A 72,089-nucleotide genomic window follows, 5' to 3' on the forward strand; every position below is an offset into this window, starting at 1 on the left:
CATCATCATGACAAGTTGGGTACTTTGTTTGCGAGTCTACTTCAGCGTATTGCCGAGTTTGAAAAAGTTCTCTTCTCCACCAACAATCAAGTTCAAATGCATCTCACAACCATTGAGACATAGTTAGATGCTATTCAACAAAAGCTAGAGGACAACCTTTAGCTATTCGTGCCAAAAAGGGGGAGAAATAGCATAAAGTAAGGGGGAGAGAAACATAAGAAAAAGGAAATGTGCATAGTGGAAATATGCATAGTGACAGGGGGAGCAAGAGGAAGCTAATACATACACTCACACATACTTTTGGATAGTCTAACAAACTTTTGTTTTACTAGTCTAGTTTATAGCTATTTGCTTACAGTTTTTATAAACCATTGGATATTATCACAGTACTTGTGTGGATATGATTTTAGTGTTTGTGGTTAAAAGCTTTTGGTACATTCGTTTATATATATATTAGTTTATATTCAGTATTTTGTACCCTTGCTTTGTAGCATAGTACTTGTTGACTAATGTTATGCATTTTCTTTAAGTACATCACTCTTGTGCCCTTTGTTGGATTTTATATCCTTAATGCAGTTTACTTGAGTTGTTGCATTGGTTGATTGTTGAACATGTAAATGATACTTTGCATTGAGCTTATTAGCTTGCATGTCCGGATGTTCATTCCCTGTGTGAATGAGCATTGTGGTCACTATTTAAAGTGATTGTTCGTTTTTGGTCAAGCCATGCTTTATTGCTTAATTCCATTTTGCTTGATCGCATTGTGCTTGCTCCATATGCATTACAAGTTTTCTGCATACAATGATCATATTATGTTGTTGTTTTTCAAGAGATACTTGTACTTATGGTTCAAGAGCTACATAGATTCTAGAGTTAGGTGTGAGTGAGTTTTGTTCGACTGTTTTCAACTCACATGTTAAGTCTAGAGTTTGTTTTAGGGTTTTGTCACGGAATAGCCAAAGGGGGAGATTGTAAAGTTGAATTTAATCAACCATTTTGTTGGCTTTATTCCGTGCCAATTTGCTTGTAATTCAGCATTTAGAAACCCTGTATTTAGGTGGGAATCATGTAAGGGTAGTGTGTGAGAGAGTGTGAAAAATAGCTCAAGATTGTTCACTTAACAAGGGACTCACGACTGGATCTCATGGCTTGCTCGCAGCTTGCAAGTCGCCAAAGGATGCACACAAGTGTAGCATGCAGAGGAGCTGAACAATCACACCAGCTGGAGCACTACAGGACAAAAAGTCAAGTCTGGTCATTCAGTTAGCTCGCGGCTTGGACTCACAACTCAGTCAAGTCACGAGGCCAAGTTGCTAGTCCACTCTATTTGGGAAAAATTGACTCTTCGCATTCCAAACACACACCAGTATAAATACCTCTTATACCCACGAAATGTAGAGAACTTCCTAAGAGAATTTTGATAGAGAAACCCTAAAGAAAAACAAGATTGACTCATCCACAATCTTTACATATTGATTCTCCAAATTCCTTAACTCTCACCCTCTCCATTGTTACATCCTTGAGAGGTTCATTAGCCAAATCATTTTCTCACCATACCCATATCAATGAGGACGGTTTTTGGTGCTAAAGAAGCAGTTAGGAAGGGACTAATTGATATTGGTTGATGCTATGGCTTATAACGGAATCTGGTAAGCTAGAAAAGACAAAGGTTCGGCATAACCTCGTTGGAGCAAGAAGTTTGGAGGGCTTAAGTACATTGGGTAGATTAGGCTTGGAGGGTCTTTTACTGTTCGTATATCCCAACTTCATTTTCTAGTGGATTATTGATCGCTTGGAGGGCGGTAGAGAGGTTTTACACTTAGGACTTCGGTTTCCTCTTCGATAACACATCACTGTGTTATCTTTGTATTTGCATCTCTCTTCCCTTAGTTTTTGCCATTTAATTTTTGCTGTGGTTGTGATTTTATTTGGTTTAGATTGTTTTATCAATTCAGTAGTAAGCTTGTGTTCATATTCCGCACATATATTGTTTGATTCCAAGCTTGAATTTCGATAACACATCACTGTGTTATCTTTGTATTTGCATCTCTCTTCCCTTAATTTTTGCCATTTAATTTTTGCTGTGGTTGTGATTTTATTTGGTTTAGATTGTTTTATCAATTCAGTAGTAAGCTTGTGTTCATATTCCGCACATATATTGTTTGATTCCAAGCTTGAATTGATAATTTGTAAATTGGGGGTCCAAACGTTCAAGGCGTTTTACACACTATTTGAACATTTAATGTTCAAATTATACAAGGTATTAGCTTACACATTTTTTTAATTATACGTTTTCTAATATATGTAATGGTTTCTCATTATATATATATGATTTAGAATTTGTTAGATTCTAAGACTTTAGGAATTGATGTATTAGAACTTCAATTTGTATTATGTTGGCAAACCATGATCAAAACATAGAGTCTAGGTTTAGGCTTGCTCAAAGTATGTTTAATTGTAAAATTGGAATCGAGTGATTGTAGAATTTATTGGACAAAATCTGCAAGGCTTGATCGATCGAACCACGTGAAGATTTATTTTTTTTGTAGAAATTCCAATTTAGCCCAAACTTGTTTGACATGTAGGGTTTTCGTTTTTACTCCAAGTATAAAAGAAAAAACTCTAACTATGTTTTAGAGGTCTTTGGAGAGTTGTGTATTGAATCTTTTGTGAGATCTAAAGGTGTTTACTTTCATACACACACATAGAGTTATCAAGATCAAGATTCATGTCAAGAACTTGATGATCTCTTCAGTTGCTGCATAAAGAACTTTAAAGAAGATCTAAAACCTTTAAGTGGAGTCTCAAAGTTACAAGTAGGAGAACTTGTGGTTGCAGTAGATCAAAGAAAGAAGTAGTCCATGGACTCGAAGCTATCACGTGGTCATGGTAGTAAGTTTTCTACTTAAGGTAGCAATATGATGTTAGTGGTCTAAGTTCTATTGTACAAATTTCAATTCTTTCATAATTGATCCGTTTTAACTTGAGGATAGATAGGATAAATCCTCCCTAGGTTTTTTACAGGTTAGGTTTTTCTGGGTTATCATATCATTGTTTTTTTTTTTTTTTTCCCGTATTATTTACATGATATGATTTTATTGTGTTAACTTAAAACTGAATAATTTATCTAAGTAATCACTTGGCTAAATAACTAGGTTAAACAACTTGTGTTAAGGGGTCTAAAAACGTATAAGTGGTATCAGAGTGGATTAGCTATTGTGTTTTTAGATATTTTGTTCTAAGAGTTGATCCTTAACCCTTGCTGTCATGGATTCTTTGAAGCTCTTTTTGCTAAAAATCCAACTTGTCTACTTTTGGTTTATATGGCTTGTTGCATGTGTTAAGTCTTTCCTTGAGTATCTTGGTATAATTACATGTGATGATAATTATGTGTGTGTTATACTGCTTTAACCGCCTTAAAGGCACGTAATTCTTGTCTTTGGTATTTGGGTGTTTGTTCCAGGCATATGATAGGAAATAAAGCTCTATTCAAGACACTTTTTGAAGGAAAGATTGGGACAGTCACGTTTGGAGATGGGAGCAAATCTGTGACCAGATGCATTGGAACTGTGGACATTCTAGGTTTGCCGATATTTGATGATGTCTGGTATATTGATGGGCTGAAGGCTAACTTACTCAGCATCAATCAGATTTGTGACAATGGACTGAATGTTCTCTTTACCAAGTATGAATGTGAGATACTTGATGGAGGAGATGACTGCATGTGTATTGGTGTTAGGACAGCTGATAACTATTATGGAATAACACCAAGTATAAGCACCAAGTGTTTTAGTGCAAAAATCAATCAAGTAGACTTATGGCACCAACGGTTGGGACACATAAGTCACAAGCAATTAGAGAAGATCTCCAAATGTGATGCAGTTACTGGTTTGCCCAAGTTTGAAAATATAGAGAAGGGCATATGTGGACCATGTCAGATGGGTAAACAAGTAAAGTATCTGTAACTGAAGTTCAAACCTTAAGACCCCCAGAGTTGTTGCACATTGATCTCATGGGTCTTGCCAGAGTTCAGAATTTAGGTGGAAAGAAGTATATTTTAGTTGTTGTGGATGATTTTACTAGATATACTTGGGTTGTGCTTTTGAGAGATAAGGCTAAGGCTTCCTAAAAAGATGATACACTTGTGTAAGAAATTGCAAGTTGAAAAAGGCACTATCGTAGCCAAAATTAGAAGTGATCATGGGAGAGAATTTGAGAACACAAAACTGGCTACTTTCTACATTGATCAAGGCACACATCAAGAGTTCTCTTCACCAAAGACACCACAGTAAAATGGAATAGTGGAACGAAAAAATAAGGTTATTCAAGAAATGGCTTGTGTCATGCTAAATAACAAGAAGATGCCCAAGTCTTTCTGGGGAGAAGCAGTTAACACTGCTTGCCTTACACTCAACCGAGTGTATTTTAGACCTGATTCTAAGAAAACTCCATATTAACTCTGGATAGGAAAGAAGCTTATTGTCAAATACTTACGGATATTTGGTAATGACTGTTATATTCTGCGTGATAGGGAGAACCCTGCTTGCCTTACACTCAACCGAGTGTATTTTAGACCTGATTCTAAGAAAACTCCATATTAACTCTGGATAGGAAAGAAGCTTGTTGTCAAATACTTACGGATATTTGGTAATGATTGTTATATTCTGCGTGATAGGGAGAACCTAGAAAAGTTTGATGTAAAGAGTGACAAGGGATATTTTTTGGGCTACTCTTCCACCAGTAGAGCATATGAGTTACTAAAAAATGAGAGGAAAAGAAAAGAATTTTATGGTTGAATTATTAGCCTATTTTCCTTAAAAAAAGCACTTTATCATCATTTTTTTCTTAGTCTTTTCCTTTCCAACTTGTTTGATAGATTATTATCATTATTGTTCTCTATAAAAACTACCCAATAAAGTAAAAATTTTCAAATGATAAGTCCTATAAAGTTGAGGATCTAAAACCTTACTATTACTAAGTATTATATTTCAATAATTTTTATATAACCTTTAATTTATTTTATAATTATATCCCATAATGAAACAATGGTGAGGATAATTAATTTATTCACATATACATTATAGGTAATACAAGTGTATGTGCGTGCATCGAAATATATATATATATATATATATATTTAAGAAAATAATGATTCTAAAAAACAATTAATATGGAAATATAAAATATAACTATAGATTCTAATAATGAAGGAATTTTTTTTTTTTTCATGTCAAATTTTTTTTTGGTAGTGTACTTAGGAAAAAAAAGAAAGTAATAATTGATATAGAAATATGTTCTTTCATAAAAGGAAATATTTTCTTATGTCTAAATTTTTAAGACATTTTTGATAGTCCAAGCTAAAGAAAAAATACTCAAAATTAAAATAAAAAAAGGAAAAATAAAATACAACTATATAGTCCATTAAAATGAAAAAAAAAAAAAAAATCTTTTCAAATCCCCCTTAGTCTGCTAAATGGGAGAGGTGAATATATAATTATAGGATATAACCTATATTTTTAAAATATTCACTAACTATTTGGGAAAATAATTGTAAGAAGGTGGAATCGATAAAGAAGAAAGAGATTAGCAACAGTTGAAATCTTCCTTTTAATTTTTATTTAACTTGGTTTATATGTAAAAATTCCAATGAAACAACGATAAAGAGTACTTCTTTCTGCGAATCCTCTTTTGAATCCATGCTCAGTGAGATGGGCAATTAACTTATCACACCATGTCCTAGGAGCTTGTTTCAACCCGTAGAGTGCTCTCTTCAACTTGTAGACATCATCCGGTCTGTGAGGATCAACAAAACCCTTTGGTTGTTCAAAATACTTCTTGCAACATCCCATTCAAAAATGCACTCTTAACATCCATTTTATACAACTTGAAATTTAAATGACTTGCTATGGCTAAGAATAGCCTAATGGATTCTAATTTTTCTACCGGTGCAAAAGTCTCATCAAAATCAATTCCTTTCACTTGTGTGTATCCTTGAGCAACAAGTCTTGATTTATTTCTAATAACTGTACCATGTTCATCTGACTTGTTCTTGAAAATCCACTTAGTTCCTATCACATTCACTCCCTTCGGATTAGGAACTAACTCCCACACATCATTCCAAACAAATTGATGAAATTCTTCATACATAGAATTAATCCAATCAGCATCTTGAAGTGCTTCATCCACTTTCTTTGGTTCGAATTGGGATAGATAGCATGAGTGGGTAATTACATTCAAGGCTTTAGACCTTAATCTCATGTTATCATTCAGAGTACCCAATATATTTGTGACAGGATGATTTAACTTTAGTCTAGTATATGGACCTTTGACCAAAGATGTAGAGTTACCTTTTTGTTCAGATGAAGAACTAGGCTCACTTTGTTCTTGTTGGGTTTCACGAATAGGAGTGGATGATTCTGAAATCGATGGTTCTAAAACAACATCATTCAATAACTGTAGTTCTTCATCACTATGCTTCCCAACATAATCTTCAAGAAGAGAATCTTCAACCTCCATAGTCTTTTCTTGAATCAGAGGAGTGTCTTCTAAATGAGATTCTAAACATAGTTTATCATTGGTCACCACATTTGAAGACTCCATGATTGTTTTAGTTCTCTATGATAATAACAAAATCTTAATTAAGAACAATTTGTATCAACATAAGATTTGAATCATGGAAGAAAAGAAAGAGCTTGACTAGAGACATAGTATTCCTCAAATCAGTTATTGTATCTACAAGTACCAAAGCCTCCCACATTATCATCACACAAAAAGCATATAAATCCAAAATAAAATTAAATCTAAAAGCAAATAAATTTAAAGAGAAAAAAGAAAAAAAATTTCAATTTCAAAATCCTTTCAAATTTAATATAAAATTAACAAAATCCTTGATTTTTGAAATGAATAATAAATATTTTCATAAAAATTATGAAATTTATTTGAAACATGTCACAAAATTAGAAAATTAGACTTGAAATTTTGGAATTCAATTGAATTCTCTCTCAACTTTGGCACAAACTATTCTACAACATTTCACAAACTCTTAATGCAAAATATTCTTATTGATTCTTATTTAGGCCCACTACTAACATCACATTTTTACTAACTAATAAATACCAACTACATCGACAATTTTTTTAAAAAAATTTGTAAAGTTAGTGTGGCTATAGCATTTTTCTATTTATATTGCATTGTTATGAATTCCATTTCGTTCCGGCCAGAATGGCTGGAAAATTTTGTATCGTTCACTTGACTGATACGAATCACCCTCTTGTTCCACCTCAGCGTAAATTCCACTTCATTTTGGTCTGTTCCGATCATTCCGACCTATTTCAGTGAATTTCGACCGGTACTGATATAACATAATGTTTACCTTACTTACGGTCCTTTACAAGTTGAATGGCTCACGTACTTATCCCTTTATAGCAGGTTTCCACCATGTCGATGGTTGCCAGAATGAACCCAAGCCATGGTAGAGGTAGTTGCTGCTGCTTCTTCTTCTTTTTCCCCTTTCTTCTTTTTCTCTTCGTCTTCTTTCTTTTCGTCTGCTGGTCCTTCTTCAATTCTATTTTGAATTTTCATTGTCTTGTTTCGTGTTTTATTTTTTGTTTTGTGAACCTAACACATGACTAGGTGTTGGAAATGACAAAGAGACTTTTTTTGGGGGGAAAGAATGCAGTAAACTTTATTAAGAAAAATTAGCAATATCAGATAGTACAAGAGAAACAAAGGGTGGTGGAGCAGTCTCCATCCACACCGACAATTCAAAAATACAAATGAAATGTCTCGCTAAATTGTGCGCTACCTTATTACCTTCTCTCTTTACATTAGAGTAAAGTAATTGATTAAACAAACTAGCATTACATCTTATATCATCAATTAATAAACCAAGGGTAGACAGGTACGGGCAATTATATCTCAAGGCATTTGACAACACCTGAGAATCTGCTTCTAGTATTGCTTGTTTGAAACCCAACTCAGCTGCAAACACAAGGGCCGATAGACTTGTCAAAAAGTTTTAGGCTTTATTTGTGTGGGCCCACAGGTAGTAATAAACAATAAAACTATTTTAATATTTAACTTGAGCTTTTATATTTCGGTTTTTTAATAGTAATTTTTTTTGAGAATATTTTAATAGTAAAATTGTTTTAGTAGTATTATTATAATTATTGAGTAGATTTTTAGACTTAAAATTGATATATTAGCTGAAATATGGACTTTATAGTTTCAAGACTCTAATAAATTATATGGATTTTGACCAATAATATATAAGGAAATATAAGTATATAAAATTATAAATAAAAAAAGTATAAAAAAGGTAACTCCGAAATAGTATACCGAAACAACCTGGTACCAATTCGGTACCGAAATATTCCATTTCAATAGATAAACCGAAATGAGCACCGAAAAGATATTCATAACATTGGTATATTGTACACCTCAAAGTTGACATACGTTATAATTGTAACCATTACATAAATTATTAAAAATAAAATTTTAAATCGTAATGTCTCCTTAAATACACTCACCTATAATAATAACAAAATACATAACATATATACACTTGAATACAATCAATTGTATAATTATAATGTTTCTCACAAAAAAAAAAAAAATTGTATAATTATAACCAAAATCCTTTTCTTTCTTTTTTTTCTTTTTTTTTTTTTTCTTCTGAATAACCAAAATCCTTTTATATCTCAAAAAATCTTCCCCCCATTGATATATAATAGTACCGTTTTTTAGTTAAAAATCAAACGAGTACTATTGAACCTATTTAATTAAAAAAAAAAAAAAAAAAAAAAAAAAAAAAAAAAAAAAAAAAAACGCATAGGAAATGTGACCAAGTGGGAGGCTTAAGATACAAGATAATGACATATCCTATTCACTTTCGACCACAAATTTCAAACTTGCTTAGTGAAACACATAGGCAGATGTATAATAAGAGAAGGTAAAAGTAGGAAAATTAAATAGTGAAATAAAAAAAATAAGAAGATGGAGAAGTGGAAGAGTCGACAAACGAAGAAGAAGTAGCAACAACAGTGTCTTAATGTTTGACACAACTTGTAAACATGACATGGTTTTTTACGGGTTAGGGTTAGCCTTAGCGGGTTTAAGTCATAAGCGGGTCGACCCAAAGGTGACATGATAAAAAACGTGTTATAAGCAGGTCAACTCACGTAACTCGCAATAGACACGTGTGATACGTCAATTTATTTTTTTCAATCGAAACGACCCATTTAACAAAACTCGTTTAACTCATATAACAAATAAATATTCATTTTATTTTCTATTTGTCAAATACATTTTATATCCAACATATATTTTAGACTTATATGGAAAAAGTGAGTAATTATAAAAACGTATAAGTGAAATAATTGTAAATTGAAACTGTAAGGACTCAATTTGTAACGATCCCAAAACCAGTCTTGGGTTTGTACATTAAAAGGCCCAAACAATATAATTTGTAGAGCGTGGGCTTGAAAGGTTAGGCCTTGGTCATCGGACGGTAGTTAATCAAGGTTTTTATATCGATTTGCACAAGGATGAACCTAATGTGTTTAATAATAATCTATTCCGGTATGTCATGAGTGGCTCCGGTCCTTAGACCTCATCCAAGGAGCGTTAAGTCCTTACTATTCTCCCTTTCTTAGGACTCCATGGTTTTGGAGCCCCCTTTCTTTGGCGCACAAGTCTTCACATTATATAGCCCTTCTCGGTTGATCTTGACCCTCCACCTATTTATCAGGCATGTTCCTATTCAAATACCTGTCCCATCAGCCGTCTCCCCTTGCTTTTTGTTAGTTGCACTAACCGAAACTGCACTGTTTAGACGTCTTTTCTCATTAATATGGCTAGGATGTTTGTGGGCGCATTCAATGCGGAGGCGACATATTCACCTTGAACCACCCCCACTTCGTACCCCCATGTGGGTCCCATTCTACGCGGCTCTTCTTCTGAGGGCATTTTGGAGGCAGCCTTCGACGAGATATCGCTCTTCCCTTTGAAGTCTGGGGATGCCGAGGACAGAGTCATCCTCGACTGCGTCTCTAGGCTATTTGGTCTTTCACCACTTGTCCTCGGCAGTTACCCTCCTCGGCACGGGCCCTAGGCCCTAGTGGAAAGTGAGCCGAGTTATAAGTTCTTTAGCCTCATAATAGCCCCTCAAAATCCTGCTGTCCGGATCCTCGGCCGAATATGAGGGTTTTGATGACATCAGACCTCTGCCAAAGCTTGTCAATCCTTGTCACCTATCGGTTCCCGAGATTCTTCTTCTGCTCGAGACACGTTCCTGGAACCTTTGGAAGGCGAAACGTGTCCTCATTAAATGCGGCCGTCTCTGTGCTTCTCACGTTCAACGGCGCGATGGTGATCTAACGGTGGAGATTTCCTTGCCTTTATGGGCGGGAAAATTCGTGCAGTTACTTTCGATGGGAGGTATAAATGATTTTTGGAACTGATTTGTCTTAATATGTATGAATGGTTGTGCATATGATATATTTAGGATCATGTTTCGGAATGCTAGCTCACCCGCACCCATAGGGCATTGAACTCGTGTCTGAACCTACTTCAGTGGAGATATAGGCATCATCCGAGATGTCCTGTGTGTGGTTAGGACCAACTTGGTATCCATATTTCCTTTAAGTAGTTGGTTTCCCCATAAGTTTGAGTCCGAGGACCATACAATACCTTGGTTTTGTCCAAAACTTAGATTTTTCTTTAAGTAGTTGGTTTCTCCAAAAGTTTGAGTTCGAGGACCATGCAATACCTTGGTTCTGTCTAAAACTTAGTTTTTTCTTTAAGTAGTTGGTTTCCCCATAGGTTTGAGTCTGAGGACCATGCGATAACTTGGTTCTGTCCAAAACTTAGTTTTTTAAGTAGTTGGTTTCCCCATAGGTTTGAGTCCGAGGACCATGCAATACCTTGGTTCTGTCCAAAACTTAGTTCTTTAAGTAGTTGGTTTCCCCATAGGTTTGAGTCCGAGGACCATGCAATATCTTGGTTCTATCCAAAACTTATTTTTTTCTTTAAGTAGTTGGTTTCCCCATAGGTTTGAGTCCGAGGACTATGCGATAACTTGGTTCTTTCAAAAACTTAGTTTTTTAAGTAGTTGGTTTCCTCATAGGTTTGAGTCCGAGGACCATGCAACACCTTGGTTCTGTCCAAAACTTAATTTTTTAAGTAATTGGTTTCCCCATAGGTTTAAGTCCGAGGACTATGCAATACCTTGGTTCTGTCCAAAACTTAGTTTTTTCTTTAAGTAGTTGGTTTCCCCATAGGTTTGAGTCCGAGGACCAAGCAATACATTGGTTCTGTCCAAAACTTAGTTTTTTCTTTAAGTAGTTGGTTTCCCCATAGGTTTGAGTTCGAGAACCATGCAATACCTTGGTTTTGTCCGAAACTTAGTTTTTTAAGTAGTTGGTTTCCCCATAGGTTTCAGTCCGAGGACCATGCAATACCTTGGTTCTGTCCAAAATTTAGTTTTTTCTTTAAGTAGTTGGTCTCCCCATAGGTTTGAGTTCGAGGACCATGCAATACCTTGGTTTTGTCCAAAACTTAGTTTTTTAAGTAGTTGGTTTCCCCATAGGTTTGAGTCCGAGGACCATGCAATACCTTAGTTCTGTCCAAAACTTAGTTTTTTAAGTAGTTGGTTTCCCTATAGGTTTGAGTCCGAGGACCATACAATACCTTGGTTCTGTCCAAAACTTAGTTTTTTCTTTAAGTAGTTGGTTTCCCCATAGGTTTGAGTCCGAGGACCATGCAATACCTTGGTTTTGTCCAAAACTTAGTTTTTTCTTTAAGTAGTTGGTTTCTCCATAGGTTTGAGTCCGAGGACCATGCAATACCTTGGTTCTGTCCAAAACTTAGTTCTTTAAGTAGTTTGTTTCTCCATAGGTTTGAGTCCAAGGACCATGCAATACCTTGGTTCTGTCCAAAACTTAGTTTTTTCTTTAAGTAGTTGGTTTCTCCATAGGTTTGAGTCCGAGGACCATGCAATACCTTGGTTTTGTCCAAAACTTAGATTTTTCTTTAAGTTTGGGGGAGATCAGCCCCTCGGCCAAGGTGTGGGACATTGGTTTGGGGGGATTAGCCCCTCGGCCAAGCCCCTAGAACCATACGCACTACTGACGCTTCGAAACGTAGCCCCTAATGGAAAAGCGTAGCCCCACATGGAAAAGTATAGCCCCTAGTGGAACTTTACGTTAGGGCACTACAACGGGCTGTTGGAAGTGATGGGGGGACTTTCTCGACCCACCGCCTGTGCCAACACACAAGCCTTTCCCACAGACGGCGCCAATTGTAAGGACTTAATTTGTAATGATCCCAAAATCAGTCTTGGGTTCGTACGTTAAAAGGCCCAAACAATATAATTTGTAGAGCGTGGGCTTGAAAGGTTAGACCTTGGTCACCAGATGGTAGTTAATTAGGGTTTCCATATCGATTTGCACAAGGATGAACCTAACGTGTTTAATAATAATCTATTCTGGTACGTCATGAGTGGCTCCGGTCCTTAGACCTCATCCAAGGAGCTTCAAGTCCTTACTATTCTCCCTTTCTTAGGACTCCATGGTTTTGGAGCCCCCTTTCTTTGGCGCACAAGTCTTCACATTATATAGCCATTCTCGGTTGATCCTGACCCTTTACCTGTTTATCAGGCAGGTTCCTATTCAAATACCTATCCCATCAGCCGCCTCTCCCTGCTTTTTGTTAGTTGCACTAACCGAAACCGCACTGTTCAGGCGTCTTTTCTCATTAATATGGCTAGGACGATTGTGGGCGCATTCAATGCGGAGGCGACGTATTCACCTTGAACCACTCCCACTCCGTGCCCCCATGTGGGTTCCATTCTACGTGCCTCTTCTTCTGAGGGCATTTTGGAGGCAGCCTTCGATGAGATTTCGCTCTTCCCTTTGAAGTCTGGGGATGCCGAGGACAGGGTCATCCTCGGTTGCGTCTCTAGGCTATTTGGTCTTTCACCACTTGTCCTCGGCAGTTACCCTCCTCGGCACGGGCCCTAGGCCCTAGTGGAAAGTGGGCCGAGTCATAAGTTCTCTGTTCCCACAAAAACTTTACAAATTCTAGATCTCTAAACTCTACTATGTTATTTTGAATTTGGTTTAAAATGTATGCACTTTCTTTTGGAGTGTAAATAACTTATTTCTAGATGAATACTATATTTTGCTGAACTATGTTATTTTGAATGTGGGTTGAAGACTAAAAGTATATGCACTACATTTGGGATGTAAAGAACTTGTTTCTATATATGTGTTATATTTAATATTAAGCAGGTTGAAATGGGTTATGTCACATTCAGGTCAACTCAACACGGCCCATTTATTAAGTGTGTCAAGTGGGTTGGGTCGTGTTAACCTGTCTTATTAATAGGTTAGGTTAGGGTTAAAGGGTCATGACACAATTATTAAATAGGTCAGGTTCAAGTTGAGCTATTTAGTCGAATACTCCTATTTTGACACAATACGAACAAGACATACTGACCTGAATTGAGTAAAATTACAATGTTTTACAAAAGTCTCAACTACTTCTTCTCTTTTTCTTAATTTTCTTTTTCTTCCCTCAATTCTCCCATTTCTAAAAAATTTACAAAACAATCATCTTCTTTCTAAAAATTTTAAAAATAATTCAAGATTTCTGTTTCAGGACAACACCTATTTACTGGTCAAAATTTGGTATGCACACTAGTACGACTGAAAAAACTTACGTACAAAACACTAGGATTTCTGTACCAATCTATATACCAATATGTACGATAAAATGCCAGACATACTGACTTGTACAGTTCAATATCCTCTTCCTTGAATCCAACCAATTTCTCTCTTATTCTTTCTTTTTTCCCTTCTCCTCACCTTAAGATTTCGCCTGCCCCACCCACATTTCCCTCTTGACCCTTCCATATCTTTTTCCTCTCTGCCACCTAGTTATTAGTGGACTACAACTTTTATTATACTATTTTTTTACAACCATCTTATGTGATAAACTTCAATTAATTACTTATTATTTTCACATAAACCTCTCTCTCTCTCTCTCTCTCTCTCTCTCTCTCTATATATATATATATATATTACTATTTACACTCTACGACATCATAATTGTGGGAAAGTTATATCACAAACAAGTTATTGTCCTAGATTCTCTTTTCCTCACCTTCTCATGTGTTTCCCTTTGTTTCTTTTTCTTTGCTTCTTTATAAACTTGTTCTCCAATCTTCTCTTTCCCCATACTTTTTTCCTTCCTTCACCGGTTTCTGACAGTGTTTTCTTTCTTCACTGATTCAAGGATTTGCAATGCGAGTTGGGTACAGCATATCGGTCTACATTTTGGCGAAATGGGAGCTGGGTACGTAATAGTTACACTGGTTCTAGGGCTTTTTTTTTTTTTTTTTTTTTTTGGGTGTGATTTTTGGTTGAGAGAGAGAGTGTATATGTGTTTTTAATTGTATATTTTTTTCGTTGTTGATTTTATGATTATTTTCCCCTTTGTTTTGTGATTTTTGTTGTTTTCCCCAATTTTTTTTTTTGTTGTTGCTATGATTTTGGGTTGAGAGACAGAATGATCGAGAGAGAGCAGAGAGGAGAAAGAGGAAGAAAAGAAACTGAACAGAAAAGAAAAGAAAGGAATAGATTAAAAAAAATAGCCATTGTGGCGTCAGTCAGCGGGTTCCATTTGTTTAAGCAAAAAATGAGAGGTAAAAGTAGAAGTAACGTTTTGCAAACTCGATGGTCAATACATATACAAACATGACAAAACCCCTCTTTTGGAAACCTTCTAACACCTCCTCTCCTTCCTTGTATGTCCCTCTGGTTTTACAGACGCTTCAATTGATTGCTTCCCCGCTAAAAAATGATGCTGCTAAAGATGATGAATTAAACGGAGAGCTGTACAATGCTATACTGAACGAAGAGGTGGAGAATGTGATAAAACTTTGTGAACGTTTTACTGACCATGCAATGCACAGACTGAACATACACAAAGACACGGTGCTCCACGTTGCCACTTACTCGAAACAAACTGACTTGGTACTTGGACTTCTCGAAGCATTTCCTCACCACCATATCCACAAAATGACCACCAGCAAAAATGTTTCTGGAAACACTGTCCTTCACGAGGTAGCAACTCTCGACGACGGCTTTGTGGAGGTAGCAACGAAGATGTTAGAGAATGCCGAAGGGTTAAGCATGCGCAACGAGCTTGGAGAAAGTGTACTCTTTCAGGCTGCCCGTTATGGTAAGATTAATATTTTCAACTTTCTGGCGGATTAGAATTTCAGAATATGATGAAGCTGCGCGGAAATCACTTATCCAGAGGAATGACAAGACCACTATTTCACATTGACATCCTTGCTCACCAATTCGGTAAGTTCCCACGCTCATGTAAAGTCCCAGCGGGCACAAAAATAGTAGAAGTATATGATTGTATCTGTGATTTTCTTTTTTTCCTTTCTTTCTATTAATTTGGTTTTTGTGTGGGGGTATATTTTTTGGGTTTTCTTTATCATCAAGCCAAGTAGTTGGATTTTGTTTTCTTTGTTTGGACAAGATTTGAACTTAAATCCCTTGATTTCTATTATGTGATGAGACTTTACTTATTGAATTAATTGGAACTGAAATTTATACTATAAAAATATTTTAAATCAACCATTTTATTAAATAAGTTAAACAGTACTTGTTAGAATATAATAATATTTAAAAAATCGTAAAATGTATACAAATCAGTTAATTTTAGATAAATTAAACAATAAATGTTATTTTTGTTGTGATAATAATAATAATAATAATAATAAATCAAATTTATTTTCTCTTGTATTTGGACAATAAAGTAGGTCAAGTCTCAAACTTATAACCATAAAAATCATAGTATCTTTTGTTCAAATTTATCCTCTTGTTTGTGCCCACTAATTGGATTGTTGTGATAATTTTCCAAAGTATGTTATTTTGTTCTCTCTCTCTGCCCCTTTTTATTATTTTTTCTTATTTTCTTTCTCTTCTCCTAACTACCTCTCTTCTCTCTCTTTAGCTAGCTTTCTTCTCTCCTCTTTCAATAACTCTAGAAACATAACTTTTCTCACAACTTTTTCAGGACCGTATCACCTAAAACATATTTAGGATTACATCTCTATTACCTTTAACAAGAGTTTGATAGGATATGAAATCCAGGCCAAAGTCGATTTCTTTCCTTACCCTTTAACTTCTCCTTAGTTCCCTTGGTGAATTACTATCCATTAGGCCGATTTTCATTCCATAACTCACATCTCATATGGAGATACCTTTATCTCTCTGTATGAAACTCTATTATACATATGACACACAATTAGCAAAGTCTCTACCTCACAAATTAAATGAGAGTTTTGCACTCAAGATTATGTGATTTACCATGTCTATGAAAGTCAGAATTGCATGAGATTTGGAGAGCTAAGGGGAAAGTCTTCTAATCAAGACTTGGGACTTTGTAGTGAGGGTCACCCTAATTTTGGTGAATTCCTCCATTAAGGCCCAAAAAAAGTGATTTTTCCATTTTTTGTAACATTTGTTTTCCTTAATAATTAACTTGGATAAATTGCAAAGTACATTCATGGTTGTAAAAACCAGACCGGACAGGCCGGTTCAACCGAGAACTAGACACCAATCCGGTCCAATTATCATTAAAACCCAAAAATGAAAGAAAAACCGAGAAAAACCAAAAACTATCGGTTCAACTGGAAAAACCGGGAACTGCTATAGTTAAACTGGTTCTTCAATCTAAAGAAGAATAAAAAGAAAAATTAGAATAAAATGGAACAAACTTCTTAGATTTGCACTAAAGTAAAATTGGAGAAAATATTCACATTTGTGGGTGAAAATAAAATAAAAGAAATACTTCTATTGGATGACATGTATAAGAAATTTGTGCTTTTAGCTTTGACTAGAATAAAATTTCAAGGAATACTATCAAAAACTTATCTTGAGAAAGAAAAAGACTTGAGATTTGAGAGGGAGCGGCTGAGATGATATCTACTGCATTATCGAAAAAGTGTGGAAAGAAAACTAAGAAGGAGTAAAATTTAAAAACGAGTTTGAATCTGATTTGAGGCCTTGAGGATAGGTGGTAATGTGTAGTTGTAGATAAAAAAAAAGAAAAAAAAAAGAAAAAAAAAGAAAAAAAAAAAAACAAACAAGAGTAACACATGTGAATCAGTGAGTGTGATAATTGCTATGAAAGTATGCAAAGAAAGGTAATGAATGACTGTTGTCATCTGACATTTAGAACTTTGGTTTTCGGTTTTTTTTTTTTTTTTTTAATAAAGAGTTAAAAGTTGAGAGTTAAATATCAAACTATTATTTATATAATTCATAAAAAAAAAAATTATTTATAATATATATATATGCGGAACTTAAATAGCAAATTATACTTTTTCAACAATTATTAATTAGGAAAAAAATGAGGAATAAAGAAAATCTTACATTTTTATTAAATATTTTCTTAATATAATTTATGAAAAATAAAAATTCACATAAAATTTATTTTAATATTTTAAATTAAATTATTTATGACATCATCAATTCGACCTCGGTCAGACCAAAAAACTGATAACCAGTCTCTTTACTAGTTCTTTGACCATATCGGTTTTTGAAACGATGAGTACATCTTGAAGTTTGGAATTATTTAGATTAAACACCGTAAAATTTAAAAAATTAGATTTTATACCTTGAAGTTTGGTTCTATTAATAAAACCCCTCCCTCTATTAGTTTAGGCAATTAAGTGACATGTTTGCTGGCTGAGGTACTTTTTTTTTTGTTTTTGTTTTTTTTTGCCAAATCAACAGGTATTCAAAATGGTGAGTTTTGCTTTTTCTTTACTTTCTTTCTAGGTCTATTTGAATACTAATTATTGCTAAAATTTAAAAACTAAAAACTGAAAACATTATAGTAAAATAATTTTTAAATATATGAATAATATCGTAACTCTTAATTTTAATGAAAATTTTATTAGAAAAATTACTTATCAAACCTAATGAACAGTATAAAAGACCTACCAAAGACCTACCGACAAAGACGCAAACATCCTGAAAAACGTCTTCAGCGGAATCCAAAGTTCTCTCCAACTAATCTATCTCTTTCACTGTGTTATCTATGATACGCCCCTGTTCCACCTAACTTTCGAATCATCCTGGTTTTTCTGGAGTGCACTTACCAATATGAAATGGTACTAGAACCAACCATTTCATACGTGTCTTCGCTCTAGAAGAGAATACATGCCTCAACAGCTGGCCATTAAAGTACCTTTTCTGGCTTTTCATATTCTCCAAGGAAAGACAAAATAAATTCCAATTCCATATACACCACTTCTTTATTTACCTGCCCAAAGGGGAGACGACAAAAAAAAACAAAAAAACAAAAAAAAAGCCAAAACAAAACAAAGGGGAGACGACAATAAAACTAAAAATTATTTAAGGTGCCAAATTATATATCAAAAATTTTGAAATCTAAAGAATAGCCTATTACTCACACGGACGAATAATTTATAATATATATAAAACTAAAACTATTTAACTTTTAGTTGATCTCATAACATTATACCTTATAATAGTTCTCACAATTTTATATGTTATTATTCTAATATATTTTTTAAAATATAAAATTTTATTTTATATTTAAATCCTCCTTTAGAATTTTGGTATATCAAAATTTCTTTAAATAATAGACTATATAATTTCATATATGAACAAATTCATAATAAATGCATGATGCTAAAATATGTAATTCTATATAAAAAAATTATAAAAAATTTCTATTAATAATTAACATTAATTATCAAATTTTCACATTTTTTTAGACCAAAAAAATAATTAAAAAGATCATATTATGTTAAACTTTCCCTTGTGCATTGTACGATTTACCAACTAATGTGTGAATATATATATATATATATATATTCACATACTACTTCAACTTTTTTTTTCTTTTTTATGAAAAAAATTAGATTAGTTTTTATGAGAAATTTTAGATTAGTTTATATATACATGTGTGTGTATAGCCTTCTATGACCCAGTGGCGGCTTTAGGACTTTTTTTTTTCTAGGGGGATCATTGGATCAAAAAGAAATATAAACTATATAAAATCTAAAACAAAAGAGAATTTGAATATATCAATATCACTAAAAAAAAAAAGTATTCAAATACTTGAAGTTTTACAATTGCTTTTTATGAGGTTTCATTTTTTGAAATCGTTGCAAGATAATTTTTTTATCAATCCTATTAGTTACATTTTTTTTCAATATATACAGCCAAACAATCATTCATTCACTGATCTCCCATTCATTATTAAAAATTTGTCAATAGTACTATAAAAAGAATAAAAGATAAACTATAAAGTTCATTTGACATATTTTTTTTTCTAATACAATAAACATATTAATTATTGTTACTAAAATAAAATCTTGAAAACCATCTAGTGTTTCTAAATAAATCGTATTAATTATTATTTCTTAGAATACTTTAATTTATTAATTTATATCTTTTACTCTTTGCAATTATTTTATTGAATTCACAAGACATTTTTGAGCAATTCTTTTGTATATTTTTTACAACTCTTTAATTTAATTTATGTCCTACGGCCCCATTGAGTAAGTGACTTTCATTTTCATTTTAGTGTTAATGCTCCCACTGATTGATCCACTCAAAGACTTTATATCAAAAGACTTAAACGATCAAACAGTAAACACGGGCTTAGAAATTGACGGTCATAGACTCAAAAGTGAAAAAGATAAAAACTCAAAAGCTTTTTTTATTTTCAAAACACTGTAAACTAATAAACAAACACGGTGAAAGAGTGAGAGAAAGCCGCGTTTTGCTTTCAACGCGTTTTTTTCTTTTTTTTCTTTTTTCCTTTTTTCTTGGTAGCCGCACTTGATGACTTTTTGTCCGTAAACAGTATATTTGTGTACTGTATGTAGTTCTATAAATTTTACTTTTCAATAATTTTTTTTATTAAAAATAGGTTCTATAATACTATTCACACATTTAAAAATTATTAATTTTTAATCCCAACAAAAAAAGTTTAATCTAAACAGACCCTAAATCAAATGAGAATTGAGATTGCTTGAGAGAGATCAAGTGACGGCGGTAGATCAGGGACACACCAACGTCAGGCGGTAGATCATGGTGATACGGTGACAAGGTTGGATTTTTAAGTCTTTGAGATCTTTGGGTTTGGAAAGGGAACTGGGGAGGAGTGCAATTTGGGAACTTGCAATTTGCTCTCTTTTTTTTTTTTTTTTTTTTTTTTTTTTTTTTTTTTTTCTGAGATTTAAGATCAACAAATTTTCTATTGGACTTGTTTAGAAGCTAAATTCAGCTGGGCTTAAGGCCAGGGTGTGTAAATTTTTATTATAGGGGTCAACAAATTTTTTTTTTTTTTAATTATATATAAAAATTTTCTTTTTTTTCCAGTTCAGGGGTTCATTTGAATTCCTGCCTTCAATGTAGCGCCGCCCCTGCTTCTCATGCCTTTATGTCTCTTTCTTTTCTTCTTTATAAACTAGTTCACCAGTCCTCTCTTAATTTCCTCATTCTTTTTTCCTTCCTTCTCCCGTTTTCCAACAGTTTTTTCTTTCTTCATTGATTGAAGGCTTTGCGATGGAGAGGGGTACACCATACAGATCTAGATTTCGGTGAAACACAAGCTGGGTTCGTAATAGGTACACTGGTTCTAGGCCTTTTTATTTTTTTTGGCTGTAATTCTGGGTTGAGAGAGAGTGAGTGTGTTCTATTTTATTTTTTTGCTGTTGATCTTATAATTTTTTTTCCCTTTGTATTGTGATTTTGGGTTGAGAGACATAGTGATCGAGAGAGAGCAGAGAGGAGAAAGAGGAAGAAACTGATCAGAAAAGAAAAGAGAGGAATAGATTTTTTTTATTTTATATATATATTTTTTAAAAAAGCCATCTTGTGTGTGTCAGTCAGCGGCTTCCATTTGTTTAAGCAAAAATGAGAAGTAAGAGTAGAAGTCACGTTTTGCAAAATCAACAGTCAAAATATATATACAAATATAAAAAACCCACTCTTCTTGAAACCTTCTAACACCTCCCCTCCTTCCTTTCATGTCTCTCTGGTTTTACAGACGCTTCAATTAATGGCTTCCATGCTAGAAAATGAGGATAAATTAAAGGGAGAGCTGTACAATGCTATACTGAAGGAAGACGTGGAGAAAGTGATAGAACTTTGTGAACGTTTTGCTGACCATGCAATGCACAGACTGACCATACACGAAGACACGGTGCTCCACGTGGCCACGTACTCGAAACAAACTGGCTTGGTACTTAGACTTCTTGAAGCATTGCCTCACCACCATATCCACAAAATTACCACCAGCAAAAATGTTTCTGGAAACACTGTCCTCCACGAGGTTGCTACTCTTGACGACTGCTCGGAGGAGGTAGCAACGAAGATATTAGAGAAAGCCCCAGAGTTGTTAAGCATGCGCAACGAGCTTGGAGAAAGCGTACTCTTTCAGTCAGTCCGATATGCTAAGATAAAGATTTTCAACTTTCTGGCAGATGAAATTTCAAAATATGATGAAGATACGCTGAAATCACTTATCCAGAGGAATGACAAGACCACTATTCTTCACATTGCCATCCTTGCTCGCCAATTCGGTAAGTTCCCACGCTCATGTACTGTTCATGTGGAATGGGCTGAAATTTTCAGTTTATTTATAATTTTAGTTTATTTTGCTACTATTTATAAACTTCATTATATTTTTTAATATTATTCCTGGATCTTATTGTACTATTCAAATTATTTTTCAACTTTTTTATACATTTTCAGTAAAAAAATTTTAATTTCAACAATATAAACTGTTCCAAATGAACAAGTAAATAGAAGAATATGATTGTATCTCTGTGAATTTTTTTTCCATTTCTTTCTATTAACGTGGTTTGTGCGTGGGGGTACATCCGTGGGTTTTCCATGCACAAAATACATAATCAGGTTTGGCTCTGAATATAGCAACACGGTTCCGACATATAATTGGTGAAGCAGACCAAGATGAGATGACCGCTCTTCAGCTTCTGTCTTGCATCCCCTCTGCTTTTGAACCCGTGCGCAGAAGTGGATCCCATGTGAGAAATTTCAGCAATGGTAAAGATCATTTTTGCACATACTTGCAATTGACTTTTCATATATATATATATATATATATATATATCATCCATTTTAGTAAATTTTTCATTGAAAATTGAAAAAGTTACCAGTTTTTTTTTTTTTTTAATACAATTTCTCATAAAAAATTTTATAAAATAATTTACTAACATATGCTCTAAGATAATACGTTAGAAAAAGCCATTTCCCAATTGTGTTTATTTATTGTCAAACATTAAGAATGTGCGGTGGAGTCTGAAATTGTTTTCAAAGGGATTAAGCTAAATTTATTAATAATTTTTTAATCCAAAAAATAATACATATAGGAAAATGTTAGAGGTACAAACAATTTTACAAAAAGTTGATGTGGCCGGTGAGTAGTTATTGATAAGTAAAAAAGTATAATTAGTGATGAGACTAGATGAAAATACCAATAATAATTGGTTATAATAACAGTTTGTAAAAATGTTATAAAATAATTTATTCTTAACGGAATTATATCTGAATAATTAATACTTAAAACATGTCTTTAGTATTATTTATTTTTTCATGTATAAAAAAAATTTCATCAAATCAATTTATATAATTTAAGAAAAATATTTCATTTCATTAAGTCACGTGTAAGCAATCTTTATCATCAAGACAGGCAATTGTTTTTTTCTTTTTAAGACAAGATTTAAAATTAAATCCCTTAATGACCATTTTATAACAATAAAAAATTTTACATGTTGAGTTAACTAGAATTGGAATCTACATCATTGAAACATTTTAAATCAACTTCTTTTATTGAATAAGTTAAATATTACAAATTAGAATATAATAATATTTTTTTAAAAATCATAAAATGTATACAAATTAATTAATTATAGATAAATTAAACAATAAATGTTACTTTTATATGCCTTTGTGTACATATATGGTAGTAGTAGTATAAAAATAATAGAATCTTTTCTTCTAGTGAGAAAAAAACAATTCATGCACTTGTGTATTCCTAACTCTCTGATACAAAATAAAAACCAGGTTTTTTAAAAATAAAAACAAAAGAGCTTTTTATAATGAGATTTTCTTATATATTTTTTATAACATATGCTTTAAATGCTATTAAAGTTAATTAGTTATGTAGGTAAAAAAAAATAGTGTTAAAAGAAAAAAAAAACGTCAAGAGGTTGTAGCTCAATTGATCAGTGTCTTGATATTTTAACGGAGACATTTAAGGTTTAAATATTTTCTTTCCGTTATAACTATTAAATTATCCCAAAATAAATGACATTAGTATTCTAAATGAGTGTTAGATATCATCCACACAAAAAAATAATTGTAGATTTAAAAAAATCAATGGGATCCATTAAGTAAATATTGCACCTAATATAAGATTTCTTTATTAAAATAAAGAGGGAGTGGAAAGCCAGGGGCCATGGGCCCCTGTCCAGCCATATTCAAATTTATCCTTTTGTTTGCGCCCACTAATTGGATTGTCGCGATAATTTTCCAAACTATGTTATTTATTTATTTATTTTTCACCGTCTCTCTCTCTCTCTCTGCCCCCTTTTCAGTATTTTATTTATTTATTTTCTCTTCTCTTAGCTAGCTCTCGTCAGCAAGCCTTCTACTCTCCTCTTCAATAACTCTAGAGGTGTAAATTTGCTCACAAGTTTTTTTTAGGACCGTATCAACTACAACATATTTAGGACTACATCTCTATTACCTTTAACAAGAGTTCAATAGGAAATAAATTCCATACCAAAGTCGATTTCTTTCCTTACCCTTTGAATTATCCTTTGTTCACTTGATGAACCACCATCCATTATGCTGATTTTCATTCCATAATTCATAACTCGTATGGAGATGCATTTATCTTTTTAGATGAAACTCTATCGTATATATGAGACACAATTTGCAAAGTTTCTTCCCGCAAATTAAATGAGAGCTTTGCACTTAAGATTAAGAGAGTCAATTTCGTACTAGAAGCCATTTCGGTTTAACAAAAGGTATGTTTTGGTACCGGTGTATCATTTCAAGTTTACCGTTATTTTATTATTAAATTAATAAATATTTTATATAATCTATTAAAAATATTGAAAATTGTAATTAAGTCCATCCCAAATTTATTTTTGATGAGAAGTCTATCCCGAATTAATATGTTTAGTTCCAGCCAAGTGTTAAAACTTTAGTAACTTAATATTTGCCACCTGGAAGGTTGACAAACCACATAAATTCATTGATTTGTCCACAACTTTTTAGTGGGTAGACCATAGACTTTCACTTACTTTTTGAAACATGGGGTATAGCTAGGCAATGAAAATAAAAGAGCAGGGGTAAAAAAGAGAAAGCAAAAGATAGAAAGAGAAGCTAAAAGAAAGAAACGATGAAGAAGACATTGTTACAAAGAGTTGTTGACGCGGATGAAAAGGTGAGGAGAAAAATAATGCAGCGACAAAAAATAAATTGAAGGCGCTTGCGACTGGGTTTAAAGAGCATTTCTTATACCGGCCGGAAGCACAAATACCATCTGAAATGGCTGGTACAGACGGAAACATCTAGTATCAACTAAAACATCTAGTATTTAATCTAGTACATTTTAAGACATTTTTGGTACCGGTTTGGTAACCGGTACGAATTTTTTCGGCCGTACGAATTTCATTTCCTTGCTTAAGATTATGGTATTTATCATGTCTACAATTTTTTTTTTTCTTTAAAAAATTTTTTCTCGGTGTATAAGGTGCTGAACTTTGGTGTGATATTCCATGCTCACTACAAAATATAGAAAATTCATTTTGAAAGTATTCATCTCTTCTACTCATTTTTTCATAATTCAATACTTATAACCCAAACTCCACTATCACTCAAAAACTCCAAAATTGTTATTTGGTTACAAAACTTAGTCATATATCTCAACTTTTAAGTCCATTTTTTTCCAAAATGGTGGAATCCACCCCACTAACACTACATAAGGGTTATGGTTGCTACCCGTGTCCATTTTCTCTTCCCCTCTTTCATATTCTCCCAAGTCCATCACCACCATCAATGGCAAACTCAGAACCCACCACTGTCAACACCACCAACGGCCCCAAAAAAAAAAAAATCTAACCATCAACTACACCCACAAAAAGAAAAAAAATTTCAATCATCAATACCACCACCAACCACACAAACCCACCTCCATTACAACCCAAGCTTCAAACCACAACTACAAACACAGAAAACCCAAACACACCAACACAAAATCTTCAAATCGGTGATCCAAAATTGCCAACCCAAACCCACAAACACAGAAAACCCAAACCCAAACCTAAACCCAGGATTCCTTAGATCGAAGACCAAAATCACAAAAATGAGGAGAGGGTTTCTATTTCTGGGTATATATTTATGCGTGGATGAACATGGTGAGTGGGTCTGAAGAAGAAAGAAAGAAAGAAAAAGAAGAAAAGACAGAAAGAGACAACCAGGAAGAAGAGGAGAAAAAAAAACCTCCCGTTGGTGGTGGAGTGGGTCTCATGAAGAAAGAAAGAAAGAATGAAGAAAAAAAAAGGTTGTTGGTGGCGGAGTGGGTATGAAGAAAAAAAAGAGAGTAATATGACACTGTTACTTGACAGTGACAAATCAAGAGAATGGGTCCCACAAATTTGATTTTCTTGCCATTTTGCCATTATAACTCATATTCCATAATCTAAAAACACCAAAATTATATTTTCAATTTTCATTACTCAAACTCAAATTTTTGAGTTTTGAGTGATGGAAACATCACTAAAAAAAAAAAGCCAAACAATTTGTTTACTGTGGGTCCCTCAAGTTTTGGATTATGAGTAATGGAAACCGAGTGATATCACTCAATTTTGTGCCAATCCAAACAACCTCTAAGTCTTCCTATCACTTGATTTTCTATTTGAGCAACTTTCCCATTTTCAAAGTAGTTTGTCATGATTTGTTTTTAGCTACTAATTTGATTATAGCAACAGTGGTAGTTGCTCTATGTTAGGAATCCAAATGTGATGTACTAAGGGTTAACATGTATTACAATGTATGTTATTACTTTTGATATGTTGGTTTAGTTAGTTAGATAAGGCTGAAACTTTTTTTTTTTTTTTTTTGAGAAAGAGATAAGGCTAAAGCTGATGGCAATTAGTTAGTTATGCTGATGTCAAAGTGTTAGTTAGTTAGTTAGTACTCTTTAGGCGGGAAATGATAAGAGTTGTGGAGGGAGAATTGTATATAAGAGGACTAAAAATGAATAAGAGGGATATATACAAAATTAACAAAGTTTTCTCTTACTATTCCTCTCTAGTTCTCCCTATTGCTTAAGAGGTTGTTACCCCCAAAGTAACTCTCTTTTCTTTCTCATTTCCATTATTCTCTCCATCCATTTTTGATTTGTTGAGAACCTAACAACTGGTATCAGAGCCTACCTTCCTGCAACCATGGCTGAAACTCGATCCTCCTCTTACATCAATGAATCCATATCTCTTCTTAAAACCACCATAGACCACCATGCTCATTCTCTACAAGAAAGCAACTAGTAGTTGAACACTAGCACTCAAAAATTGAATGCTAACACTCAACAACTAAATGTCATTAGCTTGGCTCTACAAAAACTCACTGAAGCAGAGGAAAGAAGACAACAACAATGATCCTCTTCTTTGAAATCTCTAATTTCTCAAGTTATGACTCTTCCTCTCTCAAATCTGACCAAAAATGTGAAACTTGATTTCCCTCGATTCAAGGGGATGGCCCTTAACTTGGGTGTAAAAAGAAACTCAATATTTCTGTATCTATTAGACCCCATTCAATGAGAGGCTTTTGATGGCTATGTTCCATATGGATGGAGATGCTTTGGTGTGGTTTCAAGATAGTGATGAAGTGGGCTTGTTTGTGGACTAAGAAGGTTTTGTGATTGCTTTGCTAACAAGGTTTGGAGCTACTGCATATGAGGATCCAATGGAGGCATTGACTAGATTGAAGCAGACAACTAGTGTTGTGGTTTACGAAGGGCAATTTAAGGATCCGTCAAATAGAATCAAAGGCTTATCGGAGAATCATAAGATGAGTTGTTTCCTTAGTGGCCTGAAGGATATTGTGAGGTTGGCAATGAAGATGTTTAGTGCCAAAAGTCTCAATGAAGCCTTTGGATTGGCCAAAATCCAAGAAGAATATCTTATTAGTAGCCATAGAGGTTATAAAACTTCATTTGAATCTACCTAACCTTCAATTCTATGCCCAAAACTTGAGGTTAAATTGGATTCAAGATTCAAGCTTCCATTATAAAGATTGTCACCTACTCAGATAGAGGAAAGGAGGAAGAAAGGTCTTTGCTTCAACTGTGATGGCAAATTCCAACCTGGACATCAATGTAAGTCTACCAAACTCTTCTTATTAGAAGATATATACCATTTTCAAGGACCAAATTCTAGTGTGCAGTTTTTAGAATTAGATGAATCTGATGCTATTGTGTTACAATCTAATCTTGATGAACCTGAACCTAAGATAGCAAAAGTTGAAATTACTCTTTATGCTCTTTTGGGTTGTCCCTTACCTGGAACTATTAGGATAAAGGGTAAAATCAATGGACATTAGTTCACTATTTTGATTGATACTGGCAATACTCATAATTTTTTAGATGTTGCTATGATTTCTGTTTTACAATTGTCATTAGATTCTACTTTGAGTTTTGAAGTAAAAGTAGTTGATACAATCAAGACACATGATGTGTGTTTGGATGTTAAAATCACTATGCAAGGAAACGTTTTTTCAGTTGATTTGAACGCATTACCCTTAGGTGGTTGTGAGTTAGTACTGGGGACTCAATTACTGAGAACCCTTGGTCTCATTTAGGGATTTCTTGGCCATGTCGATGGAATTTCAGCACTTCAATTCCACCATTAAGTTGTAGGGCTTGCAGCCTTCTAATTTAACTCTCCAAGAAGGTATTCAAATTTTCAAGCCTCATTGAAGAAGGGTCTTATCTTTCAAATAGTTTCTTTAGACTTTGCTGCTTCTTTAGGTCATTGCATTCCTGAAATAAATGCTCTACTAAGTTTGCATAAGTTTTTGAGACACCAATTGGTCTACCACCTAGTAGAGGTCATGAGCATCAAATTCTTTTAAAGGAGGGCATAGCTCTTACTTGCCGAAGACCTTATAGATATCCCTACTTTCAAAAGTCATAAATTTAAAAAATTGTCAATGAGTTGTTGGAGGTTGGTTCCATAAGGCCTAGTCAAAATCCTTTTTCTTCTCCAGTCTTGCTAGTTAGGAAAGTTGATAAATCATGGTGCATGTGTATTGACTATAAAGCTCTTAACCAAGCCACTATTAAGGACAAATTTACAATTCTAGTAATTGATGAGTTGATGGATGAATTGGCTAGTTTTACTAACTTCTTTAAGCTAGATTTGACATCTAGTCACCATTAGATTTGAATGAAGGTTGAAGAAGAATTCATTAGATCTGGTCACCTTGAAAGGGTTCTTGGGCTTAACAAGTTACTACAAAAAATTCATTCACAATTATGATGGGATTGCTGCTTCATTGACTACCTTGTTGAAAAATAATTCATTTCTTTGTCAGATGCAACTGAAGCTGCTTTCCAACAACATAAACTTTCAGTAAGTAATGCACATGTTTTGGCTTGGCCTTATTTCAAAAAGCCATTTACCATAGAGTGCGATGCCTTTGGGATGGGCTTAGGGGCTATTCTAAATCAAAATTAAAGACCTATAACTTTCCACAATCAGGTTTTGAAAGGGAAAGCTTTACACTTATCCACCTATGAGAGGGGGCTTCTTGCTTTCATTACTGTTGAGTATAAATGGAGACCTTATCTCTTAGATAGGCCTTTCTTCATCAAAACTGACTAATAGAGTTTGAAATATATCTTGGAGCAAAGAATTGCTACCCTAGCCTAACAGAAATGGTTGACTAAGCTCTTAGGCTATTTGTTTGTGGTGAAGTACAAGAAAGGCCGTGAGAATAAGGTGACTGATGCCTTGTCTAGAAGGGAGGAGTTAGCTCATGTCACTCCACTCAATGAGGGTTCCTTATTCTTAATTTCTTTTCCTTTTCCTTCTTGGATTGAAGAATTGAAGCTTAGTTATCAGCTGCTACCTAAAGTTTAGAAATTGTTCCAAGATTTGCAGAGTGGTTCCTTTGGTCCTAAGCATTTTTCACATCATAATCAATTAATTATCTATTAGGGTAGGGTAATTTTAGGTTCAAATTTCAATTTAATACCTAAGGTACTTCAACAAGTTATGATAGTCCATAGGGAGGTCATTCTGGCTTTCTCAAGTCATTTCATAGAATAAACACGGGATTTCTATTGGCTAGGCATGAAATCAGATTTAAAGTAGCATGTTAGGGAGTGTGGATTTTTTCAATAGATGAAGCATGAGACCTGCCATCCAGCAAGGTTGTTGTAGTTCTTACCTGTTCCTGATAAGCCTTGGTCTACTGTTAGCATGGATTTTGTAGATGGTTTGCCTAATTCTTAGAGGATGGATGCCATTATGGTAGTACTTGGTAGACTTACAAAGTATGTTCACTTCATCAGCTTGTCATATCCTTATTTTTTTGTTAAGGTAGCAGCTCTCATAGAATGCCTACTTCTATAGTTTCAAATAGAGATCCTATTTTTACTACTAAGTTTTGGCTAAATTTATGAGACTTCAAGGTGTGCAACTAGCCATGTCATATGCCTATCATCCTCAAATAGATGGCCAGACAGAAGTAGTGAATAAAAGTTTGGAGCATTATTTGAGGTCCTTCTTGAGTGATAGACCCACTGAGTGGTCAAAATGGCTTTATTTGGCTGAATACTAGTTCAATACCAATTACCATATTATTGCCACCAAGCTAACACCATATGTATCTTTATATGGTTTTGCACCTTCTAGGCTAATGGACTACATCCCTGGTACAACTTGAGTCGCTGTTGTGGATTGTGTTGAAGTCTAGACAGCGCATTCTTGCTTTGCTAAAACAAAATTTGGTGGTTGCGTAGGCCAGAATGAAGCAACAATGTGACTTGAAGAGAAATGAAAGGGTGTTTCAGGTTGGTGATTAGGTGTATCTTTGGCTACAGCCCTATAAGCAACAGTCTATAGCTTATAGAGCTCTTCACAAGTTATCACCTCATTTCAATGGTCCATTTAAGATCATCTAGAGGGTTGGAGAGGTTGCTAACAAATTGGATCTTCCTTGGGAATTTGCTATACATCCCGTGTTCAATGTTTCTTGTTTAAAAGCTAAATTGGGGTAACATAACATTTCCATTCCCTTGTTACCTTCTGTCAACTCTCAGGGTGTCCTTACAACTGAACTAGTGGTTGTACTTCAATCCAGATCATATCAGTTACATAGCAAGACTATCACTCAACATCTAATTTAGTGGTAATGGGGGTCTGCAGATGATGCTACCTGGGAAGATTTGCAAGTGCTTCAGTAACAATTTCCACATCTTGTGAGCAAGATGTTTTAATGGAGGGGAGGAGGTAATGTTTGGAAGCCAAATGTGATGTATTGAGGGTTAACATGTATTGCAATGTATGTTAGTACTTTTGATGTGTTGGTTTAGTTAGTTAGTGTTAGTTTTTAGGTCCCTATAAACTAGATTGTTTAACCTAATTAATTAACCAAGTGACTACTTAGGTTTATTTTTAGATCTAGGTTAAAACAATAAAGCCATATCATGTAAAGCAGCAGATAATAAAGAACACAATGATATGATCACTCAGGAAAATCAAACTGGTAAAAAATTTGGGGAGGATTTAACCAAGCTATCCTCAAGGTAAAAAGCAAATCCACTATAGAGAATTGAATTTTACAGTAAGACTTAGACCACTAATATCCTATTGCTACCACATATAGAACTTATTAACATGACCACGTGTAAGCTCCAAATCCATGGACTCTTTCTCTATAAGGCCTTTACAACACAAGCACCCACACTTGTGACTTTGAGACTCCACTCAAAGGTTTTGGATCTCCTTAGACGTTAATCTTGTATGTAGCAACTTCTACAACACCGAATCTTGAGATTCTTCAATGAATAACATCGGTAGAAAACTTTAGAGAGCTTTTGGGTACAAAACCCTAGATCTACAAAAGAGGCACAAGATGCACTCTAGTATCTCTAAAAACACTCTAAAAACCTTCTCTAGGATTAGCTTATGATGTCCTTTAAATATTGGAAAAAACGGATCGCGATTTGGGCTTCAAATGGTCAAGTTATGGCCTTTTTACGTTTGTTGATTTTTTGCTGATATGCAACTTTCAATCAATCGAGTACCAATCGAATGAAACAGATTGTAACTCATTTTTTTCATCCCGAACTTGAGTTTTTTTTTTTTTCTTTTTTTTTTTTGTCTTGGACTTCAATGTAGACCATTCTAAACCAATGAGACTTAGTTTTTGTCATGATTTGCCAACATTACAAACTCAAAACCTAACAATCTCCCCCTTTGATAATCTGTGTCAAAACACACATACAGCATAATGCCCATATACAATAAAATGCCCAAATACATCACAAATCTCAATCTAAGACTCCTAACCTAGAAGTTGCAAGAAGAGGTAGAAGGTCTTGATCAGAATGCACCTGTCTTTCTTGAAAACACTCAAAAGAACACATCACCGCATGTGTGGAAAGAAAGACAAGTAAACAATATGAAACACAAATATAAAAAAGAAAAGTAAACTAACTCTCCCCCTAAGTTAGATACATCAAATAACTTTTTATATTCTCTCCCTTTCAAAAACAATTTCAACTCCCCTTAAACAAAACAAACAAGATTCCCACATTTCATCTATTTCTCCCCCTTTTTGTCACGTATTGATAAAGACAACCCAATCGGAAGTTAGACAGAAAACATACGCAACAGAGAATAAGAGAAAATAGAGAATTAAGGGAACACAAAACAATTCAACTCTATAGAAAATAGAGACAACTCCCCTTATGAAGAGCAACAACTCCCCCCTTGAACAACAAAAGTTAAAAACAAGCTTCTCCCCCTATAAAAATAGGAAAAACAAAACAAGTTTTGGAAAAAAAAAAAAGTTTTGGGGAAAATTTAGGAGGTGGGGAAAATAAAGACACACAAACCAAACTTAACAACTAAGTTGAGGATATACATGAAGAAAAATAGTCTCTCTTTCAATAAATGCAAACTTGACACTATATGACTCATAAACAGATGGTCTTTTGAACTTAAACCAAGTAGAGAAAATATTTGAACAATTATTATCCATCATATCTCCCTAGAAAAATATTTTATGCAGTTCACACATAAAAATAGCATTTACTAAATTGTAGAAAACTCAAAAGTTAATCAATCAATTTTTAAATCAAGTTGAGTACCCAATTTAGCAAAGTGTATGCATGTTATGTGTGAAAAAAAAATGAGAGATATGATTGCAAAAATGCAAGATGGATAAAGAAAAAACAATGCAATGCATGTGAATCCTAAACATAAATGATGCATGAAAAAAAATTTGGTCAAAAACTTAGAAGCTGAAAAATTTCCAATTTCGATCGGCCAAGTATCGATTGAATACCAATCGAGTTACGTAGAGAGCAACGATTAAAAATCAAGGGATTTTTGATCAGTCAAAAAACACATTCGATCGATCGAAATTCTGGAAATTTGAATTTTTTGAAAAACAATAGAAGATTATGCAGAAACCACTCAACCTAAATAATTTCATGAATGAAATGCATGAGAATGAGTTTAAAAGTTTTTCAAAAACATTAATTCTCAACCTAGAACTTCAAAACAAGATTTTCAAAACTTTTTACCCCCAAATTTTCAACCGTTAAACATATTTTGTATCAAAATCATAGAATATTTGGATGGCCAAACCAAATTCACACACAATTTCATGTACTAAGTTTAGCAAAGATAACTTATGAAGTGTGTGCAACTAGTAACAACATGAGATACATGTGAGATGATATGTAAATAATAATCAAGCACAATTTCTACATTATTCATCACATAATCAGAAGTTACATCCTATAACTCCCACATCTCCTAGAAAACAAACTTGCAATCATGCATTTTTAAAAAAAAAAAAAAATTAGCCTTATAGTGTACATGCATTTTTTTATTATTATTATTTTGTTTGAAGGCTACACCTTTTTTTTTTGTGTGCATGTGCTACATTTTCTCAAGCAAAAAATCTTATGATATGCAGTAAGGTGTTCATGATTGACTAGTAAATAGTGGTGAGATAGTTATTATGCCTTTCTCTTAGGATTTTTTAGTCCTTACAATCAAAAGTATGTGACTTCAAAATCAAGATCATGTGATTAAAAACTATAAACAACTCACACACAACATGCACTACGTAGCTAGAACTAGCAAAGTACAGAAAAATAAGCTCATCCAAGCTAAACAAGGTACACAGGCATGTTATGCAAAGATAATAGGCCAACCTTAACTACACATCCATGATATGTAATAAAAAAGAAATAAAAATCTTTTTGGTTTCAAAAAAATTTTATGACCAAAACTAAAAGCACACATTATGCTAAATGATTAAAATGAAAAACAATGCATGACAATGCCAAACTAAACTATAGAGGCTACACAAATAAGAAATATCAATTTCTTAATTAATCCATGAGTACATGTACAAATACATACTCATACAAAATCATATTTATCTCAAAATAATCATGCATTTAGTTGAGCAATACATACTATTCAAGTTTCTCCACAATGTCAAGCATGTTCTAAATCAAGAGAGAGATATCATAATTCATGTAATCCTCAAGAAAAATAAAACTAACACAAAATAAAATATTTTTTTCTTTTTGAAATTTTTCAATGTTTTTGGATTTTTCTAAAATAAAAAAACAACCTAAAAAGCAAAACAACCAAAAAATGGAAACAAAACATGTCCACAAACAATTGAAAGAATTAAATCAAGGACAAGTAAACAACACTCACCTTAGCAAGTTTTTTCTCACCCATATAACACGAGTCTTTGGCTTTGTGGGTGAAAATCCATGAGAAACAGAGTGTATTTTAAGGATTATACCAATCTTCTAAGAAAGACTGAAATCCTGTAAATTCCTTTCACAAGCCTCAAAAAGATCAACTAAAACAATAATGTCCTTTTTATTCAAATAATCACAATAAAAAACAGTAAGACACCTAAAATTATCCATGATAACAAGGATCAAAGATCAACTCTAGTTATAATAACTTAAATCAATAGCTAACCCGCTCTGATACCACTTGTTAGTTTTTAGATCCCTATAAACTAGATTGTTTAACCTAATTAATTAACCAAGTGAATACTTAGGTTTATTATTTAGATCTAGGTTAAAACAATAGAGTCATATTATGTAAAGCAGTGGAAAATAAAGAATAAAATGATATGATCATCCAGGAAAACCAAACCTGTAAAAAACCTGGGAAGGATTTAACCTAATTATTCTCAAGGTAAAAAGTAAATCCACTATTGAGAATTGAAGTTTACAATAAGACTTAGACCACTAACATCCTATTGCTATCACATGTAGAACTTATTGACATGACCACGCGCAAGCTCCGAATCCACAGACTTCTTCTCTATAAGGTCTTTGCAACATAAGCACCCATACTTGTGACTTAGAGACTCCACTAAAAGGTTTTGGATCTCCTTAGACGTTTATCTTATATACAGAAACCTCTACAACATCAGATCTTGAGATTATTCAAGGAATAACATCAGTAGAAGACTTTAGAGAGCTTTTGGATACAAAACCCTAGATCTACAAAAGAGGCACAAGATGCACTCTAATCTCTCTAAAAAACTCTGAAAAGCCTCTCTAGGGTTAGCTTATGATGTCCTTTAAATACTGGAAAACACGAATCATGATTTGGGCTTCAAACGGTCAAGTTATGGGCTTTTTACATTTGTTGATTTTTTGCTAATATGCAACTTTCGATCGATCGAGTACCAATCAATTGATTTTCAATCGATCGAGTACTAATCAATTGATTTTTGATTAATCGAGTACCAATCGAACGAAACAGATTGTAACTCATTTTTTTTCATCCCGAACTTCAGTTTTTTTTTTTTTTTTTTTTTTTTTTTTTTTTTTTTTTTTAGACTTCAATATAGACCATTCTAAACCAATGAGACTTAGTTTTAGTCATGGTTTGCTAACATTACAAAATCAAAACCTAACAGTTGGATAAGACTGAAGCTAATGTCAATTAGTTAGTTATGCTGATATTAGAGTTTCAGTTAGTTAGTTCATACTCCTTAGGCAGGAAATGATAAGATTTGTGGAGGGAGAATTGTATATAAGAAGACTAAAAGTGAATAAGAAGGATATGCAAAAAATTAACCAAGTTTGCTCTTTCCTATTTCTTTCTAGTTCTCCCTATTGCTTAGGAGGTGGTTACCCTCGAAGTAACTCTATTTTCTTTCTCATTTCCATTCTTATTTCCATCCATTTCTGATTTGCTAAGAACCTAACACTCTAATGTCAAGTTGCTATATAAAATAAATTTTTTTAATTTTAAATATTATCAAAATTAGATGTCGCAACAAAATAGAAGATAATATTTTAAAAGAATCTTTAAATTTGTACATAAATGGGAAATTATTACAATTTTTTTTTTGAGAAAGTAATTATTACAAAATTTAATACGAAATTAATAATAGATGTTTTTCAAAATTTAAAAGAATATCATGTTCCATTTTAGAATAACATAAATTAAACGTGTTAGAAAAAGAAAAAAAAAAGAAAAAGAAGAAGAAGCTATTTGTGTCTTTTATTTTATTTATATTTTGTCAATACTGAAAATATATACCAATATATTCTTCATGAATTAATTTACTTTTGAATTTTAGTATTTTGTTTTTACTTTAATGAGGTGTATAGTTTTTTTTTTTTTTGTTTTTTAAGAAGATAACGAGGTGCATAGTTAAACGGATATTTTATGTATGAATATTCATACATTAAATAATTAAATTTATTATTTCTTATAAATTTAGAATTTTACAACAAGGTATTTATTATGTCATTTTAAAATAGAGTACAAAACTAATAATAATGAATAGTGCTTTGAGTAAATGAAATTTCTAGAGTTCTCCTGAATATATAATCACTGAATTATCTAATGGTTTAAATAAAGAAAAAAAAAAGACTTAGGTAATTTTTTTTGGGTTTCACTTTAGTTCTAGTAATTGATTGTATTTTTGTTGTTGTCGTTATTGTTATTGTTATTATTATTATTATTATTATTATTATTATTGTTATTATTATTGAGAAAATCTAGTAATTGATTGTGTTTATATAATTCATACTAGTTCCGGAGAGCCGTGAATCCGCGTTGGACCTAGCCGAACTCTTAGTAGAAGAAGATACCTCGTGGAAGTGTACTAGCTCTAATATGGACTTGAGTAAGCCAACGCCGCACATATATGGTAGTCGCTCAACTCTCTCTAATGCTTCATGTGCTGATGAGAAAAAAGGTAATCTTTTAACCATTTTTGAATTGTGCCAATAGTAAATAAAAAGTATAGAGTCAATAGTCTTCTAACTTTTTTTTAATAGCTACAGTGGTCGTACTTGCTTGAATTTTTCAATATCTATTGTGAATATGAAGTGAATATTAAATATTTTCAATCCTATATATTATCAAAATTAAGTTTTGTAACAAAATAGAAGACAATATTCTAAGTGGCCATTTGGATTTGTTCATCAAAAAGGAAACTATTATGAAATTGAGATAATTACAACTTATTTGCATAGTTTGAAATTTGACACTTTACTTAAGGTTAATTCAGTTAAAGTTTTGTAACCCTTTTTCTATTAAAAATAAGGCTAAACATGTATTTTTCCTACCATTTTATGTCTATCTTCTCTTAAAACATAAAAGAACAAGGAAAAACAAGATATATATATATATATATATATATATATATATATATAAAGAAAAAGAATTTTGTAAAAATTAAGAACAAACATTATTAGCCACATTTAAGCAAAGAAGAAAATGAATACTTGGGCTTGAAAGAATTGCTCGAGTTCGTTATGCTGTTGTTTCATTTGGGTTGCATAGTCATCTGTTATTACATACAGAAAAGGAGATGAGTAACAAACATGTTGTTGATGTAATTGTTGTTGGTCTCCAAAGGATAAGCCGAGGCCTGTGGAGACCACATTAGGGTGATGGGTATTGTTATGGAGTTGAGAAATATCTATAAATTGCAAAGAGAATACTATTGGATTGATTGGAGCTAATGATGATACTTCAAAAGTTGCCGCAACCTCTCTTCCTCTCTTCCTTGGATTATTGCAATTAGTCCCCACTATAACTTATTGTTAGGACATATGTGGAACATGTTATGAACATATGTCATTTGGAATTGACTAATCCTTTGACAAAACACACTTTACTTGTAATTAGGTAGATCTAGGATGTGTGTAATACTTTAAGGAACAAGAGTTCAAGTCCAAGTATTGAAGCCATGCAAATCTGTCCAAGAATCAAGTGAAGAAGTTTTGTTCATTAAAGCTCGACAGATGTATCTATCGAGGTTTAAATTATTCGAAGCTTGACAGATAGCTCGACTATTGTATCTATCAAGAACTATGAAATTCAAATTTCCAGATCTGTTTTTCATGCATATCCAAACTATGTGTTTAGGTTTTCCTTTCTCACAACCCTAAACATATATAAGGATTATTTTAAGGGTCGTCATAAGATGGTTGCACTTGTTATTGCATGCATATTGTGATTGGATACAATTTTCCCTAGTTCATCTTTCTCTTGAAGAAGCTGTTGCGTTTATATGCCATAGGGTTTTGTGACCTATAAGCTTCTTGATCTTCATTGTGTGGATGAACTGAAAAACTTTGCAGCCAACATCTTCCTCAAGTTGGTGTGTTAGTCACGTACTTGGATCCGTGTATCAATTGGTTAGTCACATACTTGATACCATGCATTGAAAGGAGAGATTGTCACTACATTATAAGTCCAATTATGTATTAGGGTAAGGGTTCAATTGTAGGTTGCCATAAGGTATTAAGATTCCTTTATTTGTAACAGCTTGTTTTGATAATAGCGAATTTTTGAGAATGGTGACCTTAAATTCACCCAGTGGGGTTTTGCCTCAATGGTTTTCCCCATTTGTAAATAAATCACCAGTGTCAAATTTATTTTCCACTGCATTTAACTTAGTTGGTGATTTATTGGTGCTACCACAAGTATTGCATGTTAATTGACTTAATTAATTCACTTGACTAATTAATTGGTTAATTTATCTAAGGGGTCAATACATTCTTGGCCTATCAAGTGGTATCAGAGCAAGCACACTCTAATTAGGGTTAATCTTTACTGTGTAATCCATTGACCCCTATTTGTCATGGATAGAGGACAGTCTCTTATTATAGCTCCTTTATTTGATGGCACTAACTATGCATACTGGAAAATACGCATGAGAGCTTTCTTGCAGTCATTAGATGAAAAAGTGTGACAAGCTGTGGAGATAGGTTGGACCAAGCCAAAGAAAGCGCTGGCTAATTGAGATGATGCTAAGATCAAAGCAGCAAACTACAACAGCAGAGCATTGAATGCTTTATTTAGTGCAGTCACAAATGAAGAGTTCAAGAAGATATCCTCCACTAAAACTGTGAAGGAAGCATGGACCATCCTCCAGACAACCTATGAAGGAACTAAATCTGTCAAAGATTTAAAGATTCATAGGCTTACCATGAGCTTTGAAGAGATTAAGATGGAGGAGGATGAGTCATTTGATGAGTTCTATGCCAAGCTCAATGACATAGTAAACTTTGTCTTTAATTTTGAGGAAACCATTCCCAAGCCCAAGATCGTCAGAAAGGTGCTCAGATCTCTACTTGAGAGATTTCATGCTAAGATCACCGCCATTGAGGAATCAAAGGACATTGATGAAATTCCTTTGACAGAGCTGGTTGGCAACTTGCAGACCTATGAATTGGGTTTCTTTAGGATTGGTAAATCAAGCAAGAGCAAGAGCAAAAGCATGGCACTGAAGGCCAAAAGTAGTGATACTGATGAGTCTTCTGATGATGAAGATTCGAAGATGAAATCTTATATCACAAGGCAGTTCAAAAAGTTCATGAAGAATGCCAATACAAAAGGATTTGATAAAGACCGCAAGCAGTCCAGTTCGTCTAAGTTCAAGAACCAAGATAGAGGAAAGAAGGATATTAAAGAAGGTGGTCAGTACATTGTTCCCTCCGAACCAAAGTGCTTCGAATGTTAAGGTTTTGGACACATTAAACAAGAATGTCCAACCTATCTCAAGACCATTGGGAAAAGCAAAGCCCTTGCTTGCCACCTTGAGTGACATCGAGCCTAAGGATGATTCAGGTAATGATGATGAGGGAATTTTGAATGCCTTCACTACCATTGTGAATCCTATTGAAGGGATTGTTAAAGAAGTGGATGAAGAAGAGGACTTGGTGGAGTCTAGGTTTGAAAAGATGGATGAACAAGATAACATCCACACTACCTATGCAAAATTATACAAGGTCTCTGAAAAGCATGGGAAATTGTATAAGCTAGCCACCAAGAAGCTCAACGATGTGGAACTTGAACGAGAAGAAATCTCCACAAAGTTTGATGAAGCTAATTAGGCCATTGAAGCCTTGCGGTTTGAGAACAATTTCTTGGCTAAAAGGACCAAGAAGCTTGAAACGGAGCTATTTCAAGTCAGAGCTCAATTGGAGAGGACTTTGAGTGCAAAGCTTGATGAGATGTTAAGTTTTCAGAAATCTGCTTTTGATTGAATCGATTTGGAGTATGATTTCTCTTCCTCTAATATTGCTTCTTCTAGTACTACTGTGTTTGTTTCACTTGCTAATAATGTTGATTTTGAGAACAATGATGTGAAAACTATCTTAGCTAGGGAGAACATAGACAAGGATAAATCTATATTAGGAGCACCCGTAAGCTTGAAAAGAAAGAGACTAAAAACCTTAGGGCTAAGAAGGGCAATAACCAAAAGTCTAAACAGAAGAAGTAGCATCTTTGTCATCACTGTGGAGCTACTGGACATACTTGACCTAATTGCCACTCATCAAAGCAACAGTATAATCTCATCTGGAAATCAAAATTAGTTTCCATCTTCTTTTGCTCCTCTTGGAGACCTTCTCAAAGCCTTCATGTTCCTTTCGAACTTGAATGGTTTCAATTCTTTCCCCTCACCGCCGGATTAAGGATTCACTAAACGGAATGGTTCTTCCAAGGTGTGGAAGGAAAAAGGCTCCAAGTGATTTTGTCACTTTTTCTCTCTTCCTCTTTTTTTTTGTTTATGCATTACTTGTGTGTTTTTTTTGTTTTTGTTTTTGAGTCAGTCTAGTTTTATGCTATGCTTTGTCAACATGTTTTTGTTTGTGTGTGTTTTAGTTTTTGCTTTACTTTTGTTTTTTTTTAATTAAAAAAATTGAAAAATTAAAAAAAAAATATACAAAAACAGTGTGTGTTTTGTGTACTTTGGTACTTGTGTACCTTGGATGGCCATTGAAGCAAAATTTTCTAAACTTTGTATCTTTTGTAGTTTAGATGAGCATCTCTATGCACAACCTAGCAAGTGAGCTTTGTGGCTTGTGTTTGTAATGAGTAAGATTAAGTAATCTCTTGTACTTAACACTCATATTACTCTTTTTGACGGTTATGACTAAAAAATCCTAAGAGAAAGGCATAAATAACCATCTCACCACTGTTGCCCGCCAATCATGAAATGACATCTGTATACTCCAGCATAGTAAAAGTGCAATGTCAAAGCTTAACATAATTGGGTATTTTCTTCTCTCTCTTATATGCCCATGTATGATATGCTCAAAAGAAAATATATGCAAAGAAAAAAAATGCAAAAAGAATCAAAATGTTTTTAAATATAGTTGTAAGCGTGTTTATAAGAGATGTGGGAGTTATAGGATGTACCTCGAAGGTAATAGTCCCTATCAAGTAGTTATGAATGTGTGAGAGTTAAATTGATTTTCTCATATCTCAAATCGTTATAACTTGTAGACACTTATGCAACCTTATGATGTTTTCACACACAACACGCAAAATTCTTTGCTACTTTTGATACATGTGCAGGTACAATCTGATTTGACCATCATAAGGAATACATGTGTTAATGTATGCTCACTAAACAGTCTCAACTTGTTTTGAAATATAAAATTGGTTAGACTTGTTTACTCTGTGTGTGTGTTTTGGATCTAAATGCTTTACATTTTTTTTTTTTGGTTGAGAGATGTTTTTGAAAGCTTAAAATGTTATTTGGATCTTTGGTTGAGTAGTTTGCTTGATTGCATTCATTTATGTGTTTTTCTCTCCTTTGAAAAACTGTTTTTCATCAAGCTCGAAAGCTTTTTGATAGATCTCGACAGATGGCTATCTATCGAGACCCTTGGACTGCTTTTCTCAACAAATCTTAACGCATCTTCGATCCATCAAAGCTTTCTATAATTTTTCTCAATGGCTTCTTGACAAATTCTCGATCTATAGAGAAAGTTTCTGTCTGTCTGATAGTTTCTCGATAGTTTCTTGATCCATCGAAGTTTTTTTGCAGTCGACAAATTCTCGACGCACCTCGACAAATTTATATGTCGAGAATTAGTGCTCGATATATTCTCAATAGCTCTAGATCCATTGAGATGCATTTTCTATAAATAGATCCAATGCAACTTCAGACTTCATTTTCTTCGATCTCTCTCGACAGAAACTTGTCTTTTCACCTCCTAAACACTTCTCTCTCTTTCTCTGAACCTCAAACTGAGTTGATTTTCGGGATAGAGTGATCCTTTCTTCACTAGTATGATCTTGTTTTCTCTCTTTCTTCATGCATTTCATACATTTAGACCTAGGTTTTGGGTTTTTGAAAAGTTTTTGGGGTTTTTCAAAATTGATGAGATATTTGTGATAGGTTTTTTGTTTTTGAAAAGTTTTTGGGGTTTTTCAAAATTGATGAGATATTTGTGAAATTTTTGGGTTGGGTTTTGCTTAAATGATCCTATATGCTTATTCATTGCATCACATTTTCATTTTTGACAATGTTTCATGCATTTAGGTGTGTGATTTCTTGTTAGAACTTTGTGTGCTGGTAGGTTTTCACATCACATGATCATGCATTTTTCATGCATACATATCATTTTTTTCTCTTTTTGGTACATCTGTTGATAGATGCTTTTTAGCTTGTCTCTCTCTCTCTCTCTCTATTGGATAGTCTGCGCATGGCACCCAAGCACAAATTCACTCTGTCTCGAAACCTGCTTTGTTTCGAGGCATCATCTTCTTCTGACTTTACTCCACTCCATGTCAAGTTCCGTGATGAGAAGGCCTGTCAGGACTTCTCAGAGAACTTCTCCGATACTAATCTACTGACTGTCATTCACAGGTAGGGATGGGAGTCTCTTTGTGAGATCTCAGTGAGTTGTCCCTCTGTGATCATACAAGATTTTTACTCCAATATGCATGGATTCGATTATTCCATACCTCATTTCCTTACTACTGTTTGAAGTATCCACATAGTAGTCACTTTGGAGCTTATCTCTGATGTGCTACACGTTCTGAGGGTACCACATCCTAATTATCCCGGCTGTCCTCGTCTGAAGACTGTGTCTAAAGACGAACTTCTGTCTCTCTTTTGTGTGACACCTTCATCTTGGGGTGACCATCAAAACACCTTTTGCTCGAGCTCTGCAAGAGATCCGAGGTTCCTGGATATGGTGATGAGATTTGTCTTACATCCTTTGTCTCACTATAATTCTATTACTGAGCCTTGTGCTTGCCTTTTGTTATCCCTCATTGAGGACCTTACCATTGAATTTCCCTTTCATTTCATACTCTCCCTTATAGATGTCTATAAGGATATGGCGACTTGTGATAAGCTTATCTTTCCTTCTACTATCACGAGGATCATTCTCCATGCCTCTATTTCTTATCTCGAGTCTCCTCATTTCTCCATCATGGGTGCCATTAGCGTGGTGTCCATTAGACGAAGCGAGGCCCAACTTCGACCGAAGCGGCCATAAACCAAAACAGCGACTCCTCCAGCACATTCTACTCCATCCACCTCTGCTCCTTCTTCATCGAGTGGTGGTGTGACTCTCAAGGCCATCATGGCACAACTTGAGCGCATGGATGCTCGCCTTTACACTCTTAGTGATGAGTTGTGTCAAGTGAACACCTATGTTGGCTGTATTGCACGACGACAGGCTATCATGGGTGGTTTCACCACGTTTCCATCTCCATCTCCACAGGCTTCCGAGGATGAGGGCGATGATGTTGGCTCCGATGATGATGATGTTGATGAGGATGAGGATGTTAGCTCTTCCAGTGATGATGAGATGACTGCTTCTCAGTGACTTGTCCTTTGTCATTCGTGACAAAAATGGGGAGTAGTTTCGGGTATGAGAGTATTCATATACTTAGGGGGTGAGTTAGTATATGACTTGTTGATAGGGGAGTGTTTTTGTTTATGAGGGATGTAGTGAGGACTTTTGTATCTTTTCTTTTCTTTCCCTTTTAAATGCATTGTCTTTTGTATATTGGTCTTGTGACCACTTAGTGATAGCAAACATTGTATTTATCATTGATATATATATATATATATATATATTTGATGATGTTATTATCACATTTCACCTATCTCTCCATGTGTTGTTTATTTTCTCTCTTTATACACATGTTTCTTGCAATTTTATGCAATCTTTTATTTCTGTTTCACACTAAGATGCCTTGATGAGTTTTGTTTAAAGCTTGAAGAAGAAAAATGCAGAGAACAATGGTGCAAGAGAGAGAAAAAGTGAAGAAAAAAGAAAAGAAAAACGAAGTGGCTTAAAAAGCTAGACTTGGAAAACTGAAAAAATGGCAGGAAACCTAAAAGTCCCTCAAACAAAGCGTTGGTATCCACCATTGAGAGTGCGCCATGTGGCCACAACACGTACGGCGCTGCCACTCTACCTTAAATGCAAACACAACCAGAATGTCAAGAGTCACATTCGAGCAAAACGACCTTTCATATTCTCGAGATCATCAACACACATAAGGATGATCTCAGAATAGGGGCAACTGATGGACCGAGTAATTACCCTTGTCCAAGAAGGCTAGCCTGGACAAAGATAAAGTGTCATGAAAGCTGGCATTTAATGCCCCGATGATTACACATCAGTAAGAAGACTATTGGGGCCCCAGTAAAGGCTAAATTAAAGACCTAGGATGTTACCCAAGCTCTCATTAAACCACTATTTAAGGAGAGCAACGACTACTAAAGAAAGCCGGTATATATAGGTCTACAAAATCCAAGAGAAGGTACAGACATTCTACTCAGCTTAGACCTTCCTACTAAGTTCTCTACATCTCTCATGCCATATTTACTAACTTTATCATCGGAGACTCCGTGTCCGGCACCACATCGGTGACCACAATGAGAGGATCCCATTCTCCTTTTTTAACTTCACAGGAACTTGGATGAGCTCGTGTTGATCCATCTGGATGAACCTACTTACTGACGATTTTTGCATCATCATAAATGATATTATTATTTATTAGAGAGTTCTCCTAAAGAAATCACTGCATTATTTAATGGTTGTATTAGGTTCTAAAGATTTATGATTAAATGTTTAGAGTCTTAGTCTGTTTATGTTGGCAAACCGAGAAAAAAAATATGTCTAAAATAGGTGTTAGACATTGCTCAAGGTGATTCAAGCCAAGTCTCAAGAACATTCAAGCTGCAGGAAAAAGAATTGAAATTCAATACAGCTCGATTGATCGAAGAATAGGCTTGACAGATCGAAAATCGCAGTAAAGCAGTTTCCGTAGAATTATAAATCAGGCCCAAGCTTGTGAAATTGTTTAAGGTTTCATTCCAACATTCCTAAGTATAAATGGAAAACCCTAACAAGGTTTTGAAGACTCTTGGAAGACTTGTGAGTTACTCCTATGAGATCTGAGAAGTTTTGTTCCTTTTCACTCCACAAGTATATACTGGAACAAAATTTATAATCAAGTGCTAGTGGAATCTATTTGCTGCTATAAGATCAACAAGTGGTGAACATTGCTCAAGGTGATTCAAGTTAAGTCTCAAGAACATTCAAGTTGCAAGAAAAAGAATTGAAATTCAATGAAGCTTGATTGATCGAAGAATAGGCTTGACTAATCGAAAATCGTAGTAAAACAGTTTCCGCAAAATTATAAATTAGGCCCAAGCTTGTGAAATCGTTTAAGGTTTCAATCTAACATTCCTAAGTATAAAAGGAAAACCTTAACAAGGTTTTGAAGACTCTTGGAAGACTTGTGAGTTACTCCTGTGAGATTTGAGACTGTGAGATTTGAGAAGTTTTGTTCCTTCTAACTCCACAAGTATATACCGGAACAAAGATTTATAATCAAGTGCTAGTGGAATCTATTTGTTGCTATAATATCAACAAGTGGTGAACATTACTCAAGGTGATTCAAGTCAAGTCTTAAGAACATTCAAGCTGCAAGAAAAAGAATTGAAATTCAATGAAGCTCGGTTGATCGAAGAATAGGCTTAACTGGATGAAAATCACAATAAAACAGTTTCCGCAAAATTATAAATCAGGCCCAAGCTTGTGAAATCGTTTAAGGTTTCAGTCCAACATTCCTAAGTATAAAAGAAAAACCTTAACAAGGTTTTGAAGAATCTTGGAAGACTTGTGAGTTACTCCTATGAGATCTGATTGTTCCTTCTAACTCCACAAGTATATATCGGAACAAGATTTATAATCAAGTGCTAGTGGAATCTATTTGCTACTATAAGATCAACAAATGGTGAGCATTGCTCAAGGTGATTCAAGCCAAGTCTCAAGAACACTCAAGCTGCAAGAAAAAGAATTGAAATTCAATGAAGCTCGATTGATCGAAGAATAGGCTTGACTGATCGAAAGTCGTAATAAAACAGTTTCTGCAGAATTATAAATCAGGCCTAAGCTTGTGAAATCGTTTAAGGTTTCAGTCCAACATTCATAAGTATAAAAGGAAAACCATAACAAGGTTTTGAAGACTCTTGGAAGACTTGTGAGTTACTCCTGTGAGATCTAAGAAGTTTTGTTCCTTCTAACTCCACAAGTATATATTTGAACAAGATTTATAATCAAGTGCTAGTGGGATCTATTTGCTGCTACAAGATCAACAAGTGGTGAACATTGCTCAAGGTGATTCAAGTCAAGTCTCAAGAACATTCAAGCTACAAGAGAAAGAATTGAAATTCAATGAAGCTCGATTGATCAAAGAATAGGTTTGACTGATCGAAAATCGCAATAAAGCAAGTTCTGCAGAATTATAAATCAGGCCCAAGCTTGTGAAATCATTTAAGGTCTCAGTCCAACGTTCCTAAGTATAAAAGGAAAACCCTAACAAGGTTTTGAAGACTCTTGGAATACTTGTAAGTTACTCCTATGAGATCTGAGAAGTTTTGTTCCTTCTAACTCCACAAGTATATACCGGAAAAGATTTATAATCAAGTGCAAGTGGAATCTATTTACTGCTACAAGATCAACAAGTGATGATCTGAAATCTTTGAGTGGGATCTCAAAGTCATAAGCGTGGGAGCTTATGTGCTGTAAATCCAGGAGAGAAGAGTTTGTGGATTTGGAGCTTGCACGTGGTCGTGTCAATAAATTACTACTGGAGGCAGCAATAGATTTAGGGTTAAATTTTATTGTAAAAACTTCAATTCTCTGTTAGTGGATTTGTTTACCTTGAGGATAGTTAGGTCAAATCCTCCCCAGGTTTTTACTGTGAAACAATTTGTTTCATTGGTTTCCCTAGGTGATCATATCTATGTGTTATTTATTTTTCTACTACTGTGCATGATATGATCCTTCACTATTTAACGCAGATCTCATAATTAACTTAAGTAATCATTTGGCTAATATATTAAGTTAAACAACCTGTTTTAAGGGGTATAAACAAACAAATAGGTTGAAATATATATATATATATATATTAAAAAAAATGCAGGGGATTTTTTTTTTTTTTCCGCTTATTGTCTAGCAATTAATTTTGTTTATATGATGCATATTAGTTCCGGAGAGCCAAGAATTCGTGTCGGAGGTAGCCAAACTCTCAGCAAAAGATGGTAGTTCTAATGTGAACCTAAGTAAGTCAAAGCTGCCAAAATACGGTAGTTGCTCTGGTGTTTTGTCTACTGATGAGACGGGAGGTAGTTCTTGGCAACCATTGAAACAAGGAGGAGTTACACCGTTGTTTCTAGCTACTAAGTCAGGCTGCGTAGAGATCGTTAAAGAAATACTCAAAATATACCCTCAGGCAGTAGAGCACATAGATGATGAAGGGCAGTGCATATTGCATGTAGCAATCAAGTACCGCCAGTTGGAGGTATTCGAGCATGTGTCTAAAATGGAAGTACCGATGAGGTGGTTGGTACGAAGGCTTGACAACAATGGGAACACTATTTTACATATGGTTGGAATGCCAATACATGATTATGTACCTGAAAAGATGTTGGGCCCTGCACTTCAATTGCAAGAGGAGCTGCTCTGGTTTGAGGTACTCTTCTCTCTAACTCCACTCTCATCTGCCCTGCAATCCTTGCTTTGATTTTTTTTCTCCTTCTATTTTTTGGAAATGAATAAAGCCAGTTGCAACCTGCAATGGCTCATGGGGGAGGGTGAATAGGAGATTAGAACTAGTGATCCTTCGTTCGGGCATGTAGGGGTGAAGTCATTTGCAAAGTTCTTGAAAAATATTTATCCCCTTAATGACTATACTAGTACATATAATGATTAATGACACTTGTAATTTAGTATTTTTTTTTTTTTTTTAGGTAAGGCTTTTAAGGTGACTTATAAGTTATACTTGGGAAAATTATTAGTACTTGGCCCGATCACAATTATTTTTATATTGCATTATTATTTCTAAATAATAAAAACATATTTATTTAATTTCATTTTTTAGTTTTCCACAATGTTTTCTCAAAATTTTAACTAGAGATTAATCACTATTTGCGACGGGTGGACTCATAGCGGGGTAAATCGTTGATCTAGAGAGTTTTTTCAAAGTGCTGATATCCGGACTTGAATTGGAGAACACCCAGTCAAACTCGAGATAACAACTTCAAGACTGAGTGCCCAACCATTTGGCCAACCCCATTAGGTTATTTATTTAAATTTTAAACTATGATCGATTGACTCTTTATATATGAAGACAAAGATTAGGTTAAAAGTATATTTTTCATTTTTTTTAATTAAAAATAATCTTGTTAAATTTCAAATTTATCTTTTAAAAAATTGTCAATTTAATTGAATCAGCCTCGGAAATATAATTAAGATACCTTTTTAAAGAGAATTTTTAGCTGGTTCGTCAAATGCATGTGCTTGTCGTGAAATGTATGTTTCTGTGTGCAGCGTGTAAAGTCAGTTACAAAAGAAGCTTTCGTTTGTCATCAGAACAATATGAAAGAGACAGCTGAAGCATTATTTGCTACTACGAAATCCAAACTCCGGAATTCGGCCAGAGATTGGCTAATTCGCACATCAGAAGGATGCTCCATTGTGGCAGTTCTCATCGCGACAGTTGCCTTTACAGCAGCCTATACAATACCAGGAGGTCCTGATCAAAAAACTGGTTTTCCAGTCCTTCTCTATCACCCTTTCTTTGTGGTCTCCACAGCAAGTGATGTACTCTCACTTGCATGTGCTTTGACATCAGTGGTTATGTTTCTTTCAATCCTCACAGCACCATTTCGATTGGAAGACTTCAAGCATTCGCTTCCCAACAAGCTCATGCTAGGCTTCACATTTCTGTTTTTCTCCGTTGTAATGATGATGATATCATTTTCTGCAACAATCATCCTCATGGTACATGGTAGTGAAAGGTGGACAAAAATTCTCCTCTATTCCCTTTCTTTCCTTCCAATTAGCATCTTTGCACTAGCATATTTCCCTCTTTATCTTTCTGTGACAAAAACTCACAAGCACTTGCTCAAGAAGATAAAAGAGGCATATCCTTGCCGTTGTTGGTTTCCTACTCTGTCTAGGGACACCTATTTCTTCCACAGCAATCGAGCCGAAATTCACCGTTCCTCCATTCGCCTTCAAGGTGGGAGCAATAATAATTCCAGTCGTGACAACCCAGAGGGAGAACACTTTGGTTCCCAGGATACATCACAGACCAAGCTATTTTCCGTTTAAGAAAGCCAAATTATTGCACTTATGAAAAGCAGTCTTCTGTCATGATATGTGTAGGAATTCTTCATGGGAACTAGAGAGACAAACGGTGTTGACATGTATATAACTCCTGAATGGTTACAATAATATTGTTTGGTCTGACATAAAGTATATATATAATCAACCCTTAAAATGTTTGGTTACCATTGAATTCTTCTAGCAACCCCCCCCCCCCCCCCCAACCCAAAAAAAAAAAAAACTATATAATCAACTGTAATGCTGTAAATACTATCTAGACTCACTCTTGGCTCTTAACTGTCCAAAGCTTTACCTAAGGTTGCTAAAGAGAATAAAGAGGCAATCAACTGATTAGAGGAATAAAGAGGTAATATCCACTTCCCGGAATCCAATCAATTTCTCTCTTATTCTTTCTTTTTTTCCCTTCTCCTCACCTTAAGATTCCGCCTGCCCCCACCCTTATTTCCCTTTTGACTCTTCCGTATCTTTTTCCTTTCCGCCACGTAGTTATTAGTAGATTACAATTTTTATTATACTATTTTTTACAACTGCATTATATTTTTTTTTTGATAAGTAAGATGATGTATTACTAAAAAGGCAAAGACAACAATTGGGGAACCGGTCCATCAACTTCCTTACAAAAGACCCATGGAGGGATGGAAGAGATGGATTGGGGTCCCCAATTTAGAGAAATACACGCCCAACGGGCTAAATGATGAGCAAGCTCATTACATGAACGATAACAAAAGGAAAATTTTGCAACTGAAAAGTAAGGAAAAGGTTGCGAATGTCAGAGATAATGGAGGAGATTTCCCATGGTGGATCAGAAGATGGGCAAACTATAGAGTCAATGACAACCTTGGCATCGCCTTCAAAGATCACAAACTTGTAACCAAGATTTATTGCTGTGGACATGGCAAGGAGGGCAGCTTTGGCTTCGCCCCAAACCGGGGATTGAGAAGGTTCCTTTGCTGTACAAACTGAGATAATCATACCATTAGGATCACGACCAACAACAGAGATGAAGGTCGCATTTGGTCTAATGGCAGCGTCGAAGTTGAATTTGATCCAACCTGTTGGTGGGGGGTGCCATTGAGAGGCAGTTGTGGGGGATATGGATAGCCAAGCATCAGAATGGGACTTGAAAGATCTATTGATGTCAGCAGCCAGCCGATTAGGAGGGTCGAACAAGTCATCAAAGATCAGTTTGTTTCTACTCCACCAGATGCGGTCACACATGATTGCAGCTAATAGGGAGAAGGATGGGCCAACTGATGGGCAGAGACCAAGGAGACTCACAGGATTTAGGATGGACTTAATCCAATCAGATGCTGACTTTGGTGGGATGGAAGATAGATTGATGGGGATACTTGTGTGTCTCCATACAATAATGGCAAAAGGGCACTCAAACAAAACATGAACCACTGATTCTTGATGATGATGACACCGGGGACAAGATGAATCCAAACCAGCTAATCTTCGAGCAAGAAATTCTCTAGTGGGGAGAACATCCCACGCAATTTTCCAAATGTGGTATTTGAGTCGTTCATTGAACTTCATGGACCATAATTTCTTCCATTCAACAGCAGTAAGGGGACCAGAATTTGAAAATCTAGCATTTTGGTCAGCAAGGTAAGCCGACTTAACAGAAAATTTTCCACTTGGACATTTTGCCCAAAAAATGGAATCTGCAACTGGAGTGAAAGGAATGTGGATTTGTTGAATAGATGAGGCTGTATCATGGTCGAAGAGGTTGTGGAGAAGGGCTCGGTTCCACTGTCTAGTTTCAGGAACAAGTAGTTCAGAAACCAATTGTTGGTCTGGCAGCAAGGTTATGTGGGTTGGGGTGAAGGATGGAAGTGAGGGAATCCATGGGTCATGCCAAATGTTCACCGAAGAACCTGATCCAATGAGGTAGCAGTAGCCTTTTTTTATCAAAGGAATGCTTTTGTGAATGCCTTTCCAAATGAAGGATGAGTTTTGTTGGAGGGTAGAGGTTAGGAAGGGACGACCACGAAGGTATTTGGATTGGAGGAGGTTGGCCCAAGGTTTATCTGCACTAGATGCAATAATCCACCCAAGTTTGGATATTAGTGCATTGTTGATGTCATGAGCACGACGGAAGCCCAAACCCCCAGCAGATTTTGGTTTGCATAAAGAATCCCATGCTTTTGGGTAGATATGGTGACCGGAATCAATAAAACCCCAGAAAAAATCTCTGAGTCTGGCATCAATTTTACTGCAAATAGACTTTGGAAGCTTAAATGATGACATCCAATAAGATGGGATTGAGGATAGCACAGACTTTATAAGAGTAGCTTTGGCAGCTTGTGATAAAATCTTTGCTTTCCAACCAGAAATTCTGCTGTTGATTTTTTCCAAAATGGTGTTGAACTGAGCTTGGTGACCTTTTTGGATATGAGTGGGAAGCCCAAGGTAGAAATTCTTGGAAGTTGGTTGGTTCAAACCAATCAGGTTGCGCAGAGAGATTTTGCATGATGGAGAAACATTTTGACTAAAAGTTATTGCCGATTTCCTCTTGTTGATGGAAAGCCCAGACCAATTCTGAAATTGAGTTAAGCAAGATTGGATAGCCGTAAGGTCATCATGGTTAGCCCGAGAAAAAACCACAAGATCATCAACAAACATAAGATGTGAGATTGGGGGGCAATTTCTTGCAATTTTGATGCCTTGGAGAGAACCGTCAGCCTCTTTCTGAAGAAACAATCTAGACAAAACATCAGTAACCAAAATAAAAAGGAAGGGAGAGATGGGATCACCTTGACGGATGCCACGGGTAGGGGTGAAAAAACCTGCTGGAGAGCCATTTATTAAAATGGAGAAGGATGGCGTAGAGATGCATTGACTAATCATTTGAATCCATTTGTCTGAGAAACCAAAATGCTTGAAGATTGAGAGCAAAAAAGGCCATTCGACCTTGTCAAAGGCTTTTTCCAAGTCAAGGTTTAGGGCAGACATACCAGAAGTGCTAGTGCGTTTTTGATGAAGGGTGTGGAAAATTTCATGTGCAATGATTGAGTTGTCTTGGATGTTTCTACCAGGAACAGAGGCAGCTTGCCATGGAGTGATGAGTTTAGGAAGGAGAATTTTTAGGCGATTGGCTAATGTTTTGGAGATTATTTTGTAAGAAATATTGCAAAGGCTGATTGGGCAGAAATTATTTACAGTGGATGGGTTAGGGGTCTTGGGGATAAGAGTGATGAAGGTGTGGTTCATTTCTTTTAACATAAGACCACTGGCAAAAAAAGACTGAACCATGGCGATGACATCTTTGCCAACAGTACCCCAATAGGTTTTGTAAAAAATGGCAGACATACCATCGGGACCAGGGGATTTGGAAGATGTGAAGCTGAAAGCAACAGATTTTATTTCATCATCAGAAGGGATGGCACATAAGGCTTCATTTTCTTCAGAGGATATAGAGTGAGGAATGATATGTGAGAGATCGATATGGTGGCTTGGATTGGTATGTTGGGAGGTGAAAAGATTTTTATAGTAATTGATGAAACAATCACTAACCAGATGGCGTCCTGACAACCAAGAACCATTTTCATCTTTTATAAAATCAATTGCATTCTTTCTTCTTCGGATAATGGTGGATAGATGGAAAAATCTGGTATTGAGGTTAGTAGAGGTCAGCCATTGATTACGTGATTTTTGACGCCAATGCATATCTTCACGAATCATGCATTCATTGAGCTCACACAAAAGAGAGTTTTCTGAGGAAATGTTGGAAGCAGATGGAGGAAGGTCTTGGATTGTGTTTATTTGAGCAGTGAGAGTCTTGATTTTAAAGTGAATGTTGCCGAAGACATCTCTGTTCCATTTTTTCAAGGAGGATTTGGATGCTTTTATTTTTTGGGAAAGGCAAAAGGCCGAAGTGCCAATGAACTGTTTGGACCAGGCAGAGTTGACAACGGCAAAACTGGAGGGGTCACGGGTCCACATTGATTCAAAACGGAATGGTTTAGGAGTGTTGCGGGCTTCTCCCATGGTACAGAGAAAGATCGGAGCATGGTCAGAGGCAATAATGGGGTGGTGAAGGAGGTTGGCACGCGGGAAAAGAAGCCTCCACTGGTCATTTGCAATTGCTCTATCTAAACGCTGTTTAATGGTACCAACAGAACATTTATCTGACCAGGTGAATTTATTACCTTGAAAACCAAGGTCGATGAGACCGTTGTTGGTGATGAAGCCAGAGAAACCGCCATCGGAGGATGAGGCAAAAGGGCGACCTCCCTGTTTTTCTGACTGGGAGAGGATGCAATTGAAATCACCAATCCCCACCCAAGCTCCACCAAAAGAGTTTAATGTGGTTTCAAGATTGTTCCAAAAGTTGGCTTTGAGAGAAGAGTATGGGGGACCATATACAAGGGAAAGCATCCAGGGAGTGTTTGGGGGATCAGAGAAGATGATGACGTTGATGAGGTTGTTGTTAGAGTAGAGAGGTTCAATATCCAAACCATTTTTCCAAGCAAAACAAAGGCTGCTAGCTTTTCGAATTGGGTTGATATAGACAATGTTTACAAAACCAAGTTGGGAAAGAAGAGGAGAAATTTTACGTTTAGGAATTTTTGTTTCAGAAAGAAAGATGCAATCGGGGTTGACATCTCTCAAAAGGCCCTTGAATTTTTGGATTGCCGCAGCCCGGGCAAAGCCACGACAATTCCAAGAAAGAAGCTTCATGGGGGGGTTGGGGGCATGGGTAGGCCCGCCTCCTCAGCCATAGGTAAAGTCAGATTTGAAAATGAATGGGTGGATTGGGAATGGTTTTTGGTTCTAGCCAATGTCTTCCATTTGGGTTTGGCTTTAATATTCTGGGGGTAAGAACCAAGATGAAAGAGGGGTATATGCTCGGGTGAAGGAGGGCAAGATGAAGGTGGTAGAAGTTTTAACTTCAACTTTTTGTTGCTGGAATTTTCTGGGGATGAAGGGAGTTTTCGTTTGGTAGCTGTGGAGGTATCCATAGGAATTTGAATTTGGAGGGAAGAGAGGTCAGGGCATGAGAAGTTGGGTTGGATGATGGGTGATGATGGTTTATCATTGAGGTTGACAAAAGTGATCCATTGGAGGACACGAGATTGGGCTTCAGGGGCTTTGAGCCATGATCCTAATGGATTAGAGTCAAGGATGTTAGGCCCAAGAGAGGGGATTAGAGACTCTAGGATATATTGTGGGCTTTTTGTGGGCTCAAGCTGATGTTGGGTTCGGTTAAGGGAAGGGCCCATTGTTATTGATGGCTTATGGATACAAGTGTTTGGGTGGGTTATGTTAGGTAAAGGGGTAGAAGGGTCAGAGTATCCAGATGATTTTGGCTGTAACGTGTTATCAGAGAGATTGTGGGAGGTGATGGGATTTGGCAAGAGCTTTGTGGTTGGGAAATGGGGATGAGGGGATGGGGATATGGGATTTGGGTGGGTGGTGTCAGGAGTTGATGCTAAAATTACGGGAAGGGTGGCTTGGGGATTTGACTTGAGGGAGGTAGGTGGAGTGTTTTGGTTTGTTTCTTGGGGTAAGGGACTGACCTGGATATTGTTTGTGTCAGAAAAAGGAGGGCTTGAATCAGCAGCCTCCTCTTTCAGAAATTCCAGCCATGTGAGGGCCTTGAGGCCGGAGTTGCCAGCTTTGATCCAAGGGCCAAATCCGCGGGGGCCAAGATGAAAGTGGTGCAGATGACTTTTGTGGTGGATCGGTGCTGTACATTGGCTTCTAGCATGCCCAAGTTTGCCACATCCAAAACAAAAATCTTGAAGTTTCTCATATTTGAAATCTATCCACATATCTGGTTTTGGATGGCAGTCTAGATAGAAACCACAAAGGAGTGGTTCATTGACATCAATCTGGACTTTGAGGCGAAGGAATTTGTTCCAACAAAGGCTGCCCTTGACTGGGAGTTCAGAGTCCAGAAGCTTACCCAGTTGGTTCCCAATGGTGTCTGCATTTTCTTGGTACATCCGGTCAGGAGGGAGGTTGTGAACTTGGACCCAAAATGGAGACCAAGTGAAGTCAATGTTGCAAATAGGGGTGAGGCTATTGCATGGTTTGAGGACCAAAAGAAATCCTTCAACAAACCAAGGGGCAAGATCAAGAATGGTTTGCCTGTCATCTTCAGTATTGAACCTGAAAAGGAAAAGGTTGTTTCCCACATCATTCACTGAGACACCACTGGTTGTTTTCCAAGCTTTAGATAGGATAGCTCGAATTTTGTTTCTGTTGATGGTTTTGCGTGCTATTAAACGACCAGCTAGACCAAGAGATGACAGTTCTTTGGCTGCCTCAGGTTTTGCTGGGAGAGAAAGGGATGAATTTGAGTAGTGGGGATGTTTTTGGTTATGGGTTATTATATTAAGTTCTGGTTTGTTAGTATTGGTTTCCATGATTGGATGGGAAGATAAAATGTTGGGATGAAAACGCAGATAACGGGGAAAGCAAGGGAGATTGAGGGAATTTAGGGATATAGTTGTTTGAAATTGTTTGAGAAAATGGGTTGTGTTGATGTTTGTCGGATGAGAAAAGGTTGGATTATGGGTTGATATTTTCCAGATGTGGGAAAAGGAAAAGGTGGGATTAGTTGGAGGAAAGGTTAAAGAAAGCTTGGGTAAAAGGCGAGGATGATTTGTGAAAAGTTAGAAAAAGCAAGTGGATTGTGTGTGGAAGGTTGGAAAGAAGCCACATACAGTGGAGAAGGACCATAGACGGGCTATGGAGAGAGCCACCACTGCAAGCAGAGTGGATTTTACAACTGCATTATATGATAAACTATAATTAACTACTTATTATTTCCGCATAAATTAAGATTTTATTTTTTTACTATTTACACACTACGACATCATAATTGTGGGAAATTTACATCACAAACAAGTTATTGTCCTAGATTTTCTTTCCCTCACCTTCTCACGTGTTTCCCTTTATTTCTTTTTCTTTGCTTCTTTATAAACTTGTTCTCTAATCATCTCTTTCGCCATTCTTTTTTCCTTCCTTCACCGGTTTCCAACAGTGTTTTCTTTCTTTACTGATTCAAGGATTTGCGATGTGAGTTGGGTACACCATATCAGTCTACATTTCGGCAAAATGCGAGTTGGGTATGTAATAGGTACACTGGTTATAGGGCTTTTTTTTTTTTTTTTTTTTTTTTTTTTTTTTTTTTTTAATGGTTGTGATTTTGGGTTGAGAGAGAGAGAGAGAGAGAGAGAGTGTGTATTTTTTTAATTATATATTTTTTTCATTGTTGATTTTATGATTTTTTCCCCTTTGTGTTGTGATTTTGGTTGTTTTCCCCAGTTTTTGTTGTTGTTGTTGTTGCTGTTGCTACTATGATTTTGGGTTGAGAGACAGAATGATCGAGAGAGAGAAGAAAGGATAAAGAGGAAGAAAAGAAACTGAACAGAATAGAAAAGAAAGCAATAGATTAAAAAAAAAAATAGCCATTGTGTGCGGCAGTCAGCGGGTTCCATTTGTTTAAGCAAAAATGAGAAGTGAAGGTAGAAGTAACGTTTTGCAAAATCAATGGTCAGTGCATATATACAAACATAACAAGCCCACTCTTTTGGAAACCTTCTAACCCCTCCCCTCCTTCCTTTTATGTCCCTCTGGTTTTACTGACGCTTCAATTGATGGCTTGCACGCTAGAAAATGATGCTGCTAAAGATGATGAATTAAACTGAGAGCTGTACAATGCTATAATGAACGAAGAGGTGGAGAACGTAATAAAACTTTGTGAACGTTTTGCTGACCATGCAACGCGCAGACTGACCATACACGAAGACACGGTGCTCCACGTTGCCACCTACTCGAAACAAACTGACTTAGTACTTGGACTTCTCGAAGCATTGCCTCACCACCATATCCACAAAATGACCACCAGCAAAAATGTTTCTTGAAACACTATCCTCCACGAGGTTGCTACTCTCGACGACGGCTTGGTGGAGGTAGCAGAGAAGATGTTAGAGAAAGCCGAGGGGTTGTTAAGCATACACAACGAGCTTGGAAAAGAGTACTCTTTCAGGCTGCCCGTTATGGTAAGATTAATATTTTTGTTAGAAATACAGAATGAATGTATTGTATTTCATAATTAAAGAATATACATGTGTGCCTTTATATAAGAGGCATATGTGTGTAGTACAAGTAAGTCTATGTGTGCGGTACAAGTAAAGTGTAGTACAAGTACAAGTGTGCTAAACAAGTAAACTAAATGGGCCTAAAGTCCATAACATAATATACATTAACAGCCCCCCTCAAACTCAAGGTGAATGTGAGACTAGCTTGAGGTTATCAACCAACTCACGAGTGCGTCCCTTAGGAAGTGACTTGGTGAAGATATCTGCAAGTTGGTCTTTGGAGGATACGGAGAACAGCTTGAGAGCACCATGGACAAGATGATAACGAATAAAATGACAATTAATCTCAATGTGTTTAGTCCGTTCATGGAAGACATCATTGTAAGTAATATGAATGGTACTCTGGTTGTCACAATAAAGGGGAGTAGCAGAGGATGTGGACACACTCAAATCCTTAAGAAGCCATCATAGCCAAAGGAGCTCAGATGTGGTATCAGTAAGAGCACGATATTCTGCTTCAGTACTGGAGCGAGCCACGAAAGTTTGTTTCTTACTTCGCCAAAAAATCAAGGAAGAACCAAGGAGAAAGCAATAACCTGTAGTGGACTTGAGATCAGTGGGATCTCCTGCCCAATCAGTATCAGAGAATGCATGAAGTACAAGAGGAGACTGAGCTGAGTAGAAAAGACCATGGAAGAGAGTGCCCTTCAGGTATCGAAGTATGCGTAGAACAGCAGCATAGTGAGTTGATCGTGGAGCAGACAGATACTGGCTCACCTGATGAACAGCATAAGAAATTTCTGGATGAGTAACTGTGAGATAAACTAAGCTGCCAACCAATCATCTGTAAAGAGAAGGACTAGACAATGGTTCCCCCCCCCCCCCCGAGGGTGTCAAATGCGCATTAAGTTTAACTAGAATGTCAACAGTTTTGCTATCAGTGAGTCCAGCTCGAGACAAAAGGTCAGAAGCATACTTGGCTTGAGTAATATAAAGACCATCTATGGAATGAGTAATTTCAAGACCCAAGAAATAGCTGAGATATCCAAGATCTTTCATCTCAAACTGCTGACTGAGAAAATCCTTGAGTTCTTGAATGCCTCTGAGGTCATCACCAGTTATGATTATATCATCCACATATAGAAGAAGCAAAATAATGCCTGTATCAGTGCGACGAAGAAATAATGCAGAATCATATGGATTGGCAGTGTAACCCAAGTGAAAGATAGTGGAGCTGAACTTGGCAAACCAAGCTTAGGGAGCTTGTTTAAGGCCATAAAGTGCACGTCAAAGGTGACAAAACTTATTTGAATCAACAGAGAGGTCAGGAGAAGGTTGCATATAGACTTCTTCACTCAGATCCCCATTAAGGAAGGCATTTTTAACATCTATCTGAAAAAGATCCCATTTACTAGCAGCAATAACTAAGAGGGCACGAACAGTGGAGATACGAGCCACTGGAGCGAAAGTCTCTTCATAATCAATCCCATACTCGTGTGTAAAACCTTTTGTAATAAGACGAACCTTGTAGCGCTCAATGGACCCATCAGAGCGAGTCTTGATCTTATAGATCCACTTACAACCAACCACAGACTGTCCAGGAGGGAGAGTGACCAGATCCCAAGTATGGTTTTTGGTTAATGCATCAAGTTCCTTTTTCATTGCAATCTGCCATAAAGGGTCGGTGGAGGCCTCACGATAGGTCTGTGGCTCGTGAAAAGTAGCAAGGGCAGTGTAACAATGATAGTCAAGTAAATGTGGAGGAATGGATCTTACTCGAGTTGAGTGGCGAGGCGGAATGTCTTGTGGAGGATCCTCAGGCGGAGCAGGAGCAGGGGACCCAAGCCCAAGGTGGGATAGCTCATCATCAACCTGTTCATCTTCAACCTGTCTAGGAGAAGCATCAAAAATATCTGGAGAGAAGCTCAAAGGAGGATCAAAAGTATCTATAGAAGGAACAAGAGACTCATTTGGAAATATTTCTAAAACATATGAGGTAGTCAGGGAAGAACGAAAGTGAGAAAGTTCAACAAATAATCGATGTTCCCAAAAGACAACATTACGAGAAACACGAAGTCTATGAGAGACAGGATCATAACACCGATACCCTTTTTGAGTTTCACCATAACCAAGGAAACAACAAAGTCTCGATCGAGGCTCAAGTTTGTTGTGCTCATGAGGCTGAAGAAGAATGAAAAAAGCAGATCCAAAGGAGCGAAGGTGATGATAGTCAAGGGGTGACCCAAAAAGACGCTCATACGGAGTCTGATTATGGATGACAGTGCTTGGAATGCGATTAATCGCATGAACAGCATAAAGAGCAGCTTCACCCCAAAATGGGGCAGGAACTTTAGCAGAAAGAAGAAGAGCATGAACAATGTCAAGAATATGACGAAATTTTCTTTCAGCTCGACCATTTTGCTGAGAGGTACCTGGACAAGTTAGATGATGTATAGTGTTATAGGAATGTAACAGAGTTTGAAATGCATATTGAGTATATTCAAGAGCATTATCAGAACGAAAAGTTTTGATACGTTTGGAGAATTATGCTTCAACCATTTTTGCAAAGTTGCTGTATATTGGTAAAATTTCAGAATGAGATTTCATAGGAAAAATCCAATTATAACGAGAATAATCATCAATAAAAACAACAAAATATCGAGATCCACCAATACTAGCAACAGGAGAAGGTCTCCAAACATCAGAATGAATTAACTCAAAGATACTATTAGAAATGGATTCACTATTATTGAAAGGTAAAGCTGGCTGTTTTCCTAACTGACATGAAGTACAATCAAAATTGTCTTTGAACATAGAACCTAACATACCCTTAGAAGCTAACTGTTATACTCGAGAAGATGATGTATGACCAAGACGAGAATGCCAAAGTGCGAGAGACGGTAAGGAAGAAACTGTAGTAGCTGCAGCAGTAATAGAAACAGGAGCAACAGGTGGAAGATGAAGATTGTCCACGGGAAACATACGCCCAACTCTAGGGCCGGTCCCAAGCTCTTGTTCCGTCCTCGGATCCTGCACAATACACCCAGAATAGTAAAAAATAAGGCGATAACCTAGTTCAGCTAATTGTCCCACAGAGTAGAAATTATAAGATAGGTCAGGTACATGGAAGACTCCAGGAACAGAGAGGTTGGAGGTCGAAACAAAACCTAAACTATTTCCATGCATGGTAGAACCATCAGTTATATGAATATTTAGGGGATGTGGTGCAGGGTCAAGTTTGGAGAGTAAGGATGAGTCAGGTGTCATGTGATTGCAACAGACAGAATCAAAAAGCCAAGTTTGAGACTTACCGGGTATAATTGAGAGAGCAATAGAAAGAGATGCGTTACCAACCATACGAACAGCCTGAGCTATGATCTCCTGTAATTCAGTGAGAGAGAGGTTGATAGTGGATCCAGAAGACTGGGACTTAGCTGAAATGGAAGCCATTGGCGGAGTAGACTCAGTATTAGCAACAACAGCAGTAGATTTGTTGCGACGGTAACAAGTCTCAATGGTGTGGCCAGGACGCTTGCAATAGTTGCAGAACTTTTTGTTGGTCTACTTGCGACGATTACTAGAGCCAGAGGAGTCACCTGAGTGTTGAGGTTGCTCTATAGGCGAAGCAGAATGAGTAAGAGCCAAAACATTGAGCTTATTTTGAGCTTGAAGGGTTGCAAGACGAGCTTCTTCCCTAACCAATTCGTTCACAGCAGTATCAAGAGAGGGAGCAAGACTGCGATTTAGAAATTGACCTCGAATAGGCTCAAAGTCCTTGTGAAGGGACATCAGGAATTCATAGAGGCGAAATTCATCTCTGATGGAAGCATATTACTGAGCATCCTTTGAGCATGCCCAAGTTGGATCAGAAAGGTCAATTTGGTCCCAAATGAAGTAAAGCTGATCATAGTAGTCATTGATGGATTGCCCTGATTCTTGCCTGAGTTGATGTAATTCAACCACTAACTGATATTTCATGGAACCATGAGTAGTGGAGTACCTTTTGGCCAACATATCCCATGCTGATTTTGCATTATCAAAGCTGTCCAACAGATTGGGGATGGAGGGAATGGAAGTGTTTCGAATCCATGTGAGGATCATGTGGTTGTGACTGTCCCATTCAATCATGCGACCAAGGAAGGCAATATTTTCTTCACTTGCTCCTTTGACAGGAATGGCGACTACACCAGTACAGTAATGCCAGAACATGCGACCTTTAAGAAAACTGCGCATAGATTGAGACCAAGATAAGTAATTCTTGTTCCCCTCAAATACAGTATTGATGGGGCAAGGAAGAAAAACATCATTTTTATACATTTAGAGACACAATATGCAAAAACAATCTGCAAAAATGAAATCTAAGCGAAAAACTGGATAAGGAGAACCTAGACAGCAAAAGTCAACCCTGGAGAAAAGTCAACGGTCAAAGTCAACGGCCGGTCAACGGTCAATAGTTAGGTAGATGACATCACAGGATGACGTGGCGCTGACGACAGCAGATGAGTGGATGCTAACTCAGTTAGGGCTGACGTGGCACTGATGAAAACATCAGCGGACCAAGTTCTGGCGCGTGGAGGCGCGTGGAAGCACGTGACGATGCGTGAGGATTTTTGGCGGTGCGTGCTAGCGTGTGCTTGTAACGCCGAGAATTATGGTGGTGCGTGGAGGCGCGTGGAAGGTCCGATGAAGACGAAATTTCACAGAAATGCAGATCGGAGAGAGTACTTTCCAATGATGCAATCTGTGGTCTGATCGGAGAAGCGGAAGCGGTGGTGGCGGCAAGGCAGTGGTCTTTGATGTACTGAAGTCGAGGTGGAGGCAGCGGTGCTGCTCACAAAAACGGCTGTAGATGACACCCAAGAAGACAAGACTACTTAAGAGCGGCACATCAAAGGATTAGAGCAGTGGCTCTAATACCATGTTAGAAATACAGAATGAATGTATTGTATTTCATAATTAAAGAATATATATGTGTGCCTTTATATAAGAGGCATATGTGTGTAGTACAAGTGAGCCTATGTGTGTAGTACAAGTAAAGTGTAGTACAAGTATAAGTGTGCTAAACAAGTAAGCTAGCTGGGCCTAAAGCCCATAACATAATATACATTAACAATTTTAAACTTTCTAGATGATAAAATTTGAGAATATGATGAAGCTACCCGTTTTGCAAAATGGCAATATTCTTCACATTGCCATCCTTGCTTACCAATTCGGTAAGTTCCCACGCTCATGTAAAGTCCTAGCGAGAACAAAAATAGTAGATGTATACGATTGTATCTATGTGATTTTTTTCCCCTTTCTTTCTATTAGTTTGGTTTTTGTGTGGGGGTACATCTGTGGGTTTTCTTTGTCATCAAGCCAAGTAGTTAGTTTTTTTTTTTTTTTTTTGGACAAGATTTGAACTTAAATCCCTTAATTTTCATTATATAATAACAAGAGACTTTACTTATTGTATTAACTAGTCGCTAACCCGTGCGATGCACGGGAAAGCTACGAATTTTTTCCAAATGATGTGACATTAGGTTTTGGAATTTAGCATTGATTCTCTGGTAGCACATTCTTAATTTTCAATTTCATTTATTTGATGTCTTCCACTAAATATTGAATGCATTCATTATATTTAAAAAATGTTGAAGTTTAGATATTGTTTTTGAATTCCTCTTGATTTTAAAGACACAACTATTGAATCTGAACAACATACCAATGCAAATATCAATCACTTAAAATTGAAAATAAATTATTTAAACATGATAAGTTACAATTCAAATTAAGTCTCATGAGTTTTTTAAATGTAAAGAGAATACTACAATATTTATAAATGAAATGTATATAGACAAACAATTAACGCTATGGTAAAAGAAATCCTCAAATAACTAAATATAAGAGTTTAATTCCTCTATGTTTCAATTTAAAACCAAATTGTGCATAAAGGCAACAAAATTTCCTTTGTTCCAATACGTCTCTAGTATCAAAATCACAAATTCATTAAAACCAAATTGTGCATAGAAAATCTTAGAGATAGAAAGACAACTTTAAAGTTTTTTTTGTATCTTCTTCCTTTGTTGCTTTGTAGTAGTCCCTAAATATGCCCTTTTATTTTCCTTGAGTACAGATGTTGGTGTGAGCTGCACATTGTTTTGAACATCAAGTTTTTGAAATGTTGTACAATCACCATCTTCTTCAATTGATAAGTTGTTGCTACATTCATTTGAAGTATCACTGATGTAAACCTAGCAATAGAACAGGTTGAGGAATGTATTACAACACATACATTTTAAATATCATATTTGTAATTTTGCTAAATTAAATAATACTTACTTCTGTCATTTTATCAAGCTGAATTGCTTTGTCAGTTTCTTCAAAAGAGTCGAAAAGTTTCTTGATAGTGAAGAATTCCCATCCATAGTTGAGATTATAGTTATTTAGTTGTATTTGGAAAACAAATTGTTTTCCTTTTAGATTTTCTATTTGCACAGGAAGGATGACTTCATCGGGCTCCTAACAAAAGTAACACTTTTCAAATTGTACACTGAAATAAAGTAGTAAATATTAAATACTAATTTTATATTCCACTTTCTTACCTCTAAAGATTTATTCAAAAGGTCTTTGGCTGATATGTTGAGTAATTTTTCTGCTTCTGAATCAAATAAAATGAATGTGGCCATTCCTGAGCTATCTTTAACCTTTAATTGAATTCTATACCTGATAAAAGAAATGACATATATAACGTTAATATCATATTATTTGTTGTGTATTTTAATATAAAAATTAAACATTTTCAATTTGTGTACCTTGGGATTGGGAAGCATGCCTTTTTGTTGCAATTGTCGCACCATAAAAATTCATCTTTTGAGTTTACCTTTCTACGACATACTTCGCAAGAGATAAAGTACCGACCATGACGATTTATGTCAATGTTTATAATCTTTCCTTCACAGGTAAAGATTGTTTCCTAGAAATTGAATTTAATATGAATCAATTTATAATTTTATAGTTAAATTTTGTAAAAGCAAGTCTAAAGTACATAAAGCAATGTTAAGGACACAATGTTATTGTTGAAGGTATATTTTTTTCTTACCTTATTATCAGAGTCACACATAACTTCTTTGATTTCAGTTATGGTTCATCTATTGATGTTCATCTCTTCTTCAATTGATACTTGTGGTTTGAATTGCTTGGGCATTTGTACTATTGGTTGGTTATTTTCCACCAGCCTATTATATTACATAAAGATATTAGACATGGTATTGTAGACTGTAAATATTTTAAAAATGTGAATCCAAAATAAAGCACTTACTGATCTTTGAATTCAGCAGTCTCAGGAATGTCCAAATCAATATAAACTCTTGTTCCACTTGTTGACGATAAGTTATACTCTCCTGGAATGCATAGGATTCATTAGGAAAAAAAAATACATTGAAGTTTCAATGAAATGATTACTGTAATCAGTGAGAGGTCTAGATTAGAGGGCATAGTATGTTGTAGACATGTACAATATAGAGGTAAATAATCCAACTTTGCTATGGTAGATATAGATGCTAAAGATAATGACATTTGGGAAAATGTTTGTCACATTTTGAAAACCAATGGATCCTAAAAACCATGATCTTGAAATGGATTAAAAAGAAAAAAGAAAAGAAAAATCTCTTCCAACAATGAAAAATGTGTAGGGAGGGAATGAATCCCCCAACAGTAAGTTATGAACACCTTTTTAATTCTTATACATTGAAATGATTTTTCTCTGCTCAATAATTTAGAGACAACTATCTTGATTCATTGGATGTTTACATAATAATTTAGCCAAAATACTTTGTATTTCAAACAATTGGATGATTTCTTATGTAGTTTAGAAGATGGTTATAAAGAGAATTAGAAAAGAGAAATGAACTTGCCTTTAAAAGTTTTGACAGTCAAACATGTAGCAATTATGATAAAAGGGCCTGGATTTTCAGTAAAGAAGCTTTCCTCAACTTCATTTGCAATTGATCCCCAAAGTGTAAGCTTTATTTCATGTCCTCTGTCAAAAAATTTCAATGTTATAGTGTAAGTTCTTATAATATAAGTGCATGTATTGGTTTATCAAAAATAAATAAATAAATAAAAAGTGCATGTATTGAAAATAATTTTTTTTTTTTTTTAAAAAGACATACTCTATAGTCATGACATTTATGTTTCTCATCAAGACATTTGATCCTTTGATGCAAGGTTGCTCAATCGGTCCAACACCAATCACATTTGCAATGATATCTAGGCATTAGAAAGTTGTGGATGTAATTATTTTCATATATAACAATAATATAATGCATAATTATTAATAAACTTAATATAACGCATAATATATATAGAGATACCTGATAGCTGGACATGTTTATTAACGCGTTCATGTATTTTATTGTAGTCAACAAATTCGAATTTATGACGCGGTATATCAACATCAACCTCCTTTATTTCCTTAATGCTAGTTTTCAATGTGAACATGATCTTGATGTCATTGTCTACTGGTCTATACAATGCATTGCCATCAACCACTTGAAAATGAGAGAGTTCATAAAATTTTCCTTCTTGCAAAAGAGGCTTGAACTTTTTAGCAATATTATTTTTAATGATTGCATGTATTGAATTATTCTGCAAGTAAAGTGCATCAGTTTTATATAGATAGAGTTCATGGTATATATAATGATCAAACAATATTAAAAGCTATAGAAGAAAAACAAACCTGCTCATCAATTAAAATCATGTCTAAACTAATAATATCATTATTTTTTGAGTTGATTGCATTCCACATCCTTGATATTCTGACCTTGACTTTCCAATTTTCTTTGTGTTTGTCTATACAAAGCTGATTAAGGAGAGAATACTGCATCATCTTGGATCCCTACCTGCATAGATTAATAAATTTGATAGTTTATAAAAATTCTCAACTTGATTTAGATACTGCATAGAATAAAACAAAACAAAGCAATATAACAAAAACATCAAAAAGTAATTAGCTTATTAAAGATAGAAAATAGTAATTAGCCTGTATTCAATTATGTTATAGACATGAAATTTAACAAAACAGTAAGCATATACGAAGTGCATAAATCAATTTGGAGAAGATAAACAGGAAAAAAGATATATATATATATATATGAAATTATGTTACCTTTATTAGTTGGTTTCTTGAGTCAAAGATTGGTAAAAACTTCTTTATACACAATATTTTTTGTTTCAGACTTTTTTTCAATGTCATCGTTAATGATGAGGAATTTTAGGCCATTTCTGCTTGTAACTCTAGACACTGCAACGTACAATTGCCCATGACTAAAAACAGGTTTTGGCAAATACACTCCAACATGTTTCAATGATTGTCCTTGGCTTTTATTTATAGTCATTGCAAAGCACACTGAAATTGGAAATTGTCGTCTCTTTAAAACGAATGGCCATTTTGAATCACTTGGAGATAATGTTATTCTTGGAATGAACACACGTTTGCCTATATTAGTGCCAGTTATGATTTCTGCTTCTATCACCCATGTAGCCAATCTTGTTATTATGAGTCTTGTTCCATTACAAAGACCTTCATTCTGATTCAAGTTTCTAAGCAACATTACAGGCAAACCTATTTTTAATGTCAGTTTATGGTTTGGCAATCCTGGAAATCTCAACGTGTTCAAAAATTCAACAGTATACAGGAGATCTTGGTCAGGAACATTTGAAGAAGCCTTGCATATAGAATCTGAACTTAGATATTCATGAACTTCTCCATTTAAGGATGACACAATATAGTCATTTAGTTCTTCTACAACTTCATTTGTAGGGGCAAGAATTGCCCTATCCTGTAGGTAACTTGGATCTGTGTATTTATTTTCCAAACCTGGATATGTGTTGTCAATAATATCTTGCATTGGATTCTCTGAAGGTTGGATAATCAAATCACTTGGAATTGAAATGTTGTAATCCCCATCTCCTTCTCCCAATTCACCATTACCTATTTTAAGAATCCACTCACTAAAGTCCTTTATAGATGATGTTTCTATTCCACTCATACCGTTCTGTAGAAGTCTCATATTTGTTTGGAGTTTAAAGACATTACAATCATTCCATAGATATGACTTGCTAATTGAGGATTGGACTATATCTTCTCGTCTTCCCTTTCTCACAACTGGAAGTATTTGTCGAAAATCACCCCCTAGAACTACAACTTTACCACCAAAAGGTTTTTCAGCATTTTGAGGATCTTCAATTTGTAGTATATCTCGTAACGTGCGGTCAACAGCTTCAAAACAATTCCTATGTGCCATCGGTGCTTCATCCCAAAGTATAATACTTGTTTTTGAGAGAAGTTCTGCTGCTTGTGTTCTTTGCTTTATGTCACAGGTAGAGTCATCATTTACATTAATTGGGATATGAAATCTTGAGTGAGCAGTCCTTCCACCAGGAAGCAACAAAGCAGCAATTCCTGAAGATGCAACAGCAAGAGCAATTTTGCCTTTTGATCTTATACCAGACAGGATGGTTCTATAAAGATACGTTTTACCCGTTCCACCATGTCCATAGACAAAAAACATTCCCCCTCTTTCAGTAACAACAGCTTCCATTATAGAATTGTAGATTATACTCTGTTCATTGTTTAGGCCAGAAATTAGGATCTCATGTTCTCTTATCAGACTTGATACATCATACGACATTTCTTCTTGAATAAGTCTATTCCCATTCTGAATAAGATCCATATTTGGCTGGGGCATTTGTGGATAATCTCTAAGTGATCTTCCATATTGTTGGAGGATTTGTTCGATTTCATACAATCCATAATTTCTCAATTGGTCATCTGATAAAATTAGTTCTTGGAATTGGAGGATACGCCTTTGCCTATTTAGTATATCTTCTGTAATCAGTTTCCAATTGGATTCCCAAAGACTTAATGGATCAGCTACCTCACAGATCAATAGCATTGTAACAAATAGTTGACGCAATTGTTGCCCACTGGCCCAATTCGAAGCTTCAATTAGGGAATCATGCCATTCTTTGTCGTCATCAAGAAGTCCAAGTGCATAACAAGCTTCCTTATAAGTTGGATAAGTAACATCATTTATAGTCTTTAATTCTTTAAAGTTTCTTGGACCTTTGACAATGTTAAGCAAAATTCTCAAATAAAACCTTTTACCACTTGAAGGATGTGCGTAGTACACTCTTCCAATACAATATTTAGATTTCCTTCTTTGCCATTGCTTATCATTACTATGCCATACCCATTTTGTAGGAAATTCAGCATAAGTCAACTCTCGAGCATCTTCAAAAGCCTCATTTGTTTTCATCCATTCTGTAAACTTTGTTTCTTCAATACCAGGTATATTTAAAACATTATCCAAGCTTGTATTTTCCGGATAAATGATGGGATGTTCGTCTTCTAAATGAAAATTTAATCTTTCAACAGGTGGATATCGAAACTGAATTGGAAATTCAAATATTCTCCAACATGATTCAGAAGCTGAAATATATCTACAATCTAAGTATGCTTTTGTCTCATCAACAACAATTTCGGTTTCTTGTCCATCACTCCCAATATTTGGCAAATTCTCTTCTACAACAACTGTTGCTCTATCTGATCCCTTGTTTATATATTTAAACAAATATTTGATCGATCGAGATCTATTACACCATTCTACATTCAAATGGGATTGGTACTTCACCAAGAGATCTACATTATAAGGTACAACATATCGGTTATCCAAAAGAATTCCGTTCTTCTCTATTGTTTTTCCATCATTTCTCCTTCTATATACTGGAAAGCCTTCTTCATCAATTGTTGTTTCTTCATAAAATCTTTTCGGAAAATGTTTTGTACATTTACCATTCATCATGCACGGTGATTTCGGATTTGCAGATCCACATGGCCCATGCATCATAAATTGTTTTACAGCTTCATTAGCAACAGGATCGTCATCTGGATCTGGTATCTCAGCCATAATGATACCATCAATGTCTGTTGGACTTGGACACTTATCCTTTGGATCCAAGAATAGAAGAATATGTGCATGTGGGAGTCCTCTTTTTTGGAATTCAATTGTATACACAATAGCAATAACTCTTCCAAAATGAGATTTATGCCTCAAATCATGTAATAGTTCATCTAATTTTATCTTAAAAACCCTTGCTACAATATCTGGCCGATCCTCATATTTTAGGCCTTCTATAAATTCTAAGGAATGATTGATTTCTGACCATTTTGGATTGCAAGTAAATGTAAGAAATAAATCTGGGTAACCTGCCCATCTACATATCGCCATTGCATCTTGATAATTTTGAACCATGTACCTTGGACTTCCAGTAAATGAGGATGGTAGGACTATTCGTTTGCCTACGGTAATGGGATCTGTATCACCACGAAGAACGGCATCTTTCAAACCATAGTACAGCTCTGACCTCAATTTTTTTTGATTGAATCTAACCCATTGTAGTCTTTCTTCTTCGATAGAAGTGTATGCATCCACTATAAATTGTTGAAAAAGCCTCCTACCAAGCAACAATGTCTTGCCCTCATGAAAGCGTTGTTGAAGCCTATAAGCATAGTATTCTCTCATTGTTATTGATTCCCTTTTTCTAGAATTGCTGCCATTCAAATTCCTATAAGGTATACCAAGCATATACCCATCCTCACCATATGGAAAAAGTAATGGATATTGCAATGCCATAAAGCTTGGATGAGTTCCATTTATACGTTGCAATCCTAAACTTCGATTCTCAACAATAATATCTCTATCAGAACTTTCAATATTAAAATCTCCAACAATAAGAGCAGCTATCTCAGACATTACAGGTAAGTCATATTGCCTTTCACCAGAATTGCGACTTCGTATTAAACGAATTCTGACATTATGTATATCTGATTCATCAAATCTGTCCCTGACCATTCTAAAACATTTAACCAATTGGTTACACTGGTCTAACATTTCCATCAACCCAGTAACAATATCTGGATCCACATAATTTCTATCATCTTCACGTATAACTGCATCAATTCTATTTTTAACTTCATTATCAGTTTCATAAATATAAAGCTGTGCATACTTAGGTTTTTGGCCATGGACAGGAAGAAGTGATCCAATTCTATGATGAGTTTGACCATTTACACGAAACACATATGGACCAGAACCATTATTCACTGATCTATCAACATTACCCCCCAAAGAAGTGAAAGCAAAGAGAGAGTTGTAGATTCTTATCCCTAGTTGAAAGTTTATTGATCTCTCATCACTATTAATATTGAGTAAGTTTCCAAGAAAGGGTGGAGGTTCTTTCAATAGAGGGAGTTGAACTCTTCCTTCAGAACAGCACAAACTAAACTTCGGTTTTGTAGGCGTTTTTGACTTTACAGTTCTCTCTTCATACCAAAGTTGAGCTCTACAATGCTCACATACTATTGTTGGAGGTCCTAAATCCAATGGTTCCGTAAATTTTCCTACGACAACAAAAACAAAAATTCACTTTTTCTTCCTAATTTTAGAACTTTTTTGGGAGAACTAAAAAAATGTAACACTTACGTTGTTTTCTGCTTTCATCATTAATGCTATATTGTCTACGTCGAATACTCCTTTCAAATGGCTCGTCACCTCTTGTTCTTGTTTGGCCTAGGTTACATACTAATTATTAAGTTACATACTAATTATGAGTTTTTTAAAGAAAAATATTTGTTTAATATGTCAATATCATACCCCTTCTATTTCTCTTTTTAGATAAAATTAATCTTCGTCTCAATCTTGCATAGAAAGCAGAGTCCATGCTTGGGGAATAAACTAAAAGGAAAACATTCACAAAATTTTAATTCATAAATATAACTATATAGCAAAAACATATATTACAAATTAACAGTTACATGTTATAGAAAGGTGAAAAATTGAAGAAAAATATAGCATTCACATACTAACTTCAGAATTAAAAAAACATAAAGATATGATTATTTGATAAAATTTTCAAAATCTCTCTACAAACACATTACCAATAAATATACAATAAACAGTACAGAATAAAAGAAATATTGGTAAATACCTGACTTTCCCGGTCTTGTGGTTGTATTACTAAATAAGCAAGATATCAAAATTCTAAATCCCTACCTGCAAAGCCAATAGAAGACAATGAAAATCTGATTGACATGCTTCTTCAGGACATTATAAGCAATGAATACATGGTATTTTATTGGAAAAACAGCCAACAGATTAGTTGACATAGGACAAATTAAATTTGTCCATGTGTGCTTGTAGTGGGTTTAGGATTAGGATTAAATTTTTCTGGAGAGAGATGCGGAGGTCAGTTCGGTAGGATCCAGTGGGGCAATTTTTGAATGAGGCTATAATAACTTGGTTTCCAAGATAAAATTGTGCATTTCTGCTAGGCTTGCCATATTATTGACATTCTCATTGAAGTCTATACACAAAAAGGACGAATTCTTGTGGCATTTTTTAAGAGAGAATGAAACCAAATTCAAAATTTAAAAAAAAAAATAAAAAGGAAGGTAAAAGAGCTGGGTCCCATCATTCTCTATCACATACACAAGGCAACTATCTAACACCAATTTTATAAGTAGGGTATCTATTGTGTGATATATATGGCATTTTGACTGTGCATTGTGCATGCTCCTCTGACCTTCTATTTCAGCATAGTTATAACAGTATAAAAGTTAGACCCTTTAACCTATCCTCTGTTGGGCAAGGTAACCATGGTTGGCAAGGTTCTCTTGCA

General features: G+C 35.3%; 4 protein-coding genes and 1 long non-coding RNA gene across 5 annotated transcripts in view; 1 reads left to right on the top strand and 4 right to left on the bottom strand.

Moving 5' to 3' along the window:
• Positions 1-14,113: 14,113 nt before the first annotated feature.
• Positions 14,114-49,382, top strand: LOC115992699. Its single transcript, XM_031116927.1, has 9 exons — positions 14,114-14,134; positions 14,296-14,355; positions 14,829-15,371; positions 20,623-20,692; positions 21,115-21,649; positions 21,984-22,133; positions 36,435-36,599; positions 47,172-47,656; positions 48,514-49,382. Exons 5-9 carry the CDS (start codon positions 21,127-21,129, stop codon positions 49,297-49,299), a joined length of 2,109 nt encoding a protein of 702 aa, XP_030972787.1. The 5' UTR covers positions 14,114-14,134; positions 14,296-14,355; positions 14,829-15,371; positions 20,623-20,692; positions 21,115-21,126; the 3' UTR covers positions 49,300-49,382.
• A 13,937-nt stretch (positions 49,383-63,319) lies between these two features.
• Positions 63,320-64,513, bottom strand: LOC115989105. The gene is made up of 5 exons (XM_031112770.1): positions 64,450-64,513; positions 64,163-64,323; positions 63,953-64,073; positions 63,690-63,869; positions 63,320-63,601 (listed from the first exon to the last, which is right to left on the bottom strand). The coding sequence occupies exons 1-5, from the start codon at positions 64,468-64,470 to the stop codon at positions 63,404-63,406; spliced, it is 681 nt and encodes a 226-aa protein (XP_030968630.1). The 5' UTR covers positions 64,471-64,513; the 3' UTR covers positions 63,320-63,403.
• Positions 64,514-65,240: 727 nt separating this feature from the next.
• On the bottom strand, positions 65,241-66,108 carry LOC115991052 (replication protein A 70 kDa DNA-binding subunit-like). Its single transcript, XM_031114804.1, has 4 exons — positions 66,088-66,108; positions 65,723-65,996; positions 65,522-65,618; positions 65,241-65,388 (listed from the first exon to the last, which is right to left on the bottom strand). Exons 1-4 carry the CDS (start codon positions 66,106-66,108, stop codon positions 65,241-65,243), a joined length of 540 nt encoding a protein of 179 aa, XP_030970664.1.
• A 430-nt stretch (positions 66,109-66,538) lies between these two features.
• LOC115991053 lies at positions 66,539-71,132 on the bottom strand. The gene is made up of 2 exons (XM_031114805.1): positions 71,066-71,132; positions 66,539-70,812 (listed from the first exon to the last, which is right to left on the bottom strand). Exons 1-2 carry the CDS (start codon positions 71,130-71,132, stop codon positions 66,539-66,541), a joined length of 4,341 nt encoding a protein of 1,446 aa, XP_030970665.1.
• Positions 71,133-71,396: 264 nt separating this feature from the next.
• Positions 71,397-72,089, bottom strand: part of LOC115989629 — a 2,444-nt gene continuing 1,751 nt past the window's right edge. The window contains exon 3 of the long non-coding RNA XR_004092022.1: positions 71,397-71,464. This is a non-coding gene — a long non-coding RNA (uncharacterized LOC115989629). The remainder of the gene's footprint in view (positions 71,465-72,089) is intronic.

Source organism: Quercus lobata, chromosome 5 (assembly GCF_001633185.2).
Source record: "Quercus lobata isolate SW786 chromosome 5, ValleyOak3.0 Primary Assembly, whole genome shotgun sequence".
NCBI lineage: Eukaryota > Viridiplantae > Streptophyta > Magnoliopsida > Fagales > Fagaceae > Quercus > Quercus lobata.

Excerpts from the sequence above, each read along its gene's own strand:
- LOC115992699 (XM_031116927.1), top strand. The coding sequence starts at position 21,127 with ATGGCTTCCATGCTAGAAAATGAGGATAAATTAAAGGGAGAGCTGTAC. Across the intron at positions 21,650-21,983 it reads CATCCTTGCTCGCCAATTCG|GTTTGGCTCTGAATATAGCA; the intron begins GTAAGTTCCCAC and ends ATACATAATCAG. Across the intron at positions 36,600-47,171 it reads ATGTGCTGATGAGAAAAAAG|TTCCGGAGAGCCAAGAATTC; the intron begins GTAATCTTTTAA and ends GATGCATATTAG.
- LOC115989105 (XM_031112770.1), bottom strand. The coding sequence starts at position 64,470 with ATGTGTGACTCTGATAATAAG. Across the intron at positions 64,324-64,449 it reads TGTGTGACTCTGATAATAAG|GAAACAATCTTTACCTGTGA; the intron begins GTAAGAAAAAAA and ends TTCAATTTCTAG. Across the intron at positions 63,870-63,952 it reads TTTTGAATAAATCTTTAGAG|GAGCCCGATGAAGTCATCCT; the intron begins GTAAGAAAGTGG and ends TACTTTTGTTAG.
- LOC115991052 (XM_031114804.1), bottom strand. The coding sequence starts at position 66,108 with ATGATTTTAATTGATGAGCAG. Across the intron at positions 65,997-66,087 it reads TGATTTTAATTGATGAGCAG|AATAATTCAATACATGCAAT; the intron begins GTTTGTTTTTCT and ends CTTTACTTGCAG. Across the intron at positions 65,619-65,722 it reads TAAACATGTCCAGCTATCAG|ATATCATTGCAAATGTGATT; the intron begins GTATCTCTATAT and ends TCTAATGCCTAG.
- LOC115991053 (XM_031114805.1), bottom strand. The coding sequence starts at position 71,132 with ATGGACTCTGCTTTCTATGCAAGATTGAGACGAAGATTAATTTTATCT. Across the intron at positions 70,813-71,065 it reads TAAAAAGAGAAATAGAAGGG|GAAAATTTACGGAACCATTG; the intron begins GTATGATATTGA and ends TTGTTGTCGTAG.